The 72,089-nt window shown below is 39.4% G+C and overlaps 1 pseudogene; it reads right to left on the bottom strand.

Annotated features, from left to right (window-relative positions):
* Nucleotides 1–18,566: 18,566 nt before the first annotated feature.
* LOC149231068 (uncharacterized) lies at nt 18,567–61,953 on the bottom strand (annotated as a pseudogene).
* Nucleotides 61,954–72,089: the final 10,136 nt, after the last annotated feature.

Below are 72,089 nucleotides of genomic sequence, written 5' to 3'. Positions count from 1 at the left end.
CCAGATTGTGGTGGAGGGTAAGTTGCTTATCATTGTACTGTATGTTGATGATTTGATTCTAACGGGTGATGAGCTGTTGATATTGTCATGCAAGAAGGATCTTGCTACAGAGTTTGAGATGAAGGATTTGGGCCTCCTTCACTATTTCCTGGGATTGGAAATATGGCAGCGCAGTGGTGGACTGTTTGTTTCTTAGGGCAAGTATGCTCGGGAGATACTGGAGAAGTTCAACATGCATGGCTGCAAGCCTGTTGATACTCCTCTTCCTGGAGGTTGGAGGAAGGAGGATGCCACTTCGGGAGAAGAAGTGGATGCCACTGTTTATCGACAGTTGGTGGGGTCGCTGATGTATTTGGTCAATACACGACCTGATATATGCTATGCAGTTAACCAGCTTTCACAAGCTATGGTTAAGCCTACCAAGCTCTTCTGGAAGGCGGGAAAGCATGTATTGCGCTACTTGAGAGGCACATCGGGATATGGTTTGTGGTACAGACAGGAGGATGAGGTGAAGCTATGTGGCTTCACGGATGCAGATTGGGCAGGTAGCCCAACAGACAGAAAGAGCACATCAGGAGGGGTCTTCAGTATTGCATCGACAACAGTTTCTTGGTACAGCAGGAAACAGAGATCCGTGGCACTCAGTTCAGTGGAGGCCGAGTATATGGCAGCAAGTTTGGCTGCATGCGAGGCTATATGGATGAGGAAGATACTAGTTGGTTTGTTCGGTTCTCATTTGGATCCTACTGTGATTTACTGTGTTAACCAGAGTTGCATTAAACTCTCGGCTAATCCTGTATTTCATGATAGATCTAAACATATTGACATCAGGTACCATCATATCAGAGATTGTGTGCAGCGGAGGATCATGTTACTTTCGTACATTCCAACGGAGGATCAGGATGCTGATATTCTAACGAAGGCTCTCACCAAGAGCAAATTCGAGTACCACCGAGGCAGGATAGGGGTTGCTGATAATCCATATCTTGTCGAGAGGGAGTGTTGAGATTGCAACAAGATGATGGAGCTTAGTGAAAAGAGTCGCCTTCACTAAGTGGGCCCGCAGGTTATTTTTGGCGCAAGTCTATTTTTAGACATATGGATCATGTCTATGGATTGCAGGTTGCTGTTTATGGATGATTGATCAAGTTGGGAAAAAATAGATGGACTTCTATTTTTGATGAAAGTGATCACAGTGTGAGTGATCAAAGTCTATTTTTAGACTGGTTGTCAAAAATAGAAAAGTCAAATATTATTATCTCACAATAATATTTGGACTATAAACTTAATCTTATTCTCTTGGAGCACTTCAGTTTGAGCTACAGAGGTGGCACATGCAGCTGTCAGAAGGAAATACGCTTTTCTTATGAGTCAGTTGAGTTGTTGCATGCATGACTTCAGTTAGAACTAAATCAGTTGAGTTTGGTGGAGTTGATTGTGGAGTTGATGGAGTTGTGTTCAGTTTAGCTTTGTTAAACTGGTTGTATTTAGTCTAACTGGCAAATAGACTAGAGATGAGTTGGGTGAATTAGTTATTAATTAATTCACAAGTTATTAACTCATAATACAACTAATGAATACATCAGTTAACTCAGTTGCATGTCAGTGCATGTTCAGTTCAACAGGGACAGGTGGTAGAGAATCAGATTGCTATCAGTTGTGACTATAGTTGTGCACCGGATCTTGCACAATCAAGGGATTGAGTATGCCAATGAGTTTGCTCAAGTATTTGCCCACATTATAGCTTGTGCTCACGTCCAACAAAGAGTGAGTGACTATTTTGCAGGTGAAAAACGAGTTTGGTGAACCATTCTCATCAGTTCTTGAGCAGGTATTGAGCAGTGGAGGCAGGCAAGCAGTGGAAGAGATTTGGATATCAGATCTGAGCTGTATTGTGTGTAACAGAGGTGGAGATACTTGTGAGAAGTATTATGCTGTGTAATGTTACATGAATCAATCATTAATATACAGATAGTTGGGGTTTTTAGCGAGATGCTTTCCCTGGGATACATACTGTGTTAATGTGTGAATGCTCTTGATGTTTTATTGTTATTGATGCTGCTATATTGATGATCAACGTAGAGGAGCTTATGTATTGTGTATGTTTTCCGCAATAGTACATGATCAGGATAATCTCCATTGAATATGTGTTAAATTATTCAAAATTTCTACATGGTATCGGAGCTGCTTGATTTGTAGAAGAGATTTTTACAGGATATCAAGCGAGGATTGATCATCGGATCTATTATTCAGAAAGTGTTTACATTTTATTTCTTCAGGCAGAGTCTGTAATCGGGCCAGGTAGCCTCTGGATTCATCCTTCCTTTTGAAGGTGAGATATCTGGTGAATTCCCATACAGTCAATCTCTGTACGAGAAATATTGTGTTCTCACGAATTCTAGATCGGAAGCAGTTGGGTTTTTGCTGGTGGAAATCGAATTTGCAGCAGTGTTGTTGAAATGTCTTTCAACGGATTGAAAATGTTATTCCAAAGGAAGAGCGACCTGGCGCTCAAGGATAAACTCAGAAACAATAAAAGTGAGAATGGATCTTCATCAAAGGTATCTGATGAAGAGAATTGCGCTTTGGCTGCCAAAGCAAAGAAGGGGAAGAACAAGAAAGCTTCTCATTCCGGTGCGAAAGGCAAGAAGCAGGATATGTCCAAGGTGAAGTGTTTTCACTATCACCAGCACGGACACTATGCCACAAATTGTCTGCAGAAGAAGAAGAACAAGCAAGCTGCTGGATCTGCAGTGGGAGAGGCCTTAGCTTCTTAGTTTGAGCTTGATTTTTCATTGATCGCATGCTTGGTTTCAAGTGTGATGGGATCAGTGTGGTTCTTGGACAATGGTGCGTCTTTTCACATGACGGGAGATAGAGATTTGTTCTCTGATCTGGAGGACAAAGATCTTGGAGTGCACATCGAGATGGGTGATGATGGTAGATAGAGTGCGACTGGTATCGGTACCATTTCCTTTGAGAGGGAGTCTGGTAAACCCTTTGTATTAAAGGAAGTCATGCATGTTCCAGGATTGAAGAAGAATCTCATCTCAGTGGCGATGTTAGAAGACAAGGGGTATGATGTTGTTTTCAGCGAGGGAAAGGCCTTCCTACACAGCAAGACAACTGGTGAGACCCGGAAGATAGGGGTTCGAGTGAGGAACCTTTATCGGTTGCATGTAGATGGATGCGCAACAATGGCAGGTAAGGCAGAAGGATTGGTGAGCCGGGATGATGGCGAGTTGTGGCACAGGAGATTGGGTCACCTTCACCATGGAGCCTTGAAGATACTGCAGCAGATCACTACAGGGCTTCCTAAAGGCACACTTGCGCAGTTAGATCAGTGCAAGGGGTGTACTTTGGGGAAGTTTGTGAAAGCCACCTTTCACGAGAAGGATAGTCGCACCACGACAATCCCTGAGAGAATTCACACAGACGTGTGTGGACCTTTCTCAGTTGCTTCGACAGTAAAACACAGGTATTATGTGATTTTTGTTGATGATTTCTCTCATAAGTGCTGGATCTTCTTCATGCAGAAGAAGAGCGAGACATATTCAAAGTTCTGTGAATTCAAAGCACTGGTCGAGAAGGAGTCGGGGAAGAAGGTGAAGGCTCTTAGGAGCGATAATGGTGGTGAATACATCTCGGACGAGTTCAAGGATTTCTGTAAGACAGAAGGGATTTGTAGAGATCTCATAGCTCCCCATAACCCACAACAGAACGGGGTAGCTGAGCGGAAGAATAGAACGATTGTGGGTGCTGCACGGGCAATGTTGCATGATCAGGGCCTACCCCTTCACTTGTGGGCGGAAGCATGCAATACAACAGTTTATGTGCAGAACCGTTGTCCTCATAGGATACTTGGCATGAGTACACCCGAGGAGGCTTATTCTGGTAAGAAGCCTGATCTTTCTCATTTGAGGATTTTTGGTGCTAACGTTTACATGCATGTGACGAAGGATGCTAGGAAGAAGTTGGAGCCGACCGCAGAGGTTGGGATATTTGTGGGGTACACTGATACGCCCCACAACTATCGTGTGTATTTGCCAGATAGTGGTAAAACTGTTGTGCGACGGGATATAAAATTTCAGGAGGAGAAAGCCATGAAGTGTTCGCTTGAGAGGGAGCTACACTTGCATGCAGATGAGGAGCTATTAGTTCCTAAGGATGAGCTTCAGGACATGGATCAGCCACAGGACAAGGTTCATGGAGTGGAAGAGACCACTCATGCAATGCCAACCATCAGAGGGCGAAAGCGCTTGACAGAAGCTAAGCGACTGGCTCAAGATGCAGAGAAAGTTGTAGGACCACCTACAGCCCAACGCAGGTAGAGACAGTCACCTGATCGGTACACTGGATACATGGCTCTCATGAGCAAGTGTGTTGTGACTGAGCCATCCTCTTTCGAGGAAGCTGTGGAGGATCCCGCATGGGTAGACGCCATGGTGGAAGAGTATGATTCTATTGTCAGAAACAGTGCATGGGAGATTGTTCCTCGACCGGAAGGGAAATCAGTGGTGGGTTCGAGATGGATCTACAAAGTTAAGCAGGCAGCTGACGGGAGTGTGGAGAAGTACAAGGCAAGATTTGTTGCCCGAGGCTTTTCACAGATTGAGGGGATCGATTATGAGGAGACCTTTGCACCTGTCGCAAGGTATTCTTCCATACGGACGATTCTTACTCTCTCAGCGCAGATGGGATGGCACATTCATCAAATGGATGTGAAGACTGCGTTCCTCAACGGAGTCATTGAGGAGGAGGTGTACATTGAGCAACACGAAGGCTTTGAAGTCTTTAGCAGCGAGTCGCATGTGTGCAGGCTCAAGAGAGCGTTGTATGGGTTGAAGCAAGCACCACGTGCTTGGTACACATGGATAGACAGCTATTTCAGAGGACTTGGATTCTCCAAGAGCGAGGCAGATCCGAACCTATACCAGATTGTGGTGGAGGGTAAGTTGCTTATCATTGTACTGTATGTTGATGATTTGATTCTAACGGGTGATGAGCTGTTGATACTGTCATGCAAGAAGGATCTTGCTACAGAGTTTGAGATGAAGGATTTGGGTCTCCTTCACTATTTCCTGGGATTGGAAATATGGCAGCGCAGTGGTGGACTGTTTGTTTCTCAGGGCAAGTATGCTCGGGAGATACTAGAGAAGTTCAACATGCATGGCTGCAAGCCTGTTGATACTCCTCTTCCTGGAGGTTGGAGGAAGGAGGATGCCACTTCGGGAGAAGAAGTGGATGCCACTGTTTATCGACAGTTGGTGGGGTCGCTGATGTATTTGGTCAATACACGACTTGATATATGCTATGTAGTTAACCAACTTTCACAAGCTATGGTTAAGCCTACCAAGCTCTTCTGGAAGGCGGGCAAGCATGTATTACGCTACTTGAGAGGCACATCGGGATATGGTTTGTGGTACAGACAGGAGGATGAGGTGAAGCTATGTGGCTTCACGGATGCAGATTGGGCAGGGAGCCCAACAGACAGAAAGAGAACATCAGGAGGGGTCTTCAGTATTGGATCGACAACAGTTTCTTGGTACAGCAGGAAACAGAGATCCATGGCACTCAGTTCAGTGGAGGCCGAGTATACGGCAGCAAGTTTGGCTGCATGCGAGGCTATATGGATGAGGAAGATCCTAGTTGGTTTGTTCGGTTCTCATTTGGATCCTACTATGATTTACTGTGATAACCGGAGTTGCATTAAACTCTCGGTTAATCCTGTATTTCATGATATATCTAAACATATTGACATCAGGTACCATCATATCAGAGATTGTGTGCAGCGGAGGATCATGTTACTTTCGTACATTCCAACGGAGGATCAGGATGCTGATATTCTGACGAAGGCTCTCACCAGGAGCAAATTCGAGTACCACCGAGGCAGGATAGGGGTTGCTGATAATCCATATCTTGTCGAGAGGGAGTGTTGAGATTGCAACAAGATGATGGAGCTTAGTGAAAAGAGTCGCCTTCACTAAGTGGGCCCGCAGGCTATTTTTGGCGCAAGTCTATTTTTAGACATATGGATCATGTCTATGGATTGCAGGTTGCTATTTATGGATGACTGATCAAGTTGGGAAAAAATAGATGGACTTCTATTTTTGATGAAAGTGTGAGTGATCAAAGTCTATTTTTAGACTGGTTGTCAAAAATAGAAAAGTCAAATATTATTATCTCACAATAGTATTTGGACTATAAACTTAATCTTATTCTCTTGGAGCACTTCAGTTTGAGCTACAGAGGTGGCACATGCAGCTGTCAGAAGGAAATACACTTTTCTTATGAGTCAGTTGAGTTGTTGCATACATGACTTCAGTTAGAACTCAATCAGTTGAGTTTGGTGGAGTTGATTGTGGAGTTGATGGAGTTGTGTTCAGTTTAGCTTTGTTAAACTAGTTGTATTTAGTCTAATTGGCAAATAGACTAGAGATGAGTTGGGTGAATTAGTTATTAATTAATTCACAAGTTATTAACTCATAATACAACTAATGAATACATCAGTTAACTCAGTTGCATGTCAGTGCATGTTCAGTTCAACAGGGACAGGTGGTAGAGAATCAGATTGCTATCAGTTGTGACTATAGTTGTGCACCAGATCTTGCACAATCAAGGGATTGCGTATGCCAATGAGTTTGCTCACGTATTTGCCCACATTATAGCTTGTGCTCACGTCCAACAAAGAGTGAGTGACTATTTTGCAGGTGAAAAACGAGTTTGGTGAGCCATTCTCATCAGTTCTTGAGCAGGTATTGAGCAGTGGAGGTAGGCAAGAAGTGGAAGAGATTTGGAGATCAGATCTGAGCTGTATTGTGTGTAACAGAGGTGGAGATACTTGTGAGAAGTATTATGCTGTGTAATGTTACATGACTCAATCATTAATATACAGATAGTTGGGGTTTTTAGCGAGATGCTTTCCCTGGGATACATACTGTGTTAATGTGTGAATGCTCTTGATGTTTTATTGTTATTGATGCTGCTATATTGATGATCAACGTAGAGGAGCTTATGTATTGTTTATGTTTTCCGCAATAGTACATGATCAGGATAATCTCCATTGAATATGTGTTAAATTATTCAAAATTTCTACAAAACCAACATAGGCCGTTACATGACCTGAAGAGATCTCATCAAATGACTACAATAGATAGAGACACACTATTACATCATGAGTCTTGATATGACCTTTACATCGAATGATATACATGACATTTATAACAGAGACCAAACACCTAAATAAGATCATGATAAACATAAGCAATGACACTGTATGATCTGCTCCATAGCATCTGTCAACAACAACTAGACCAGCAACTTGTATTAGTGCATGAATCATCAAGGTATGTCCGTATCAACTCATCCTTTGAATAGAATTCTATATATACAGAATCATTTTATCATATGTGAGAAACACCATAGCCATCCAGATCTGCATGGACCAGGTATCATCAATTGGGAATATCTACATCAATCAACATATGTACGAAACAACCTATCATCATATAGGTAAGAACTCATCATCATCATGTCTCCAACAATGCAACTTTGAATAATCATCCATGTATCCAGCCAACAATCCTCATCCATATATGTGCCAAGAACAATAGGAATCTGGCATTATAACTGTAAAATATGATCTTTATGCATATGACGACAACAACATATGAGTGACTCATCATCAAGTAAAGAAGATGTGAATTCAAGCTATGTACTTCTCCTTATCCTTATGAAGATCACCATGTAAGCACCATTAGAGAATCAACCACAAATCTGATCTAAATATCAACTATGTAACCCCAAGAATCATCTGAACAACTCATAACCATATCATAGCAAGATGAATCATTTATCCATATAAGCATCATCACCAAGGACTATTAACCATAATGCCAACAATGCATTAAAAGCATATGCTCCCCCTAAACCTGTGCCATCTTGTTTACTGTCAGATCTGATCATGCATATCAGCAAGAAGTATCAAGACATCATCATTATCAAGTTAGAAACAAAACACTTCTAACCATCAAGTCATTTCCACACATCATCAGCAAATTGTAACCATTATCAAACAGCGCAAATAATAAACCGAATCATAACTGATCCTTTTCCTGAACCTGTCCCTACTGCCTTTCCTCAAACAATCATATACGCGACTATGCCATAACCAACTCGCGTATATACATGACTTCTCTTTAAGAAACTTGCGTATGAGATTTAGGACACTGAAGTTTTACACTTCCAGCTCCCTTTGATTCTGTTATGTCTGTATGTTGTGCTGTGCTGCCTCTTTCTGACTGTACTTCTTTCTTCTTCCACATCTTCAAGTGTGATGATGATGTTTTCTCCTTTTGGTATGGTGCTCATACTTTGTTCTTACATTCCTTAGCTATATGTCCAAGCTTGTTACATGTGTAACATCTTACATGTCTCATATTTCTTCTATAGCAATCAACAGCTCTGTGACCAAACATATTGCAAGCAAAGAAATATCCATTAAAGTACCTTGAATGTGATGATCTTTCTGCATGATGGTCTTGAACCCTTCTTCTTCTACATTTGGCTGCAACATGTCTAAGATTATGACATACATAACATTCAACATTATTCATAGGAGGAGTAAAATATTTTCTTTGAAGAATTTCTTTCCTTGGTTGATGATGAGATTGACCTTTCATCTCCTTATTGAGCATTTCAGATTTTGCAGTAGAGTCCCTTGTCTTACTTTGTGAACTAGATTCACCTTCAATAGATTCATGAAAACCAAGACCAGTTTTGATAGCAGGAGACCTTTGACTATTAAGAATATTATCCAAAATCTTAGTACTATCTTGAAATCATAAGATCTTATCCTTTTCTTCTAATTTATCCTTTAGAATAGTTACCTCAACCTGAAGATGCTCTTCCTTTTCACGATGCTGCTTCTTCATGTTTTCTTCAACTTTTCTTTCTTCTTCCAACTGATGTCTTAGATTGAGGACTTAATTTTCTTGTTTTTTATGAGCTTGGAGAAGTTCGTTATTTTGATTCTTTGATTCTTCAAGATCTTCCTTCAGCAAGAGGATCGTAGCTTCAAGACTTTCATAGTAACTGGATCTATCTCAGAGTTTCTTGATTGTTGTGCTCTTCTCACTGACTTCATCTCTTAGAGATGTTACTTCATCTTGCAAATTTTGATATTTGTCCTTGAATAACTTTCTTACCTTGTTTCCTTCCTCTAGTTGAGCTTTTAGTTTGGCAACTTCTTCATTGAAGACACATTCCCTTTTGTTCAATAGATCTTGTTGATCTCTAATTTTGTCTGTAAGCCTTTTAAATTCTGCCTCTATTTGATATCTTTGTTTCTCACCCATAAAAGAAAATTCAGTTGTTTCGCTATCACTTTCATCTTTTCCAAATGGATAGATAGCTGGAACATCAGAGGATAACAAATTCATACCTGATAGTTCATCTTCATTCTGAAATGATTCTGAATCTGAAGTGCTTCTTCCACATAATCCCCAATCGATTCTCCCACTGTCTTAGTTCTTCTGAGATGTCTTCTTCTGCTTAGGCGCTTTCTTCTTAAGCTTCTTTCCCATTGTTCCACGGATCTCCTTCAAGCGATCAAGCTTCTATCAAAGGACCTGCTCTGATACCAATTATTGGAAATAATACTGGGGGGGGGGGTGAATCAGTATTATTAAGTCAATAAATTTTTTTCATTTCCATACTCTGATTCATATATGCTGCTTCAGTTAAGAATACCCGCGTATATTCAATAAACTTATGATTCAGTTAATTGATCTTCAATGAGTGCATTAGAACATTATTAACCATATTAATAGTAAACAGGTGCAGTAAAATAGAACAGATCATCACACATAAGCCACACACATGAACACCATGATATAAGGTGGAAACCCAATGTGGGAGAAAACCACCTGCTGCAAGTCATCTCAATCTTCTTCTTAATAAGAAAATCCTTTTACAAAAGTTCTGTACTAGTGCAGTCCTTTACCAGTACGTAGGCTACTACCTGCAGAGAGCTACAACCCTCTCTTGTTCTCCAGTCTCTCCTGGAAGGGAGCTACAACCCCCATAGTTCTTGTACTAGCCGATCCATTTACTAGTACGCAGGCTGCTACCTGCTACAATGCTCCAAAGTTTTCAACTGCTACTGGAAGGGAGCTACCACCCCCTTAGCTCTTGTACTAGCTAAGATACTAGTACGTAGGTGCCAGCCTACAATCTTCTCTCCTTCGGGTACCACGTTTCATACATTTTCAGATTGGATACTCCTGAAGCACAACACATAATCTGAAAGGCCACGTTTCATCCAATTTTCATATTGGACCCATTAATATCATTGAAGCATATAATCAATCAATCTTCTGAATCACCCAAACACCAGATCAATACATATACAAGGATAATATGTGAGTTAGAAACTAGATCTAGTCCTTCAGATCACATAAAGATAAGTCATTAAGAACCTGATCCATTCAACCATCAATACTGAAGCTAAACATAATCATGCTATTATCAGAACTCAATACCAGTAACCAGACATCAATTATGCACCTAGAACCCTGCAGAATAGTCAAAGGTAGTTAGAACAAATTTCAAGCAGGGTCCGCAACTTCACCAATAGACATCTGTGAACATCTGCGCCTGTGCTGCTTTCTGATATTCGGGTATCCGCACCTGCACAGTCTTCTTATCTGCGGGTATCCGCACCAACGCGCTCTTCTATTCTGTGGGTATCCGCACCTGCACCGTGTCGCACCTGCGGTCCTGCGGCTACATCCGCACCTACGCACTCTTCTGCTTTGCGAGTATCGGCACCTGCACCATGTCGCTCTTGTGGTCCTGCGACTAGATCCGCACCTACACACTCTTCTGCTCTGCGGGTATCCGCACCTGCACTGCGTCGCACCTGCGGTCCTGTGGGTATAGATAGTTTTTCAGTATTCAAGCATACCCCAAACTATCATATCTACAGATCTAATCATGCGCCATGGAGATCTCGACCCATTCAGATCTAGCTATCACTCAGATCTAGCTATCAGTCACAAACCGATCACAAGTATCTCAGATCTAGCTCACCTTAAGATATTCAACCCATAAGTGTACAGCCAAATGATCTCCTTTCCTTTTTATAGCCTTAGGCCTTTCACAATACCACGGACCAAAAACCATAACAATTCAATACCATGGACCCAATACTTGGGATCAACGCTTTTGGATGCAATACCACAGACCAAAACCATAGGATCAAAAACTGTCGGACTAATACCAAGAACCAATCATGAAAGTGCGTGATCTTTTCTCTACATGAAAGAAACTTTTCTTTGCATGAAAGTGCATGAACTTTTCTCTACATGAAAGAAACTTTTCTCTGCATGAAAGTGCGTGAACTTTTCTCTACATGAAAGAAACTTTTCTCTGCATGAAAGTGCGTGAACTTTTCACCATATGAAAGAAACATTTCTCTGCATGAAAGTGTGTGAACTTGAAAATAATTTTGCTGCACTATAATTTATCATCTGTGTGATTTGCCATCAAGGACAACACTTGTCTCATAATGCCAACAATCTCCCCCTTTGGACTTGATGGCAAAGCTAACCTGAGAACTGTCATCTGATTCCTTTGAGTTGTCCGGCATCCCATGCACTCTGTCACATCTGATATCTCTTCTGTAGATTCATCTAGATATATATAAGTGAGTTGATCTTCTACGAGTTGGTTGCCATCAAGTACAACACATGCATCATAATGTCAACACGCTTCTCTTATTTCCCCCAAGTAGACGTGTGCAGATACTACATTCTGTGATGCTGCATGGAGATTTACGATCTCTTGCTGGCCAGCTTGTAGATTTTACACCAATTGCTTACTCTTTTCCATCAAATATTTAGTGCTTGATCTCATCGCACATACGAAGTCCAAGTTGTCTTCAGCAATGGAATTTGGATTCCTGTTGGTGTCTTCCACTATCACCCTTTCGCTAATGAATGCAAGTGATGCATGATCATCCATAAATTGTTTCTACACACTTGTATAATCCTCTTCTGAAGTTCATTATATGAAATATTGTACACATTAATGACCAAACCATCATCATGAAGAACTGTGTCCCCTTCCTCACTCAGGGCTAACTCTGCACCTGGAGTTGGTGGATACTAAATGGTGACCTATGGTGCACTGGGCATAAGGTCAACATCTTCATCCCAGGGTTTCAGTTTCAACTCCATGTCCGAAACTTCAATCAAGTCTTCAATCCGCTGGTCAAGATCTCGATCCTGCATCTGTTTTCTCTCTCCTTCTCCTGCTGGTTGTTTCTGTTCTTGCTCTTCAACTTGAATCAGTGCTACTTCTTCTGCCATTACATCTTGCCTTTCTTCTTCTTCCTTCTTCTGTTTCTCATCCTGTCCTCTCCTTCTCTATTCCTATTATTTCCCGAGTTCTTGTTCTATTTTTTGTGCCCTTAGTTCTGTTTCATGCAAGCTCTATTTTCTGTCTTCCTCCACTCTACTCTCTGTATCCTCTGCTTCCTCTTTTCTTTCGCTGCCAAAGTTGCTTGCATAAGGATTGAATCCGCTTTCACTCTGGAGCTTTGTTCTCCCTCTAGACTATCAACAACCTTTCTCTTTCCCTTATCCTTAATGGGATTCCTGCTTTCTGTTGGTGTTTCTTCTGAAGTTGTCCTCTAGATTTTCCCCAAGGCTCTTTGTTGAAAGAGCTTCATTAACTTGTTGCCATGTTAGTGTTGGTTCCTTTTATATAAAAAATTGAGTGTCCGCATATACTGATGAGTCTATTGGTGTTTCCTCAACTGCTTCCCCAATACTTCTTTTAGTGGCCCCTATTGAAGAAACTCTCTTTGGTGTCATGGTAACAATGAATGCTGGGAGAAAGTGCTTCACAAGTGTGGTACCTGTGGGACAAAAAGGACACTCATGGAAAGAAAACATTAGCTTCAACAAATCTACCTTCAAAGCATGATCAAGCACCAAACTAGGCATATGATGGGAAGGATCGAATAATTTTCATTGGCAAGAGGGACTAGATACCTATGGGAACTACAGATTGTGCAGTCCCAGAAACCAAGGATGAAGCTTAAGGCTTGGGACTGTGAAATGCGCAGTCCCAGGCTGAGCAGAGACTAGGAGAGACTATGCATTACGTAGTCTTAGTGGCTAAGGTGATAGGATGACCTCTGGAAATGTGCAATGCGTAGTTGAGACAACATGTATTGTGTAATGTGTAGTTCTAGAGGCGAAGCTTGTGGCTTGAACCTTAGGATTACGTAGTGCTCAGCTGGGCAAGGAAAAATTGACCAAGGAATGTGTAGATCTTCCCAAGGGAAGTGTGAAAAATGAGAAGATCTAAGTGATGGTGTGAGCTTGAGTGCATATTTGACTAAGTGTGAATAAATCACGATAGATCAAGTGCAAAAACTGAATGAACGTGAAGAGAATCAAATTAGTGAGGAGAGTCGTCGCAAAAATGACCATCGGTGCAAAAACAAAGAAACTGACGCAACACTTGTGAAAGGAAAATGATAACTTGAAACAAAACTTCTACAAGCTAAAATTTTTGAAACGCAAAAAACCATGAAGAGAAACAAGTAAAACAACACTCAACAAGCGAAATGACAAAAAGTGGGAGAAAAAGTAGCAAAAGATGATAAAAGTAAAATTCACATGGATAAGAAACGATAACTCCACTGAAGGTTGCTTGATCTCCTCGAGAAGTCTAGAGCTCCAATATTGAATGCACAAATGAGATCTAGAGGCATCAATTAACTAGATTTGTGCAAATGAGGGTTTATGATGCACATGCTTGAAATCAAGGGAAAGCGAAACTTGGCGAAAACTTCTAAAAATAACAATGTGCCACCTTCAGGAAAGTAATAATGGATCCCTACTTCTTAGGGATGATTTTTTCACTTTAGTTTTCTTTCCTTTCCAGGGAAACTTTCCATGCATGATGTCGGGAAAGATTACACAATTTTGGGAAACTGGGCAACTTTTCGGCTCAATGCATTGTGCAATTTCTGAGCTCAAGGGATGCATTGTGAAATTTCTAGGCTTAGTGTTGGGCTACCTTCCATGACTACATAATTTTTGAGTTCAAGGTATACTGCTAGTCAGAACTTCACAATTCCAATCATCAAGGCTGCTTACACTCAAGGATTACGTAGTTTATGGAGACAAGCCTTGTTAGGCCCTAGAAATGTTGTACTTAATGCACTTTTTTATTCATATGGTGCCCTACTTATTCCCTTGTTTTACCAGTTTATAAAATGTTTCTACATTGTTTTAATGCAATAGTGAAGATTTGTGTATGGTTTTTATTTTATATAAGAATAACTTTGTTATATGCATTTCTAGGATTAATGCTCATTAAAATGTTGTTAATGTACATTGTCTTGTTCTTGCATCGCACAAGGATCCTGCACCAAGTATATGTGGAATACTTCATCATTCAAGCTTGCCACGAAGGAAAATGCTAGTTTGTAGTACAAACATGCATTTGGAATTAATTTGGATCCTTTTCGACAGTGAGAGGTGGAATTATCATTCATTGACATGTTCCTTCACTAGAGAGCAACCAATTTGGGGCTTTCGTACATCGGCACATTTTTGGGAAAATACGAGAAAGGTTTTTGTTTAAAATTTTGTTTAGACACCTCCACATCAGTCAAAATGTACCCAGATCATACAGATGGATTTTTAGGGAATAATTAATGCTTTAGCCCCAAATTCGCAGCAGTTTTCAAATGGGCAACTTCCTCCTAGATTTGTGTGCATATGAAGTCGAATATGAAAATTTTGGAACATGGGTTGTTATCCACATATAAGAAATTGAGTAATCTGTGAGCGGTTTTCCAAAATTCATCATGGTTTTGGATATTCGAAGGAGTCTTTGAGGCGGATTTGTAGAGAAATCAGGTAAAACCCAGAATTGCAAAAGTACGAAACACTCAACTTTGTGCACGATTTCCAAAGAAATGGAGATGAATAAGAAAATTACAAGAATTTTTTTTGTTGAAAACATGAAAAATTAGGTTTTCTGAGAACAAATTTCTTATATTTGCATTGGTCTAAGAGTTACATGAGGTTATTTGAGACAATTTTATAAAAACGACTGTTTTTTCCCAGAATTCCAAAATATGCCCAGATTTACAAAATTCGTATCAGATTTGTGTTTCTTCAATTGGATCATGGCTAAACTAGATCTCCCATCCATGGAATTATTTTTGGATTCATTCTCCATATTGTTTGCAAAGGATTGGTTTGTCTAAAGCTAAAATTGTAATGTAAAAATATTATAAAAACAAAGTTATGGCTCCAAGTCTAGCTAGAAAAAAATTCTTGGTATTCTCATGCTAACGAGCTAAGTGTTGGGGGTTCTAACCCCTTCCTTAGATTAGTTGGAACTTGATTATTGAGCTCAAGATGTACTGAAGGACTGAACTTTATTAATATAATCTGAATTCCAGGTTCATGCATCTCATTCTTATTTCCTATAATATTAATCTTGCTCTCATAGGTTAAGTGTTTTCCTTAAGAGGGAAACAAGTTGGTTGGCTAGGGCCCAGCCAACCCAACTCATTCTCCCCATCTTATCATTGTGTGCTTAGATACATGAATGTTTGTTTAGCAGAGTGATTTCTTTACGCTTGAGCTTGCAGGTTTGGTGAAACTCTTGTGGGTGCATTTTTTTACGCGTGATCTCATATCTGAGGAGTCTTTGTGTGCGTTGAGTGGATTTTATTTCAGTTCAAGTATTTTCATTCTTTTCCCAAAGCATCACAATATGTCTTTTATTTTATGAGAGCATTTTCTTGAATTATTTCTAGAGGTTAGTCAAGGTTGCAGGTTCCAATGATTTAAGTTTTGTCTGAAATTTTATTTCCTTTTATGGTGAAGCGTGCCCTGGTTGAAACATGAAGTTGTAACTATGTGATGGTTTCTCTGCGTATAAACTTAAGCTATAATGATATCCTTTGAATGATTGTGAATCAATCACTATTAAGTACATGAATCATTAATGCTTATTTTTCTGAATTTAAAGGCTTAATATGATTAGACTAAATTCATCCTTATGTAGAGTAGATGTCGCACTATGAAAGAGATTCAGAAAGGGTTTGAGTTTGATCTTTTAAAATAACGATTTTCTATTACAGCATGAGAGTTTTTCATTTATATTGGCTTGATGGGCCCTGACCCAAGTTCAGTGTTAGTCAGCTAAGCAAATCCCTACACTACTGGCCCTTTTGGCATCAACCCACAAAGTGTGGACTAAAGTCTCACCCGAAGCAGTATGGGGGGATGCAAGAACCAAGTTTCCACACCCTGAGATGGTCGTGATGTCGATCTATACTTTCTGATCCTGCCTTCGTGCAGATCGATAAGCTTTTATGGATTATCGATGTTCCTTCTCTTTTGTCCTTTAGTACCTCCACGAAGGCATCCGACTAATCTTCGCGCAACACTAACACGAGGTCTAGGCACTTACGCGCCTCTTGTGACTACATTACTGTATAAGTTCCCAAGTTATCTTAAGTGTTAACTAATCTACCATGCATTTACAGTTACCTTCATGTAATCCTTTATTCTTGCTTGTGTTCAATTAACAGATACAATCAAATACATTCATGCATTAAATAAGCATTATAATGTAAACCTAGATTGTATCATAATATAGTCAAATGCATTAAACAGAGACAAAATACACAATGATTTCTAGACTACTTCTCTTTATTGATATCTCAAGTTCAGTACAGACTCTATCCACCCTGTGCACACAGTTGAAGCGGTCTGCGCACTCAGCTGCAGACTTCCACCCTAGGCCTCTACGCACTCAGCTGTAGAGCCTCTACCTACAATAAGACTCGAGAACACTTAGAACTTATTACCCAAAAACTCTTCTCCTACTACCCTTAGACTCTTCTAAGAGTCCCTTTTTATACAATCCCATGGTTTGTGGACCATGGGTAGATCTTTACAGCCGACGTGAGACTTTACAAAACAAGGGTAGACAATCCTTTGACATCTTCATGCTCCTCGACCACAAAATGCGGAGACTTTACATCTTTATTAAAAAATTTGTGCCTTGTCCCCAAAACATGGGCTTTTAGCCCCAAAACTGGATCTTGGGGGAACCCATTCCCAACAAGCCCACAACACAAACATGGTGACTCGTCCTCGAGTCACTCTGCGGGTGCAGAGATCTTGGTGTGAAGACCCCCCAGCTCGACTTGTATGACTGCTACCTTGGCGGTGCACTGCGCGGCCGCCTGCTTTATTTCCTCGACCAACTGCTCTGTTGCTGGCCCTGCACTATTAGCCTGAAGCTTCTGCTGAGTCTCCTACAGACTAGCCAGCTTGCCTTCAATGGAGGTCATGATCAAGTAGGCCTCATCCAACCAAGGCTTCAAGCACACCTTCAACATTGCCTCCTTGTGCTGAGCTGCATCTACTTGCTCCTTCAATGCCTTGGCCTCCTGTAGCTTCACGAGTCTCTGTGTGAGGGAAACAGTACGCACTGTCCCTTTTACCTCATCGTAGCACTACTGCAGCTCTCGTGCCTCTGTTTCAACCTCTGCACAGTAGGGTCTTCTTAGAGGCAGGTTAGTACCTTGAACGACTATTCAAAAAGCGTTGTGTAGTCCACCACTACACTTTCTACTGCTGCTATTGCCTCTGTTATAGTAGTCGTGTGCTACTCCTTGATTTCCGGTAGAGTTGAAGGCTAGGCCCTCAACTATAATTCTACAATTTGGAGGTTCAACTCCAACTGAACCTTTTCCAATTCTATGCGGATGTCGCACAACCTCGTAGCGAGTTTGCGAACACACACATCTACCAGATCATTTGCAGGAATGGCCAACTCCAGGACCATTCGATATGCTTCCTCCATAGCCTTAATCATGCACTGATTCGTGTCAATGAGTGTCATCATGGTGGCGAGGGTGGAGTCTCGTTGTACACCCATATGAGTATTGTGGATCTTCTGTTTGCTGATCACCTGCAAAGTGTGCTGTTTGCAGGCCCTCAGTTTTAGGATCACCCCGTCATGCAGCAAGTGGAGTGCCTCTCTAGGAAGCACTGCCAAGTTCAGCCCTACTCCCTTGAGTGCGCTAACAATGGGCGTGTTAGCTTTGGTCTCTGTCATCAGTGCTCCATCTGGCAGCACTATGGCTTGAGAGTCCTTTGCACACAACATCTCGGTGGCTTCTGAAGTACTAATGGCCAAACTAGTGGATGCTACACCAGTCTATGATGCCTATATCTGCAGCTCTCGCAGCTTCGCTTGAATGGCCCCTAATGCGTGTTGCTGCTTTTGCTCAAACTGTTGTAGCAGTTCCACGGTGGCATCCCGCACTGTATCTCCAATGTTGTTTAGATCCCCCTCTATTAGGGTGATTGGGTCCATGGACATCTTGCTGGCCTTGGACTTCTTCCACGGCCCTACTTTTTCTTGTCCCCTTGGACACTTGAGACGGAACGGAGGCATATGTAGGTCCACTCCTCCCTGCTTTGTCTGATCGTCCTCTTCTTCCTCTTCTTCTAAGGAGGGCGACGTTTCTTTGTCAGAGCCGTACTCCTCTCCTGCTGTCTGCCTGCCTGTCTCCTATGTGGTAGCCGGTTTGCCTTAGCCTTATCCTTAGCCTCCTTTCTCTTTTTCTTAGCTAGCTGCTCCATCTTGAGCTTGTCTTCATCCTTCTTTTGCTGCTCGACTGTCTTGCTGGACCCCGCCCTTAAGTTTGAGGCAATGTGCCATTCTGCCGGCCAGCTGTCAATAACCACTTGAATCGCATCATTTGTTGCCAAGTAGGGAAAGTCATGCCACTTCTTCTCGGGGTCCTTCCATGCCCTTATGGATACATGGTGGAAATCATCCTTAAATTCTGCATACGGTTGAAATTTATCAAAGACAGTAAGCGACAACCGCACTTGCAGTTGATGGCCATGTGCACATTCATCTCCATCAAGATCCAAAAGATCTTATTGTCCTTGATCCATCGCGGCCTTAGGTAGGTCCGCGTGACCGAGGGAAATTTGTTGTCTTCGGGTAGCTCCCAGGCTACCATCATGATGGACAATAAGAGCCACGCATAGTGGAAGGTCTTGCTGAGATCCTATGCCTTGTGGTAGTTCACGAGGAACTCACCGCAAAGGTAGTGCGCCCGATTAAACTAAACCCCCTCTGCGCATTAGGCCACTAGAGCTATGATAGGAATTGGTACTTCATCAGAGTGACACTTCCACAAGAACTTCCCTGCCAATATTTGTGTGGCCACTTTGACCACAGGGTTGAAAATACTTGTAATTGCATAGCCACGTTACTTCTTTACTGACCAAAATTTCTTCTTCATGGCCTCCGTGAGGGCTAGTTCGCCCGCCTTTCCACCAAACATCATAGCCAGATTCTCCCCTGAATATGGCACCCTCATGATTTAGTGGATCAGTCTATCAGTGATGCATATTGGCTCCTCCAGCCACATACACTCATCATGTTCCAAGCACAACAACTACTTGATTACCAGCAAAGTAATAGGTGTGCGGTTGTAGTGTGGCACCCATAGCAGGTTGAGCAGGCCTACCTTATCCACGTCTTTGAGCCACTTCCATGGTTCCAACGTGGTCATCCTAGTGGTATTATGGAGGATGCGGTGCATCAGCTGGTTTGTCGCCAAGTGAGGGAATCGCTCGGTGTCAGCTAAGTCCCAGTCCTCCAATTTCAACATTGGAATCTGCCCCAAGCGCGGTCCTTCAAAAATAATCTTGTCTGATAGTAGAGGCATGTACAAGGTGACCTTGCTCTCGTCAATGTCCTTAGGCACCTTGGCCTTGCCCTTGTGCGGAGGGACGTACTCAGGCAATTTAGTAATGGGGTCAGACCCCTCAACTTCAACGTCCTTCGTTTCTATCCCAAGATCCTCATCGTCCATTAGGATATCCTCAATTTCTTCCTCCTTCGGTTCTAGGTTAATGATTTGTCCCTTTTCTTGAGCAGTGGGCTTGTCCTTTGGTGGGTTTCTCCTAGGTGATGTGCACAATGGTGGTGTTGCGGCCTGCTTTCCTTTCTTGCCTTTCGTGCCTTCCTAGGTCTAGGTAGGCCTTGGTCTAGGCGATTGTGGCGACTTGGGTATCTCTAAAACCTCTAGAGAAGTTCCCTCTACTTCCATAGCAACCTCTGGCACAACCCCTTCAGCTGTCATTGCTTCCCCAATATCTACGGTTTCTGCCAGTGTTGACATGATGTTATTCAACAGTTCTTGTGTCTCCTTTGGTAATTGCTCAAACACTGAACTTGCTATTAGAGCTTCAAAGAATTCACGGTTCATATGCATCTGAGAGCTCAACAACTCAATGCTCAAAATGCCAAGTGTTATTTGTTGGGCAGCCACATGTAATTTATAGGCCATTTTGAATTCAAATCGGACAGTTCCCCCCAAAATCGGTTCATTAATGCTATATTAGCAGCAAATTTTCAAGGATCTCGCCCATAAATTTCATATTAAATGTTGCCCCCTCGATCCATTTGGCCTTTTTTTCATCATCAAATCATGAAGAGTGACTTTAACAGTCACTTTCCAACTGACCTGTGCAATTTTATCCCAGGTAGTGCAGCCGTCTACGCACTTGTGTGGTCTCTGTGACATTTCCTCATTCCACACAGTTTCTTCATCGCGTAGTCCCCCAACCCGGGCAGTGTAGTTTATAGTCCCACACCTCCTTTCAGCCACCTAAAGAGTTAAGGCTGTGCTTCCTTCATATAGTCACCTATGCGAATCACTAGTGTATGGCTTCAATCGGCTACCATTCACCTTTCCTGGGAAGGGCTCCCCATTTAACTTAACCAACTGAACTGCTCCACTGTCAGTAATCTCTTTGATGACATAGGGCCCCAGCCAGTGCATCCTAAATTTCCCTAGAAATTTATCAAACTTGTTGTCATATAGCAAAACCAGATCATTTACCTTGAAGGTGCATAGTTTAATGTGCCGATCATGCCATGCCTTTTCACGCTCCTTTTGAACTTGTTGATGAAATCCAGCTAGAAATCGGTCCTCCTCAAGCTTTGATAGCTACGTGAGCCTCTCTTCCAAGGCTCCACGGCCTGCCATTCCTATGAGTTCCACTATGCGTAGACTAATTACAATGTATTCATTGGCATCACAGCCTCTATGCCATACACAAGTTTGAAAGGCGTCTGCCCAGTCAACTTCTTGCAACTCATTTTGTAGGCCCATAGAACCGCTGGTACGCACATATCCTAGTCACTTCTCTAAGCATTGCAAACCTTTGTCAGTGCATTCTCTAGTATTTTATTAAATGCTTCCACCATCCCATTGGCCTGTGGGTGATAAGGCTTTCTCTTCTGATGATACACTTGAAATTCTTCTGTCAACACGCTGATTGTTTCATTAAGGAAGTGCATACCGTGATTGCTCATCAAGATCTTTGGATAGCCAAATCTTTTCAATATGTATTCAAAAGGAAACTTCGCTGCTGTCACGCTGGTACAGTCCTTCAAAGGCTGCGCCTTTGCCCACCTGGTCAAGTACTCTGTCGCGGTGATGATGTACCACGCACTTGTTTTCTTTCCCGGAGGTTGAATTGGTCCCACAAAGTCAATCGCCCATTTCTCAAATGGTTGTAATGTCACCTACAGTATCAACGATATTTAATCCCTTTGACATGCATCACAGGCCCTACAATATGCTTTCGTGTCCTTATGCAGAGTTGGCCACCACAATCCAACACGTAGAACCTTCTGTGCTGTCACTTTTCCTATATAATGTCCTCTTGCAACTCCTCCATGTGCCTCCGTGAGGATGCTTCTTCGCTCAAAGTCAGGTACATAGCGTTGAAATATTTCGTCCCACCCCATTTTGTACAAATGTCCTACAATGACGATGAAGCCTATTGCGCACACCACTAATTCCTTCTTTTGCTAGCTTGTATACCCTTCTGGAGTAGTCCCCGTTGTCAGGAATTGTATGAAATATTCAAAGTGGTTATCCGCGACATGCACTGCAAAGAGTTGTGCATCAGGTAGTCCTTCCTCCAAATTAGTGGGCTCCTCTCCCATTTCGATGCGCGATAGATGATCTGGTCCCGCGTTCAATCGTCTAGGCTTCACAATAAATTCAAAATCATACTCTTGGAATAATAAAAACCACATGCAGATCTCCCCCCCAACACAGGCTTATTAACTAGGTATTTTAACACATAATGATCCGTATACATCTTAAAATGTCCACCCAGCAAATAGTTCCTGAACTTTTGGAGCACGTATACCATGGCTAGTTCTTCGTGCTCTATAGTGGAATAGTTCTTCTTAGCCTTTGAAAACTTTTTGCTCGTGAATGCTATAGAATGGTCCAATTCCCCCTCACCCGCCTATGTCAGTATGGCCCCTAGCATGATACATGAGGCATCCACATGCACATGAAATTCCTTCTTCCAGTCCAGAAAGACTAGGATTGGCGCGATGACCATTTTCTCTTTCAACACGTCCAAGCTCTTATGGCATTCATCACTCCAACAGAATGTAGCATCCTTTTTCAACAACTTCTCCATGGGCGCGGTGACATTGGCATAGCTCTTGGTGAACTTCCTATAGTATCCAGTATGCCCTAGGGTTGCGCGCAACTATTTCACATTCCTTGGCGCCTCCAAGTTGATTATCACCGCGATCTTCGCAGGGTCTACCATCAATCCCTATCTGCACACCACATGCCCTAGCAGGATCCCAAAAGGGACACAAAACAGACACTTCTTCAGATTGAGCATGATTTAGTATCTTCGACATGTATCTAACATTAAGCACAGACTTGCCACATGACGCTTGACCAATCCAAACACTGTCCAATCATCAAAGTATACCTCTAGAAACTTATGAATGAAGTCTTTGAATGCCGCAATGACTACGCGTGAAAATATTGCTGGTGCATTCTTTAGCCCAAAAGGCATTACATTATACTGAAAACATCCCCATTCCGTCACAAAGGTCATCTTGCTTCTATCTTCAGGCACAATTTTGATCTGATGATACCTAGAGAACCCATCAGTGAAAGAGTATGCTTCTTGGTCGCCTACATTATCCAGGACTTCATCAGTGAATGGGGTTGGGAAGGGGTCATGCATGCAAGCATCATTCAGCTTCTGAAGATCCATGCATATCCTTATTTCTTCTTTCTATTTCTTTTCCTGAACCACTATTGGGCTTACCCAATCAGATTCTTCTATTGGTTCAATAATTCCTGCCGCGAGCATCTTATCCAACTCAGTGCGAACCCTTTCCTTATACTTAGGATTAAGGCGGTAAGGTCTTTGTTTTATAGGCTTCGCATCCGGTTTCAGGGTGATCTTCATGACACCCAGGTCTCCTATTATCCCTTTTAGATCAGAAAAATTTGTGGGGAACAAATCCTGATATTCACGGAGGAGCTCAGTGACCTTGTCTATTGTTGCATCATCCCAATAGTCCCCAATCTTTGTGAATTTTGGTTCTACCTCTGTGCCAATGTTGACCTGCCTGGTTTACAGTGGTGCTATTATGTTAGGATCCTCTATCTGCAAACCTTCAAGCTCGCAGTGACCTTCAGTTTCTGGAATATTAACTTTTCAGGGATCCTCGTCTTCTTCTTCAACAGTCACGTTATAGAATTCCAGTGCATGGCTCAGCTGGGTAGTCCAATCAAGTTGGATTAGGTCCAAAGGATCATGTGGTATCCTAAAGATCACTGCTTTAACCTCCTGTAGCACCGCGTCAATACAATCAAACACATTCTCAAAGCTAAACATCATTAAAAATCCCTGACATAGGATGTCCCAGTCCTTAGTGCCATGGCATAGCTTGGTTTCCAAATACCAATTCTTTGGTATGATGCCCAAGGTATGACAAAACAGATGCACCCATTCAGGCTGGGGCTCCGTGCCATAAGCCTTATTCCATTTAGCTAGGTGATTGCGCGGGTCATATCTTCCATCATACTTATCTGTCATCCGCACTTTTGGTTGCCCAAAATGTATTCTCATCATCCTCCTATAGTCGCACCAATCACTAAAACTATCCTTGTGTGTACCCCACCATCTTGCAGGCGTAGCGCGCAGTACCCAGTCCAAGGCCTGGAAGCAATGTTTCTCTAGTACTTCTCTTTCAAATGCATCCAAAAAGCAATCAACATCAATTAGCCCATCATAATGAGGTAGATCCTTGACTTCAGATGACACACAGCGCAATGACTTGGTCATCATATTACAACGTAGCGTCGAAACTTCATGTAGCCAGTTCTGCCAATGCTCCAATTCTTCATCTGAATCTGACGTGCAGGAGCTTTCACAATCCCATGCAATACGTCTGTCCACTGTCGGATTCACCCAATCCTGGTCTCGTGCCATTATCTTGTAAATTTGGTCTAGATCGTCATCACTTTCATAATCTTGGACTGGTTCTGTATAGTGCAGTCCCTCCGTGGGATCCAGTGGCACCACTATGTGGAGCGACTTGTTTTCAAATATCATCTTCCACTTCTTCAGGTTGATTACCCCATTCATGTCAGTGGCCCAATCGATTCCAAGGAGCACAGGGTAGGGATTTCTATCATCCACAATCTTTATTACCTCAAAATCCACCAGTGCACTTGCGCCCTAAATTTCAATTGTGACCTCTTGCAGCCTCCCCATTGGGATAATTTTCTGTTGATTCACCATTCTTAACTGTATCGGAGACCACTGGAGCACAGGTCTCCCCATTCTTTCCCAGGTTTGTTTTGGCAGAACATTCGCGTTGGACCCCAAATCCAGGATAACTTGGTCCATCTTGCATTCCCCTATCCGCGCAGTGAGTCTCACCTCCTGCTCGGTCCTTGCCTTGTGCTTTCCAAGCTTCCTGACCATGCGCAGTTCACCAGTAGCACCATCCTTACCGGCACATTGATTGATTAGTTCCTACAGGCCCTTCACAGCCTTACTATCATGAAGCAGCTTCATGCAGGTCTCCAAGAACGTGGTAATCATGGATGGGTCCATTTCTTCAACTGGTTTCTCCTGACTTCCAGAGGTAGAGGCCTCAACAAAGCTTTTCTTTGCTTCCATAAATGTTTCTTTTGCATGCTCCAAATCAAACCCAGTCTCCTTTTCTGGTGCTTTGTGGACCCATTCACCTTCTGCAGGCTGCTTCCCTTTATCCTCCCCAGTCATGGTTCCACTCCGTAGCATAATGTTTACCTTAGGGTCTTCCTCGCGAGGCTCAACCCTCATCATCTGGAGGTTCCGCATCGGCTGTGGAGGTTGCACCCCCTTTTCACAAATCTTAGCTAATAATATTGGGCAATCCTTAGGTGCATGGTCAAACTAAGTACAGTAGCAGCATGACAATTGTAACGGATTTGGTCAGTCCCTTGTGTAGTGTCCTGGGCCTCCGCATTTGTAAAAAATCATCTTTCCTCGGTCTCTTCCAGGACCTCCTCCACCTCTGCCTCAACCGCGCCCTTGATACTCACCTCGCGTTCCCCCAACCCCTTGGTCTGGAGGCCACGTTTCTGTCTGCACTCTGTATGCGGGTGTCCTATCCATCATCAATTCATAACTTTAGCAATTGCGCTCGTCATGGCCTACTGATTGATAGAAATTATAGAACAGTTGTTGCGGTGTTTGTACAAATTTCTGTAGCAAATGGAAATTATCAGTCGTATGTTTCCCTGCTACCTGACATATAGCACATAGTTCGTGAACACTGGGCAGTGATCCTTGTCATGCCCCTGACCCTTGCATTTTATGCACCAAACCTCTTCGCGCACCTCTAGTCGAGTAGTTCTATCCTGCTTCAGACTTTGCATTTCGAGACAAAGGTTTTGCAACTGTGCATGAATCTGCTGAACCCCCAGATTCGGATCTTGCATCGGCATTTCATGCAGTCTCATTGCAATCTCCAAGGCTTCTGCCTAAGTCGTAATCTTCTGTTGTGACAGCGCAACCCTTAGGTGAGGCAGGAGTGAAGCCACGAACCATTCGCGGTGCTGCCCATCCATCAAATTCATATTAGCTTCGTGGATTTTACACTTCAATCTTTGATCTAACTCCCAAGGGGTCTCACCTAGTTTCATCGTGATTTCCTTGAATCCCACAATCGACTGTGCTTCAGACTTATGCCTACTGAATTCTTTATTCAGCATGATTTGGATCTCTGCCAGCATAGCTGCCTGGTTGTCATTAGAGTACTTGATGTACCAGGTTAGTGCACGATCCTGCAAAGCACTAACCAATGTCGCCTTCTTCATGTGATCATCCATGATGCCCTGAGCTTCCCATACAGCCTTTATGACGAACCAAAATTGGTCTAGGTCCTCATTCCCTATGCCCTTGAATATAGGTAGTTTTATGGAGTTCACCATATTGAATAGTGGAGGTGGCAGTGGTGTGGGTGATGGGGTGAGTGGTGGAGGTGAGGATGGAGGTGGTGTGGATGGATGTGATGAGGGTGGAGGTAGTGTAGGTATTCACGGGAACCCTTGTCTTATCAACTGACTAGCGCTCAGGGGAGAAATATGTGATGTTCCTTTGTCATCACTTAAAGGAGGTCTGATTAGTGGGCTATACTCAGGACCTTTTCTTCCTCCATCCCTGAAAGGTTTTCCGCTTTGTGTAGCTCCAAACATCAAGGTAACCGCATAACCCGTTGTTCACACAAGAGCATCTTAATCCAAGTATTTAGTGATTTTAAATACTTACCTCGTGGTCCTTTGAAGAAGTGACGCTCTGCCTCGCTGTAACTGACAGAGGTATCAACCTCAAACTCAGTCACAAATCCCCCTATGATGTGGTCAAGCCAATGGTCAACAACACGCGCGATCTTATCTTCAGAAGCTTCCAACCTCCTTACTAGCTCCAGTGTCCAAACAATTGGCTTGTCAAGCCTCCACCTTCCTTGATCATCTGCCAACTTCACGATCCACTTGTATAACTCAACTGGGAAGGAACAGAAGAAGATTTCGTGTATTTCTGTGTACAAGTATCTGTCCAACCATTGTTCTTTCGTCAATCGTGGATTCTTGTTTTCTTGCGCTGTGAATTCGTGGATCTTTCTATCCAACTAGGTTTCAATTTCTTTCTTAGTTGGATTCCAATGATACGACATCACACATCTCTCATGCAAATCCTGATCCTAGCAATAAAACCATTTGTTGGCTTGATGGGCCCTGACCCAGGTTCATCGTTAGTCAGCCAAGCAAATCCCTACACTACTAGCCCTTTTGGCATCAACCAGAGGAGCGCGGACCAAAGTCTCACCCAAGCAGTATGGGGGGATGTAGGGACCAAGTTTCCACACCCTGAGATGGTCGTGACGATGATCTATACTTTCTAATCATGCCTTCGTGTAGATCGATAAACTTTTAGGGCTTATTGATGTTCCTTCTCTTCCGTCCTTTAGTACCTCCATGAAGGTACCCAACTGATCTTCACGTAGCCCTAACCCAAGGTCTAGGCACTTACACGCCTCTTGTGACTACGTTACTGTATAAGTTCCCAAGTTATCTTAAGTGTTACCTAATCTACCATGCATTTATAGTTACCTTCACGTAATCCTTTATTCTTTCTTGTGTTCAATTAACAGATATAATCGAATACATTCGCGCATTAAATAAGCATTATAATGTAAACCCAGATCATATCATAATATAATTAGATGCATTAAACAGAGACAAAATACACAGTGATTTGCATAATACTTCTCTTTATTGATATCTCAAGTTCAATACAAACTCTATCCACCCTGCGCACACAGCTGCAGGGGTCCACGCACTTAGCTGCAGACTTCCACCCTAGGCCTCTGCGCACTTAGCTGTAGATCCTCTACCTACACTAAGACCTGAGAACACTTAGAACTTCTTACCCCAAAACTCTTCTCCTACTAACCTTAGACTCTTCTAAGACTCCCTTTTTATACAATCCCATGGTCCGCAGACCATGGGTAGATCTTTATAGCTGACATGAGACTTTACAAAACAAGGGCAGACAACTCTTTGACATCTTCACGCTCCGCGACCACAAAATGCAGAGACTTTACATATTTATTACAAAATTTTGGCCTTCTTCCCCAAAACATGGGCTTTTAACCCCAAAACTAGCTCTTGGGGGAACCTGTTCCCAACAATTTATGTAATTATGAGAATTTCCTTAAATGTTTGCAGTTTGCCTTTTTACTGCAAGTTTGCATTCGATTTGGGATTTTTTGCATTAATGTTCAAGTTAAGGTTTTCTCTCTCCATTTGTTAATTTCTTGTTTACTGGTTATAGCACATCGATTTATGAATGAAGGATTTTCGAATATGAATATGTTCTGGTACAGGAACAAAGCATTCTGGTACATGAACATAGTGTTCTAGTACAAGAACAGAGTGTTCTGGGCAGGAATGGATTTGTTCTGGTACAGGAACAAAATTTTCATAACAAAAAAAACGAACTCACTTTGTTTTCCTATTACAGGAATCATCGTACATGAGTAGATCTTCTTTTTGAATATTTTGAGTTTTTCAATTGATTTATTAAGTGGAATGAATTCTAAGTTTATTTATTTATTTTAAAAATTATTTTTCTAGTAAAGTCTTTGACTGTTATTTCCTGAGTGAGTGTCCAGTTTCCAAAGTAGTGTGTGGTGTCATTGTATGGAAAAACATGTATGGAAAAACATGTCAGGGTTATGATTTGGGGAGAAGTCATTAAATGAGTGCATAAATTTAAAAGAGATTTCAAGGGCTCAACTTGTCATCTGGTCCTCCTACCAGTCCCAGAAATGTTGAAGGTGTTGGACCCACCAACATTCAGGGGCTCTCCATGATATGACGTCCCAACTAGACCTCACATAGTTTGGATTAGGATTCCCAATAGTGGTTGTAATGTTGTGCCTTGACTGCAGAAACGTGCAGAGGGAAGTATGATAACTTTGGGTGAGAGCATGTGTGTGACCCTTCGGGGAGTTAAGTGCGATGCATGAAGGTTCCAACACACAAAGGGAAAGGAAGTGCTCTCCTTGGAAGCCTATAATAGTACATAGATTGAAAGGAATACATGAGTAGAATGACATCACAAGCTAAGATGAAAAATAGTCCACAAGTTAAAGTGATGAGTTAATACAACAACACACATCCAACAATATTCATACAAATGCAAACGAAATATTTCACAAGCATAAGCATAAGTTAAATAACATACATTGCAAATACAAAAAGAATAGTCCTACTATATTCACAACATATGCATGAAAGCGTGTTGGCCCCAATAGTGTAACATTACAGTTAAGAACACCTTCTCTTCCAAAGAAGTATACTCGCTCTATGCTATGGAGAAGCCAAGGTTCTTCACAATAATCCCAAGGTCTTTCTAAGCCTATGCCTAGAAAAGATATTGGCCCCCAAAATCCCTTTATATGAGTTATAAGGTTATATTTATAACAAGAGGGGATGACTCTTCAACTTATTTATAAAATGACTCATTACATTACATAACAACTATTCATATACCATACTGACACTTGGAATTTCACTTACAACATTATTACAAATAATATTACAATTTACACTCATACTCATATAGGACAAAATAGGGTAGAGACAACTTGACATCCTAACAAGAAAAAACACTATGATGCTTGATTTTGGGAACACTCTAGCTCGAAAACTTCCTATTGATGCTATGCAATGACATCCTCAAACTACATGATGGTGTCAGGCTAGAAGCGAAATCTATCCTCCATAGCATCCAGGTACAATGATTTGGAACCAGTCTTAACTTCTTTCTCAAACAGGAGCAATATGGTTTTCATCTGGATGGGACCACCGATGTAGTTATGCATGTTTTTTCTATTCAACTCTAAATCCTCCTTGGTGGAAACCCGTCTCAGCTGCTCCAAGTACTCTTCAATCTCCTTCCTAACTTGGTGTTTTCATTTAGCTTCAGTGAGTGAGATGGCTTATGGGATCTTGTGGTTTCTCACCATGAAATCCAAACTCATGTACAATCGTACATATGAGGCCTGAATGTTTACAATGAACGAGGCGAGTTGCTTGATGTTCTGAATCAATGTTAAAACTCTTGCTTTATCCATATCTTCCTGCAAATTCATATTATTTACCAAAATAAACGGTGCCCCTTTGTATCTCATTGTCCATTCTTGCACAACGATGATGGTAGTTTGCACATTCGTAAGAGTCTTGACAAGTTCCTCACTCTATTGTTGTGAGCTATGCAAGCAGAAAAATACCTTATGTATGGTCATGAGCTCCTCATAGAGATCCCACATGGTCTCTTCAAGTGTTGATACTTCACCAAGTATCACTGCTCTAATTTCCCCCAAGTAGACTTGTGCAGAGACTACGTTCTGTGCTACTACGAGGAGCTATTCTATCTCTTGCCAAGAAGCATGTAGATTTTGTACGAGTTTCTTACTCTTAGCCATCAAATACTGAGTGTTTGATCTCCTTGCACTTGCGAAGAACAAGTTGGCTTCGGCAATGGAATTTGGATTCCTGCTAGTGTCTGCCACTATCACCCTTTCTCTATGCAAGTGATCCACGATCATCGAGAAAATTCTCTCTTCGTGCTTGTAAAATCCTCTTCTAAAGTTCATTATATGATAGATTGTAGACATCCATTACCAAGCCATCATTAAGAGGAACTATGTCCCCTTTCTCACTTGGGGCTAACTCTAGGGCTAGAGGTGGTGGAGATTGAATGGTGACCTATGGTGCACTAGGTATCAAGTCGACATCTTCATTCATGATTCTAGTTCCAACTCCATGTCCGCAACTTCAATCAAGTCTTCAATCTGCTGAGCAAGCTCTTGATCTTGCATCTGTTCACTCTCTCCTTCTGCTACTAGTTGGTTCTATTATTGCTCTTGAACTTGAATCAAAATTTCTTCTTCTGCCATTGCACCTTGCCTTTCTTATTCTTCTGGCTTCTATTTATCCTCCTATTCTATCCTTGTTTGTTCTTGTTCTTTCTCCAGTTCTTGTTTTGTTTTCTACGCCCTTAGTTCTATTTCCTAAAAGCTCTATTTTCTCTCTTCCTCCACTCTGCTCTCTGTATCCTCTGCTTCCTATTTGCTTCCGCTGACACAACTTCTTGAATAAGGATTGAATCCACTTTCACTTTGTAGCTTTGTTCTCCCTCTAGACTATCAACAACTCTGTTGCTTCCAGAATTGTCCTCTAGATCTACCCCAAGGCTCTTTGCTGAAATAACTTCATTAAATTTTTTCCATGTTAGTGTTGACTCCTTTTCTATAAATAGTTGAGTGTCCACATATACTGACCAGTCTACTATTTTTTCTCAAATTCTTCCCTAGTAATGCTTTCAGTGGTCCCTATTGAAGCGTCTCTCTTTGGTGTCGTGGTAACAATGATTGTTGAGATAAATTGCTTCACAAGTGTGGTACCTGTGGGACAAAAAGGAGACTCATGGCAAGCAAACATTGGCTTCAACAAATCTACCTTCAAAGAATGATCAAGAAGCAAACCAGGCATATGATGGAAAGGATTACACAATTTTCATTTGCAAGAGAGACTGAATTCCTGTGGGAATTGCACACTGTGTAGTCCCAGCAGCCAAGGACGAAGCTTGAGGCTTGGGACTGTGTAATGCATAGTCCTATCTTGGGCAGAGACTGCAATGCGCAGTCTCAGTGGCCAAGGTGACATGCTGACCCCTAGAATTGCACAGTGCATAGTTGGACCCAGCCTGTACTAGACACTACACAATTCCATAGGCCAAGCTTTTGGCTTGAACCTTAGGGTTGCGCAGTGCCTAGCTGGGCAAGGAAATAACAACTAAGGCAAGTGCAAATATTCCCAAGGGAAGTGTGAAAAATGAGTAGATCTAAGTGATCATGTGAACTTGAGTGTATATCTAACTAACTATGAATGAATCATGATAGATCAAGAGAAAAAATGAATGAATGGGAAGATAATCAAATCGGTGAGGAGAGTTGCCGCAACGATGACCATCGGTCCAAAAACAAAGAAACCGACGTGACACTTGTGAAAGGCAAATGATAAATTGAAACAACACTTCTACAAGATAAAATATTTTGAAACACCATCAACCATGAAGAGAAACAAGTAAAACAAAACTCACACAAGCGAAATGACAAAAAGCGATAGAAAAAGCGACAAAAGATGCTAAAACAAAAAACTCACCTAGATAAGCGTTGAAAACTCCAACAAAGGTTCCTTTACCTCCTTAGGAATGCTAGAGCTCCAGATTGAATGTGAAAATGAGCTCTAGAGGTGTTAATTAACTAGATTTGTGATCCATAAATACAAAGATGCAGTAGAAATAACACTTCATTTCATTAATATCAAATACTGAAATATGCTTACAAATAGAATGGAAATAAGACTAGCTCGGGCGATGGTAGCTTATCTCTGAGAAGAGATGTGGTGGCTACATGCCTGTGAATTGTGTTACAATGAGGCTCAAAGGCCTATTTATTATTGAGAAACAATGGAAAACCCTAAACACCCAAAAAACTAACCCTAGGAGATGAAGCGCCGAAATTGTGGGCCTCATTTGGGTAAATTGGTACATCAACTTCCTGGGGTCGTAACTTTGGCATATGATCTCCATTTGGCTATCATAATACCTCGTTTCGAAGATCTCAAAGTGAAGGGTACAAGCAAATTGGAAGGCTAATTCAGGGCATTTTCAATCTCTCCGTTTTCCATAAAAATGTTGTTTAGGGCCCCAAAATGGCTCTGGAAGTTTAGGACCCGAATTACTACCAAAAATAGTAAACTGTGCTACAATTAAGGAAACTGAAAAATTGAAAGTGACAGTGTTGTGGGTCTAAGTGGAATAGGCAGGTGGCCACCAATATCCACCTAGATCAATTTGAGCAAATGAGGGCTTATGACGCGCATGCCTGAAATTAAGGAAAAGTGACACTTAGTGGAAACTTCTAAAAATAATAATGTACCACCTTCGAGAAACTAATAATGGATCCCTACTTCCTAGGGATGATTTTTTCACTTTAGTTTTCTTGCCTGTCCGGGGAAACTTTCCATGTACACTGCGAGGAAACATTGCGCATGATCCCAGTGGCTCCATACACATGTAGTAGTCCAAGAGGGCTCAGGAAGGGTAAAAAATAAAAGTGCTTGGATTATGCTTGAACTAGGTTCATGTTGAAGATCTCATTGTTGTGATCGCAGTGGTGCGAACGGTTCGTTAAACTGAGTCCGTATACGAAAGTTAGGAGTAGTGAAAGTTTAGGGTTGACTTGGGTGACTGGGCAGGCTTAAGAAGGTAGCGATTTGGATAAAATCTAGCCAACCTGGGCCAGATTCTGGTCGAATTTGTGCCCTATTTAATTTGTCTCCTTTGACCTATTTTTCGATTTTTCAAAACTAACCATGTCCTTATTAAAAACAAAAAAATATAATTTTTGGGGTGGCGGGCCACCAACCCTGCCACCCCCCCCAAAAAAAAATCCAACGTATAAATTAATTATGTGGCGACGGGCCATGAGTGCCACCAACCCTCCCTCAACTACCAAATTATTAATTAGGGGTGGGCGGCCATGACCCCGCCACCCCCGGAGCCCTCACACTAAACAACAACATTCAAAAATGGTGGGGGGCGCGGGCTCTCAACCCCGTTGCCCCTCCACCTCACCATATGAAATGAAACCAAGTGGGAAATGGGGGGAGCGGGCCACCAAAATAGGCAGACCTACCCCCAAATAAACTGTGCATTAATATTACATGTTAAAATGGGGAGGGGCGGGATTTGATCCCCCAACCCCTCCTCAACAACTTTCCAACATTGCCACTATGCCAAAACTAACTTGTTGTTTAATCCGCCAATGAAACTTATAATTAAACCCTTTTGCACAGTATGCCATAGAGGAGGAGCGTGCACCTAGTTCAAGGCAGGAGTAGGCATGGATTTCTATGCAGGTGGAACCCTGAGCAGTGTAAAGAGGGGGCCAGAACCATGATCTGAGCAATTTCTCCAGGGGGCAGATTTTCATTTTGTCAGTTTTCAAGAAATTTTATATGGTTTTAGCATTTGTCGACACCATGAACTCAACAGTGCTATCCGTTTCTCCATCAGAGTTCTGCAATTTTCGGGCCTCTTCAATTTTGGAGGTATAAGGGTGTCATTTTGATTTTGATGTATTTTCATTATTCTGCCATCTAATGAAAACAGGGCCTCCCCACTAATTCAAGCAGGGCTTGGAGATGTAGTCCCTCCTGGACGAACTTCGATATCAATCTGGTGTCTTCTATGCATGACTTGCTATTCTTCTCTTCCTCTTCTTTTATGCATTTGTAATTTCATGGTTAAATGCAAGCTTAATATGTAATTTTTTAATGCATCACAAGGAAAATATTTTTGGGATCAAGTGGTATCAGAGCTGGTCCTTGTAGATGTGAATTGCATGTTTGTATGCTAACAAGAAATAGGCTTCGAAGAGGCGAAGGGAAACTAAAGTATTTCGATCCCGAAGCGGGGCGTGCACATTGAAGGAGGAGCATGGCAGATGAAGAGGCTCGTTATGAAGAGGAGCTCAATTTCCACAAAACCTTCTATACAATGGCAGAAAATGTCGGTCAATTGCTTTCAAGGCTGGAGAAAGCAGAAGGGAAAAAGGCAGAAGAACAAGGTTTAGTGCATGGAAATGGTGGAGAAGAACCCCCTCCTTCTCCTTCCACGAGTGAAAGCTCCTCTTCCTCTCATCACCATCATCATAGAAATTCAAGGGGTGCATCTAAGAAACCTTTCTTTAAATTAGATGTCAAATTTGATCTGCCCATGTATAACGGTGAAAGTAATGCAGAAAAGCTTAATAACTGGATTAGACAGATTGAGATCTACTGCAGGATTCAGCAAATCGAAGAGGACGAGGCAAAGATTCAGTTAGCCTCTCTTCGACTGAATGGCACCACTCTCGTCTGGTGGGAGAGAAAATTGCAAAGCAGTAAGAGTGTCGGTAATCTTCTTTCCTCATGGCCCAGTTTCATTTTTGCATTAAAAGAACAATTTTATCCCTTGGTTTATAAGCAACAACCCTTGATGGATTGGAAATACTTAAGGCAAGGCAGAGGTTAGGATGTTCAGAGCTTTACCAAGGAGTTTAGAAAACAAGCACTTAATTTGGGCATTGCACTTGACTCACCTGAAGTAGTAACTAAGTATATTGGATCATTACATAGTTACATTAGACACTCATTATTATTGTTTGAACCATAGAAAATTTTAGGGGCGAATGTTTGCCCTTTGGGGGAATTAAGGGGTTTTAAATTTTTAGTGGCAAATATTTTGTATCATAGCACATTTTTACAAATCACCTCAAATAGCCCACCTTATTTTAAGGGGGAGGGTTAAAAAGGTAAATTTAGCCCTTCAAACTAGGAGTTACAACCTTCCATTCGCTCATTTTCAAGAATAGGTTTTATTTAAGTGAATCCTATGGGCCAAATACCATACTTATAAAAGAGGTATGGTAAATTAATAAAAATATAAATAAATGAGAGGTATGGTAAATAAATAAAACATTTTTTATATTTACTCCATAAGTCACCTTATAAACATGCAAGGGTGTAAACAAATAAAAATATAAGTAAAGTGGAGGTATGGTAAATAAATAAAATGTCATTTTATACTTACTCAAAAGGTATGGTAAATAAATAAAAGTATAAATAAATTAGACGTATGGTAAATAAATAAAACCTCTTTTTATATTTAGTCCATAACCCTCATTCTATTTATGAAGGCTCAAGAAAGAGGTTTTATTTAAGTGAATCATATGGGCCAAATACCATATTTGTAAAAGAGGTATGGTAAATTAATAAAAATATAAATAAACTAGAAGTATGGTAAACAAATAAAACATTTTTTTATATTTACTCCATAAGTCACCTTATATTTACGAACACTCAAAAAATGCGTTATATTTAGGTGAAACCTATGGGAAAAATACTATGGGACAAATACCATGGACTAGATTGTTATTAATACCATGCAAAAAAACATTATTAACCCTAATATTAATATTAATAAAAATAAAAATGGCACATGGTATTGACCCATGGTATTCACCTAGAATGTAGCCTATTTAAATGGGGGAATTAAACCAGCATAGATCCATCTTTACTCTGGATCTACTAACCCCCGAGAGGTATCAAATATCGTGATATGCAAACTAGCATAGAGTGAAAAAATATTTGATCCCTCTTGGGGCTTGGTGGATCAAGAGTAAAAATGGATGTTGTAATTTAATGTATGTTAAACATTTTAGCTTGGTTAAAATAAAAAATAAAATAAACTTCAACTATTAATTTTATTAATTTTTATAAATTACTAATAGTAATTTTTAAGCTCCAGGTTTATGATAACCCATGGTATTGACCCATGGTAATACCATGGTATTCATGTGAGAATAGACTATTTAAAGGGGAAATTCTATCATCTTAGATCCATCTTAATTCTGGGTCTACCAAGTGCTCAAAGGGATAAATAGGTTTCATCCCCCTAAGAGTGGTAGATGTGGAGTTAAGATGGATATAGGTTGGTTTTTATGATAATGAAGATATTAAATAGACTTAGGAAATTATATTGTAAAAACATCTTAAGGTGAATGGTTAAAGCATAGACATTGGACAAGTATATTGTATACTTCTGTTTTAAACTGAAACAAATCCAGGACTAAAAGGAATGGATTGATTGCACTAGTCATCCTTCTATAACTTTCCAACATATGCTGGAGTAAACAGATTGTAATTTGGGTAATTTTTCTAACTACAAATAGGAACATACTTGTGTATTGGCAGGGTGGTTACGAGGTCCCTAGAAGTGATGAATTTGAATTTTTCTTGGTTTTATATATAGTATTAGGTTTTTTCTCATGCTTTCTGTGAATGACACGGGTGAATTTTATCCTACACCCACTAGGTTATCGATATGTAATTTCAGTAATTTTGATTTCAAAAGATATTTTAAAGAAATGCAATGATTTCATTTGTGTATTCAATAAACACAATATTCTAATGGAATTCTGCATTTGTGGTTTACCTATATAGATTCCATAGAGAAGTGTTAGTGGTGTGACATCAATTGTCCTCAAGTAGAGGCTTTAGTTTTACTCTTTTTGGAAGCAAATACTTTCTTCCAACATTTTTGAGTTCCATGAAAAATTTGAAAGTCCTAATAGTATTCAATTATGGGTTCAAGAGAGACATAGTATTCAATTATGGGTTAAAGAGATCCACACTGAATGATCTATCGGCCTTATCTTCACTTAGTTTAAGACTATTCACTTGGAGAGCCTGCATGTGCCCCCACTTCAAGAGCATAGTAAAGTCATGTAGAACTTAGAGAAGTTATCTTTAAGCTTTTAGTGAAGAATGGAAAAATGTATGGGTTCAATAACAACTAGTCGAGCATTAAGCTTCCAATAATGCTAGATTTTAACCTGGAGCACTTTTGTGATTTGGAGGAAATGCCCCCTCGTATTTGTGACACATCTTCAGTTGTGAATTGGACTATTACTAACTGTCATTTCCTTCGAAAGTTACCTAATGACTTGGGGAACCTCAACTCTTTAAGAATGTTAAGGAAAGAAAGAAAGTACATTATGCTAAGTTCTCTTATGCTTTTCAAGTTTTTCTTGGATATCTACAACGTTTCAGGTAGGAAAGTACATTCTGTTAATGAAAATTTGTCTTGATAGAAAGGCCCAATTTCAAATTCTAGTGCTTTCAAAAAACATTGTATAACTATAATGTTTCTAAAAGGAAAGCATATTTTTTCAATTTAAGTATCATGATCCCATATTCCAACTTAGTTTTCAGTAACCCATTAGGCTTTGTAGCTTTGAATAAATCCATGTCTTTTGATAAGATCCTCTTCCAAATTAGAACGCAGTTTCCTTTTGGCAATAACCACATACAATGTCTTGATTTTGTTATTGAGAAAATAGAGGTTGTGAAACAAGCTTGTGCCATACAAAGACTTGATTCATTGATTATGTATCAATTATGGCTCTTGATGTAACAATGTCTTGATTTTGTTGCTTGAAAATAGAGGTTACACTTTACTATTTCACATAATTTCTTACAATATTTTTATAACTATTGATTTTTTAGTCTCAGTCACTGAGGGATGACAGGAATGACAAAGGTAATATTCCATGGTTTTAAGTTACCCTCTTACTAAATATTTAAATATATCACCACAATTTAACTGTTAGTTAAAGGAATTGTATTTGATTTGTAAACAATTCATTGCTTGATTTATAGATTTTGATTTTTTCCCTTTTTTTATTTTTTTCTCAGATTTGGTATGATATATCTTCCAATATTTGGGTTCCCTAGTTTCCCCACCATAGCTATGAGGTTCAGATGCTATCACTAAATATTCTCAGAATGTTACAACTTTTCTAGTAGGTGTGCTTTGAAACATTGTTGTTGCTTTTCCATGGTGTTAATGCAAATAAGCACTACAACTAGTGCCATTATTTAGATTAAGTGCCAAAATCTAGGTGGTCTTGTAATGATGGAGTGATTGTTTTCTAGCTACTAAGGCCATATGAATTTTTATCTCTTATGTTGTCCTGAGATATTCAAATTCAGAATAAGAATTGAGGTCTCGTTTCCACTGTAGATTGCAGTTAGTTTCTTGAACATAATATATACTAGAATATATTTTACTAATCAACTGTGGATGTGATCCCTCACAGGAAAGGAAATTCAAAGTGACTTTGATTTCAAATTGATTTGTCAAAACATCCACACAGGAAAGGAGATTCAAAGTGACACTGATTTCACACTGATTTGTCAAAATGGAGGCAAGAGAAAAGGAAACTGTGGATTCAACAATGCTCTTAATTTCACATGTACATGCACAGACATATTAGTAGAAAATATTGAAGGGTTGCCTAAGTAATATTTTCCATTCCACTACATTCTTTACAGCTTGTAAATAAATAACTCGGAACAATTCATTACACTACTTGTTATTCTTTATTAATCAGTGCTTAAGATTTTGATATTGAATTGGCTAAGATTTTTCTTCCTTCTGTGAAATTGTGTGTTCTATAATGCTTCTTTTCCATTCACTATGTATAGCATATAAAGTGTGTCTAATGGAGTAGGAATATTGGAAAGTCTTGTGATCCTTGAACTATGTTACAAGGCAGAAACCCAACGGGGCAGGGTAGGTGCATCCCCACAAAGGGGTCACAAATACCAAAGTTGGTATTGGCTAGTGCCTTGAGCTAGAAAATTTCCTTTACCCTTGTATTAATAGTGAATCCGAAGAGGATTCTAATATTATCTTTATAAGATTTATATTAGTTAAGATTGATGAATAAAATTCATGAGACATGAGCTAGGATGTCCTTACAAGGTGGTTGTTGATTATTGGAAGCTATGATGGCCATTATGTCAGGCTAGGTGGTCGCACTCCCTTGATCGTGAGCACAATTGTGATCAAGATGGAAGACTTCATAGTCTGGATTGATTGTTTAGCAGTGATAATTAGTGGGCTCATTCACAAAAGCTTCTATTTCACTAATCCTTTTTATAGAGTTGTCAGATTCAATTTCCAAAGGTTTTAATTACACTATAGAATTGAGTTCTGAGAGAGTTGTGATTCACAGTGTTAAGTATAGCAGTTATGACACTTGAATGAAGACAAGCATAGTAGATGTATCAGACTCTGTTATAAGCTTACCTACATATTATAAGGGACTTGGTTGGCTTTTTTATAATTTTAGAAACAAGTTCCATTTCGTGGAAATGTGAAAAAAACAGTGATATTACCACCATGTGGCTCTTGTCATATATGGTTTTATACTTTTTCAAAAAATTCTCTAAGAGTTCACAATGCTAAGATTCACTAGGACCTTACAAAGTTTTATTATTTAGTGAAAGACTCACCAAGATCTTACAAGATTTTATAATTGAGTAAAATATTTGCCATTCCTGGTGAGAGATTCGCCACAAAATTATATATACATATTATATTATTGATAAAATTTCCTTCCATTTTTCCTATATACCATGGAGATTCGCCCATTTATTATACATATAAATTTAGGGGGGGTTCTTAAAATTTTCCCTGGTTTGAACCTACTACCATTAACTCGGCCAGTGTAAAGGCCATCCATCTGGAAAACAAGGGAACACATGGACGAGATGACCACCCAAAGAGAACCGCAACAGCCAAGAGAAGGGAGCAAAGCCCTCTTGTACCCATTGTGAGAAAGAGGGGCATGACAAAGAAAATTGTTGGAAGTTGCACCCTGAGCTGAGACCTGAAAGGAATGATAGAAAGGGGAAGCAGAAGGCCGCCACCACCATGCAACAAAACCAAGATTCCGAGTCAGAGGAAGATGAGAAGGTCACAGCTGCATGGTTTGCACGAGGTAGGCCCATTGACTTGGGGTTGATCTCAGAAATCAAATGATGTTTGGAGCGCTTGGGATCACGACAGAAGAACCCATAGATTTGGGGTCTAATTCCAGTAGTGAGTCAAGGGTTTCAACAGACATAACGAAAAGGGCACTTCCCGCAGCAGGACTCCAAGAACTTGAGGAGATCAACCACCGCATCCAAGTAGAGAATGCTGAGCTAAGGGGATTCTACAGGAGGCAAGGAAAGAAAAACAAATATTACTATGCCAGTTGCAAGCCAAGGATGAGGCCTTGGAAAAGCTGCAACATCGCTACCCGGAGGTAAAAAATGATTCTCCAATTTCATATGATTTTCATGATGATGAATTCACTGCTTTTGAAAAACATACTACAGGGATTGGATCCAAACTATTGAAGAAAATGGGGTATCAGGGAAAGGGCCTCGACATCAAAGGCCAAGGCATCATAAACCCCATCGAAGTCAAGGAAATGCTGCATCGTGCAGGACTCGGATATGCCAGAAAGGAAATGGGAGAAAGCTCCAATACAGCTAGTAACCAGCCAACGATAGACAATGAAACTCCTTCCTCACATTCCAGTGATAGTGAGGGATCCATGAACACTTATCGGAGGAACACTCGGGGAAAGTGCCCCAAGGCAGCCCCAAAAGTTTGGAGGAAAAAGAATCATTGTAATCCGTGCAACAAAGAGGGACACCAACAAACCACGAGTCTGATGCTCCATGCTCTGGAAACATTGTCAGAGGAGCCGAAAGGTGAACATGTTCAACAAATGAATCCACCCCATTCACGATGGTTTGCTTTATTGAGTTGGTTTTTTTAGAGGTAGTAGCTTGTTAAGGCCACCATTGTAAATCATATGCTGCAAGTAAATATAAAAGTGATGGTGTGTTAACTATCACTTCAAAACGCAACGATGATGTTTTGGCCTCTTTATTAGTAGTTGAGGTATTGATTTTTTTTTTATGTAATCCTTGGCCAAGGAGTGTGTGCTATAAACTCTTGGCAAGGAAGGATTGTTAAGTCATGTGTGGGGTGCATGATTGCAAAGAATGTACTAGTTTTGCATGCAGGCGATTGAAAGTGTGGATTGAAAAGGACACAAATAGTGTGCTGTGTAAATACTTTTGGGGTCCAAAAGCTCCTTGGTGGGGAGGATTGATTTAGGTGGCTCCAGACACATGCAGTAGTCCAAGAGGGCTCAAGAAGGGTAAAAAATAAAAGTTCTTGGATTATGCTCGAACTAGGTTCATGTTGAATATCTCATTGTTGTGATCATGGTGGTGCAAACAGTTAGTCAAACCGAGTCTGAATGTGAATTTTAGGAGCAGTCAAAGTTTAGGGTTGACTTGGGTGACTGGGCAGGCTTAAGGAGGCAATAATTTGGACAAAATCCAGCCACCAGATTCCGGCCAACTTGGGCCATATTCTGAGCAAATTTGTGGCCTATTTAATTTGTCTGCTTCGGCCTATTTTTCGATTTTTCAAAATTAACCATGTCATTATTAAAGGCAAAAAAAATATAATTTTTGGGGTGGAGGGCCACCAACCCCGCCACCCCCCAAAAAAATCCAATGTATAAATTAATTATGGGCCGATGGGCCATGACCCCTACCGGACCTCCCTCAACTACCAAAGTATTAATTAGGGTGGGCGGCCATGACCCCGCCACCCCCAGAGCCCTCACACTAAACAACGACATTAAAAAATGGTGGGGGGCGTGGGCTGTCAACTTCATCGCCCCTCCACCTCACCATATGAAATGGAACTAAGTGGGAAATGGGAGGAGTGGGCCACCGAAATTGACAGACCCACCCCCAAATAAATTGTGCATTAATATTACTTGTTAAAACGGGGAGGGGCGGGATTTGATCCCCCGACCCCTCCTCAAAAACTTTCCAACATTGCCACTATGCCAAAACTAACTTGTTGTTTAATCCACCAATGAAACTTATAATTAAACCTTTTTGCACAGTGCGCCATAGAGGAGGAGCATGCACGCAGTTTGAGGCAGAAGTAGGCGCGTATTTCTATGCAGGTGGAACCCTGAGCAGTGCAGAGAGGGGGTCAAAACCATGATCTGAGCAATTTTTCCAGGGCGCCAGATTTTCATTTTGTCAGTTTTCAACAAATTTTATATTGTTTCAGCATTTCTCGATGCCACGAACTCAACGGTGTTGTCCGTTTCTCCATCAGAGGTCTGCAATTTTTGGGCCTCTTCAATTTTGGAGGTATAAGGGCGTCATTCTGATTTTGATGTATTTTCATTATTCTGCCATCTAATGAAAATAGGGCCTTCCCACTAATTCAAGCAGGGCCCGGAGACTTAGTCCCTCCTGGACAAACTCTGATATCATCTTGTGTCTGCTATGCGTGACTTGCTATTCTTCTCTTCCTCTTCTTTTATGCATTTGTAATTTCATGGTTAAATGCAAGCTTAATATGTAATTTTTTAAAGCATCACAAGGAAAATATTTTTGGGATCAACGCAATTCTGTGGAACTAGGCAACTTTCCATCTCAGTGCATTATGTAATATCCGATCTCAAGGGATGCATTGTGAAATTCTTGGGCTTGGTTTTGGGAGTCCTTCATGAATGTGTAGTTTCTGAGCTCAAGGAAGACTGCCAGTCATGACTGCGCAATTCCAATCATCAAGGCTGCTTTCCCTCAAGGATTGCACAGTTTCTGGAGGCAAGCCCAAAACTGCTGAAATACCAAGTTAGGAGGTTAACTTGTGACTTAGAAAGATTAGTTAGGTGTGGAAACAAGCCAACACAAGCACAAATGAAAAAGAAGTCAAAGCAAGAATACCTGGATCAGTACAAGATGAGCTCTTGTAGATAAGAAGGAAGGATCCCAAATCAAGCCATACACAAAATTTTGGAGGGTGGTTGTAGCCGCTACAATAGATACCAAAGACGATAATCCATTATAGCTATCAAATATTTGAAAAAATACTGCAATTAAGAGATGAATTTGTTCGGGGAATATTGATACCTTGCAACTACACCAACTACTTGCATAATGTCTAGCCAACAACTTGTTAGATACAAAAGACTGCCAATTATCGTCCTATACATCGCTTGATTTACCTCTAGTGACCCACCATCCTTACTGAGCTTTCATCTAGTGACCATAGGAGTATTGACAAGAGAACATTCTTCCATTTTGAATTTCAACATTTCCTTGAGGTAATTTCTTTGGGAGATAAATATTCCTTTTTCTGATTGACTAATCTGCAGTCCAATAAAAAATGAGTGTTCTCCAAGCATGGACATCTTCAATTCATTTTTCATGTTTTTTGTGAATTTTTGACTAAGTAAATATGCATCACTTCCAAAAAAGATATCATTAACACAAAAAAACAATAATGAACTTGTTATCATTCTCATATTTAATATACACATTATTGTTTTCCGCTTTGCTTTTAAAACCTTGTTGTTGTAGGTACTTTTATAATCTCGAATATCATGCCTTAGGTTCATGTTTGGGTCCATATAAATTCTTTTTCAATGTACACACTTCCTCAATATTTTCTGATAGTTGGAAACCTTCAGGTTGTTCTATGTAAAATTCTTCAAGCTCGCCATTCAAGAAGGTTGACTTTACATCCATCTAATATACTTTGAATTCTTTGTGACATGTAAATGTAAGAAACATCCTTATTGCTTCCATTCGTGCTACAGGTGAAAGTGTATCTTTAAAATCTATTTCTTCTACTTGAGCATAGCCTTTGCATACTAGTCTAGCTTTATTTTCTAACAACTCTTCCATGTTCATCCAATTTGGTTAGAAAGACCCATTTAGTGTTAATGACATTCTTATCTGTTGGTCTTGGAACCAATTCCCATGTTTTATTTTCTCAATTTGATCCATCTCCTCATTCATAGATTTCACCTAGTGCTTATCTTGACTTTCTTGAGGAAAATATTTTGGTTCAATCATAGACAACATGGACATATGTGTTTGACTAGAAGTGCTCATTATTCTTATTCATGTTTGAACTCTAACTTCCTTATAAAAATGATCTGGTTTATTGGTTGTTTTTTTTGTACATATATCGAGGGAGTTTTTGAGTGAGAACATTATGTTTGTTCATCTTCTTCTTCTCCTCCTACTCCTTTTGTTTGATCTTCTTCAACCTCACTATTTGTGTGATTGGGTGGACTACTAAGTCTTGGCTTCTGAATTTTGAGTAGTAGCTCCTCATCAACCTTGACATCAATACAATCAATTTTTTTCAATGTCTCTTATTATAGAATTTTTATCCCTTGCTTTTGTTGGAATATCCTAAAAATATTCCTTATCAACTTTCGCATCAAACTTGCCTAACTTATTGTTGTTATTTTTGATGTAGCATTTGCTGCCAAAGACTTTAAAGTACTTTATTGTAGTTTTTTTCCATTCCATAGTTTGTATGGAGTATTATCACTCTTTGTTCTAAGATGAGATTTATTTAATATATGTAATGTTGTATGAAGCTTAAACCCAAAAGGTTTTTTGGTATATTTATTTCATCCATCATTTCCCTTCCCAACTGTTTCATTGATCTATTCTATTTTTCAGCTACACCATTTTTCAGTGAAGTGTCAACGATGGTGAATTGTCCCCTTATGACATGTTCTTCAAAGAATATATTAAACTAATTTGAGGTGAAATATCCACCTATGTCTGATCTTATTCACTTTAGATGTAACTAGTTTGATTTTTAGCTAAGGCTTTGAAAATATTAAATTTTTTGAATGCTTTCGACTTCTCTTTTAAGAAGTATACCCATGTAGTAATATATTATTAGAATAAAATATATCTCACCACTTGGGATCTTAGTCCTAGCGGGTCCACATAGATCCATGTGAACAAGTTGAAGTGGTTTAGTAGATGAATTTTCTTTTGTCTTGAAGGGAACTTGTACTTGTTTTCCAATTTGAAATGACTTGCAGATGACATTGTCTAGATTTGTAATCCTTTGTAAATCCCCCGCAAATCCATTTTTGTTGGGTTTTACAATGTGATTAAAATTCAAGTGACCAAGTCTCATGAGCCATAACAAACTCTCATCAATCTTTCAAATATAACAATTTTCATTTTCTTCCTCAATTATATATACATAGTTTGAGGTTCTCACACCTTTTGCTATTTCTTCCCCTATGCTTTTTGATTTTATGTCACAACCTTTTCATCGAAAAGTGATGTAGGAACATCCAACCTCCAAGTCAAATACATTTGACCAAGACCTAGAGGTATTTCATTTAATAAGGAAGTTGGGTCCCTAATTGTCAATTATTTGTAATTTTCTATGTTTTTAGGAAGCTTGTAATATTGATTGTATGTAATTATTGTATAGTCAGAGATTAATGAAAGGAAATATTTTTTTCTCCACACAAGTTGAGCCTCTATTCATACTCAATTGTCGTATTATCTTTATGATAATAGTAGTTGTGTTTGTAATAGGTGAAGTTAAGCTCAGAAGGGAGAGTGTGTTTTAGAAGGCAACACAATAGAGGTAGAGGAATTCAAGGATCACGAAGAATCAGACTGTGTGGAAGAGGCGAAGATCAATTGTTGATCATTAATCAATGAGCCAAATCAACGATGCAATTTAATCATAGTTTTTTATGTGAAAGCCACAATGGAAGCATGGAGGCATGAGACCAATTTTGTGATAAAGGAGCAGTGTAGTGGAAGCTTGATGTTCCAACAGGTTTCGTAAATGATTATAAAAGAGTGTTATTGTGATAGAGGCCTAAAATTGAAGTCAAGAACATAACAAAGGAGAAGCATAAGACAAGTTTTTTTAAAGGTCAATAGGAGTCCATAAATTGATAGCATTGGGGAAATAGAACTCAAGGCTCTGTCAGACAAATCTTTTCAAGAGACGACACCGCAGTGACATGTCCAAGGATGTCTTCCCTAGGCGATTGAAGGAGGAGCATATAAAGTAGCATTGGGATGATTAGACACCAATGGATGTGGAAGTGAGCTAACTTGTAAAGTGTTGATTTAACCTGGAACCAATATATTGGACATGTGACTAACAAAAGACCCACAAATAAGTGTTGACTCCTCCTAGAAGGTCAATTTAGTAAGAGCGAATAAAGGTCAGGGACATTATTTAATGAAGGCCATGATTTTTCGGTGACAAAAAATATTCTCTTTCCTTGGGTTTTGTTTCTTGGGGAGGTTTAAAAGAGTGCAATAAAGGGAAGCATCAGGATGACTCAATGTCGGGCTAATGTGTAGCACTAATGATGTGGAGGAAGCCAGGATGAAGTGGAGCCAACATATTGGATGTGAGATGGAAAAATGATTACTATGTAATAGAGGTTATGCATGCATTGGAAGGATCAAGGTCGGGTCCATATTTGATAGAACTTGAGTACTACAAATGTTAGGAAGTTTCACATCTCAAAGTATATCTCCCACGAGGTAAGTTATTGCGTGCTTTTGGATTAGGGTGAGATGACGTGTGAGGGTAGCAACGTGGAGTTGTTTCATTGATTAACGAGACCAACGGGGGAAGATTGCATGTCCCAAAATATTTTTCCCAAGCAGATAAAGGAGTGGCACATAATAGAAAAAGTCAAAGACCAGGGTCATAACCTTTAGTCACTTGTTGATTGACAAGACCTTTGTGAATAAAGGAAAGACTACAAGTCAATTGATCAATCCTATATTATAGAAAGATAAGGGACTCTGCACTATAGGACCAACACTCCACAATCATGATTGCAAGACTATATTTATATTTGAGACCATGGTGGTTCTTCCCTATGTTTGGGCTTACGTATATTAAAGGAAATAGTCTCATGCCCAGTGGTTTTTGTATTACCCTTGTAGCTCCTCCCACTTAAATTTAAACAAGGATTAAAAATGGATTTATCTCCCTAAGTTGGGGTTGTAGGAAGTGCCTTTGGGCCTTATGGGGGTTTAACGCTGACATATTGGCACAACCAATATAAGATCGACATGAAAAAGTAACATCATATCCTTGATCACACATTTGACTTACACTCAAAATATTAAGCTTGAGTCCTTCTACAAAATGAACATTCTGATATTTACCTCTTCTATTGTCCAAACTTATTATTCCTTTGCCCTTAATATTATGTAGTGCATCATTTCTAAAGCTAACACTTCCTATCTTATTCTCATTTAATGATAGGAATTTGGTCCTATATCCAGTCATGTGCTTGGAGCATCCACTATCCACATATCAATGGATCCCTTGATTTTGCGCATATAGCACAATGTCACATTGTTCCTTCTTCTTATCCATTTTGTTTCTCCATATTTTTTTATCTTCTTGAGTTTGCTTGACTTGAGGAGTTGTTGTCAAATTGGTAGTTCTGCATTTAGCAACTATATGACCATAATTATGATATTTGTAACATTCTACTTCATCAATCAGGGGTGAAAATGAATTTCTATACTTAACATTATTTCTCTATGAATTTGCAAATATGCCACTTATGTATGACTAATAGTACCTGATTTTTTTTGTTTTTCTTAACCAATTTCTTTCAAGATAAGCTCTACAGTCTATAACTTTGAGACCAAATTAGTACAATAAAAACAATAACCATTGAAAATGCTTTGGTACCTGTTATAGACATTTTTGTGCCTTACAGCTCTAAGCATGAAATGTCCATAAACCAAGGGCTCCTAAGTCCCTAAAAGTGTTGTTCCAACCACTAAAGGAACAAGGTCAACAAATTACAGCTTCTCCCAGAAGTTCTCCACCAGAAACTGCTCAGAATAAGTCAAATCAGGATCATTTCAGCTGCTCCACTAGCCAAGTGCGTTGCATAGCACCTAAGTCCACTAGCTAGGTGCGTTGCAACGCACCTAAATGCACTACCAGGGTGCGTTGAGCGGGAAATGACAAATGGAAGTGTCATTCCGCGAGGTGGAGAGACAATGGAAGCTTCCAGAATCTTCTCTAATGACACTTGCCTCACTGAATTCGACCAAGGATGAGTAAGAGGCTCTCAGTCTCCAAGTGGAAGCAAGAACTGACAGAGAGAAGCCACTAATCAATTCATGAGTTGACTCATCATCCTTGCATACATCTATATATGGATCCCTCATCCCAGAGATCCAGAGGCTGGAATTTTGCACATTGTAAGGAATTGCTGTTGGTTTTGAGATACATATCAGAGAATTGGGTGATCTATGCTTTGTTGGGGTTGAAGAAGGGACTTCTTTGCTGGGAGGTTGATGCTGGGTCAGGAATCATCGGTTGTAACTCCTCCTGGATCTTCTTGTATATCAATAAAACTATTTGAGTTTCTTCTCCATGCTTGTGTTTCATTGATGCTTGTTACATTTGTATGGTTAACTTAAATCTGATCCTAAGTTATTTATGAATATAAACCCATGTCTTTGTATAGTTTCCTTCTTCTGTGATCTTACAGGTACTTGGTGAAGCTGGGCAAGTGAGGAAGCAGGTAGCTGGGAGCTATCAAAGAGAAGAGAGATTGGATCAAAGGACTAGCGCAAGACACAGGTTGGTTCATCCTATTCCTCTTTGTTTATAGTTCATAAAGAAGAATACAAAAGTAGTTTTCTCTGTTTGTTTCTAAGGTAGCTGTCACACCTTAGTGGGATAGAGTAGATCTAAATGGACACTTTTCCCGATAACAAAATGGCGACTCCGCTGGGGAACGTGTCTAGTTAGTTTGTTTGTGTTTCTCCTGTTGTTTGTTTCATAAACTTAGAAGCAGCAATCGAACTGCATTTGCCATTAACAAATGCAAAGTAGACATCTGCTGCTTCAATCCATTCACTGGATCTGTTTATGATTTGAACAGCTGATTCATAGACCAACTGATTGCCCTTGTGATAGCTCTTAGAACCCCCCTTAGATCTACCTCTAATTGTGCATTACTGATTGCTTTTACTCGGCCAAAAACCATAGATTAGACTGCAAACCGTGACCCAGAACGTGGATAGAATTCTCGTTTCTGCCACAGTGCAGGCTTTGTGAAGAGGTTTTGCATTTCAACGCACTTCCCGAGAGGGATACCTGTGCTGCAATGCAGTTTCTTTGTGTAACAGGTGCGCTGATCAGCCTAGCCTTGTGCAGCTGAGGTTCTTTGCTTCATTTCTTCAGTTTTGTCTCTGATTTTTGCAGCCTGTGATTAGTATTTCACTGTTTCAAACCCCTTTTCCTTACTGATATTCCGCCTCAGTTGTACAAAAGAAACTGTAGATGTTTTTATGTGTTTGTTGCGACGTTTACAGTTTTCCATTGCAAGAGTAGAATAGTCGTGCTGTCGTCCTTTGATTTAGATCTGTCGCAAGTGTCGATTTTGATCATAGGAGAAAGTTTATTTGCTGTTGATAGTCGATTATGCTTTTACTTTTGCCTTTGGTTTGAATTTGTCACTTTCTAGTGTCGAAACGAGTATTTATTTCAAAATCATAAAGTGTCGTAATCATCTCTACCTTTTGATTTCGAAAAGAAGCTTGTTTGTGTGTGTCGCTTGAAAGCAAATTCAGATTTGTACATCAACTTTCTTTTTAGGCATCAATATTAAGAAAGTGAAAAACAAAACACATGCATGTGCATTTGCATATTGACAGTCTGTTTGGCTTGATTTAGGAAAGTGCATTTACAGTGTGCTCTTTGCTCTTTGCAAAAAGATTGTGTCTTTCTTTTCCCCTAGTAGCTAGGATTTTCATTGCTGAAAAGAGATAAAAGTTCATTTATCATCTTTAGATTGCATTTTAGGAATTACATCTACATCTCATGGTGATCCCAAAAGGCAAACTTCATAAGAAAGATCAACTTAAAATAAATCCAATGAACTTAACAACGCTTTGGAACTTAACGCACAACATTTAGAGGTCTAGGCTAGAGACGTATTCCGGCGTCGTAAAGCCTGGTAACTGTTGTCCTCACTGATGGTTGGGTGATTCCTCTACTTTGAGACGATAAGTGCCAGTACGGACTTGTGCTCCCACGTACCGTCGAGTATATATTGGGAGACCCCTATAGGCTTAAAACCTTTATCCATAGGAAGCCGTGTCGGCCGCCCTACTGATCGCAATGCACCGAACACAGCATACGGGAAGATTGACTGCCGTACCGTAAAAAGTATTCTGCAGTTTTGCGATTGGTTTGGTACTCCCTCTACCTAGACCTTCAGAGCAATCCCTTTCATTCCTTTTCAGACTCCTTAACGGAAAAGGTCCATCTGAGCACTTGTCACTTCAGGCTCATTAAAAATCGAAGGAGACTAGCGTCATCTTTTGTTTTTTCTCGACTCTTAAAAACTGAAAAAACAAGTTGTGTCAAAGCGTGTTAAAATTTATTTTAAACGGAATATTCATACCCTTTTCCTACGTTGATCTTGGGTTGAGAAAATGGAGCCTACCAACCAAGGAATTCCCCTTGGTGGAAATCCTAGTCCCTTCTCCTCTTGGGGAGATGTTGGTGCGCCCCATATGGCCACATTGTCGCTTCCAGGATTGACAATTGGTCTCCCAGTATGGCTCTTCTCAACCAATGTCGTTCAGAACACCACTATTCCTGAACAATCGAATCAGCAATTAGACGAGTCCAGAGTTGCCCACCAGCCTTCTACTTCCTCTAATTCTTCCTCTCCTCCTTCCTCTTCGCTTGATGGAACTGGTAAAGCTAAAAGCCATGTTCCTAAGGAGAAGAAGGAAAAGAAGAAGAAAGAAAAGAAGAAGAAGGAGCCAAAGGTGGGTGGGAGAAAACGAGTGTCGTCTAACGAAAATCCACACACTGCACCGACCAGGCCTAAATCGCCATGTGTCATTTGCAAAGGAGACCACTTTCACAGAGATTGTCCTTGCATCCCCCGGATACTAAGGGACTGGTCTCCTCATTTGCACAATCCGGTGTCATCAACCTCTGGTGATCATGTTGAAAGCACATCGTCAACTAGTGAAAGTGAAGCCCCAGGACAAAAAGGGAAAGCTAGATTTCCTTGTAAACTGTGCGAAGGCAATCATGCCCTCCACTGTTGTCCCTTCTTAGACGAAGCTAAAAGAGTTTTGGCTGATCGTTCGGTTTCACCGTTACGACTTCCTCCTGGATATAAAAAACTCTTGCCGAGTCCGTCACTAGTTGAGAATCCAGCTGGCCCGCTCAGGTGGTCGGCTGAAGCGCCTATCATTGAAGATAAACCAACTGAATCCATACCAGACGAAAGTCAAAAGGTCGAGGCGACAGTTGACCTGGTCTTGCCTTCAGAGGTTTTATCTTCGGATGATACAGTCACTGAAGAGAACAAGGATGACACCGTCCAAATTCTCTTCATCAACACAGACTTCGACAAACATGGGGGAAATCTACCCATTCCTTTACCGCAGGAAGGAAGTTCGTCAGAGCCATACCCGACCGTCTACTCGGTCCCACCTCCAAGCAACCTAGTTGTCTCCTTCGACTGGAATCAACTAGGCAGACCCCGTTTACCAGCAAGCATACCATTCCGAATTATCGTTCAAATATATAGAATGGTCATGGCTGGTACCATCATAGATGAGGGGTCTTCTGTGAGTATCCTTTACTCTACTGCTTGGAAAGCGCTTGGTTCGCCATCGCTTTTGCCTGAGATGAGAAATCTGACAGGCTTTGATAAAGGAACCAGTCGACCTTTAGGGATCCTTCCCGATGTGCCCATAACATTGAGAGGGAAGACAGTTCGCATGAACGTAATGGTAGTTCAAGGACCTTTGGATTATAACCTACTCCTTGGACGAGACTATATTTATTGCATGGGAGCCATCGTCTCCTCACTCTTTAGAGTAATCTGTTTTCCGCATGAAGGAAGAGTGGTCAAGCTCGTGGACCAGCTTTCATTTCCCGGATCACGCATAGCAAATAGTCATTTAACATCCCTAAATGGTCTCTTCACACAAGAAATGTCTCAATCCCCAGTCCGTCCTCTCGATGAGCGCGAGTAATTTGGAGGGATATGACTGAAACCCAGGGGGCATGCGTCCTGGTCTGCTTCGGCAGGAAAACTTCGGGTATAGGGTAGGTTTCCACGGGAGAATATGACTAGTCTGTACCCCGTCCGTCAGTGGAAGAGGGGTTATTCTAGAATAGGATACTCTTGTCAAAGTTAGGTGAGTGCCGGCGCCGCTCCCCATTGTTTATTTCGGTAGAATAAGACAATCTTTGGTAACTTGTAAGAGGTAGGCCTCTCCCGATAGAACAAATGTTTTGTCTGCAAATTGAGGGGTAACCTTGAAACCATATTTTATACCTGGGGGCATGCAAACCTTTTGGCATGCAAGCGAGGGGCGACTATTTATTTTTTTAAATTTTTAGGACCTCTAACCCTTTAAACTCGTAGGATTAGTCGTCACCTAACTTGCATAAAGAAAGGATGTGGGGCAAAAATCTAAAAGTTGCCGTTTTTATATGAGACATTCTTATCATATGACTGGATTAATCGAGCAGTTTTAGCGCATAGTTCAAGCTCGTTAAAAAATAAACATAAGATATGAGAAAATGTTTCCACCCGCGTTTAAGCTCGTTAAAAAATGAACTATTCCCCAGTAAATAACCACCGTGAATGTAGCATTTCAGCCATTAAAGCCTTGGTCGTGTTTGCACCATCATCTCCACTTTTCCATTGGCCGATCATTCACCTCCATTTGATTGTTTACCCATTTTGAGGAACAGCTGCGAAGAGTGATTTCACTAGCCATCCTTGTGACACTGCCGTGATTGGAAAATTCCAACCGTACCTGGAATCAGCTGCTACCCATTTTATCACTGGTTCCTCAAAAGACGAGTCTTCTTTAAGCTCTTTTCAACTGACTCGTAAAATATGAAAAGATTGCCGAGTTTTGGCCTTCCAGCTCGTTAAAGCGACAGGAAGTGATATCCCTCCTCTAGATTTTAATCTTTTTGGACCTGAGGGATTATTGCACAAAAAGATCGAGCGCTTGTTTTGTTCGGCTCGTTAAAGCTAATCGAAAATTCATCCCTTCTGTATTGTTTTATACTTTTTCGGACTTAAGGGATTAGATGACGAAAAAGGAATTTTGGAGTTATCTTTACGTACCTTTTCAGACTCTCTAAAAATGAAAAGGACCGAGTTATCTTTGTCGTTAGACTCGTTAAAAAGATTAATAGCGACAAACTTGTCTTTAGATGAGAACGAGTTTCACTATCGCTAGGCTCGTTAAAACATAGTGATGGGTTTGCCCGAAGGGCAAATTATAGAACAAGCATATGTTATCCTCCTCAAGCTTGACAAAAATATAGAGGTACTGGTCAGCAATGACTGGGGAAAAATTGGGAAGAAAACTCAAAGAATCTTTATTGGTAGCAAGTCGCTCTTGAACATGACACTTCCACTCCGTGCCCAAGTCGGGTTGGGTTGTTTCATTCACCGGTCACATCGCCATGGTCTCGCCATACCATCCACATTTGGGGTTAATGCTACCAATCCATCACATAAGTGTCGCCGACATGTTCAAGAGAATTCATCTAGAAAGGCCACCTGTGTCCCGCCCACTACCATACATTATACTCCATTCTTTCATGACCGCCACCCTGAACCATATATCATCAGATCGTTTTCACCTCCATCAAAATCATTTGCTCCGTTCCGTGTCATTGATGTGGGATTCATTAAGGCCCTCCTGTGACGGATCACTTCTTGTCGACATCAGCTCATTATCCAAGAAGTTGATCTAGGAACACCCCATTCAGTACTTTGAAGCTTGCATGCCTCAATGGCAAGTTTCTCACTTTCGGCGACAGGTATACATCAATGACCTTCGACCGAAAGATTTTGCGTGGTGTTCGACACCAAGTCCTTTATTCACACCACGTGAACTGTACTGCAGTACCTTGAGGGTCATTATCATTATCGGTGATTCCTCTCGCGCTTGTTAACAGTTTACATCATTGACTGGTAATCAAGCGATGTCTTTCCATGTTCGACTTCAAAACATTTCTCACATGGATCGACTTGTACTTCGAGTGAAGATCGGACGAGATTGAAGACCTCGGATCTAGTTTCATCGATCCGGGCTGCGATATATATTCAGGAAAATAAAGGCATTGAAGTGTACAGCATTGCAGCACAGATAATCATCCTACCAAAAGGATGATGGCTCTATCAGAATCATCAGTCTACCATCAGATGATTGTCTGTCCTATGTACATGAAAATGAATTTATAAAGCTGAGCATGGGAATGCCCGCCTCAGCTAGATCATGAAAATAGTATGAAGATAATGTATGGTATTGTATCTTATTACAGGTCTCCTCCCAGCATTGAAAGAACTTCGGATCCTCCTAATAAAGCATTTCACCCGATAAACGGCCTCATACTTTAGGGGGCAACTGTTATAGACATTTTTGTGCCTTACAGCTCTAAGCATGAAATGTCCATAAACCAAGGGCTCCTAAGTCCCTAAAAGTGTTGTTCCAACCCCTAAAGGAACATGGTCAACAAATTACAGCTTCTCCCATAAGTTCTCCACCAGAAACTGTTCAGAATAAGTCAAATCAGGATCATTTCAGCTGCTCCACTAGCCAAGTGCGTTGCATAGCACCTAAGTCCACTAGCTAGGTGTGTTGCAACGCACCTAAATGCACTACCAGGGTGCGTTGAGTGGGAAATGACAAATGGCAGTGTCATTCCGCGAGGTGGAGAGACAATGGAAGCTTCCAGAATCTTCTCCAATGACACTTGCCTCACTGAATTCGACCAAGGATGAGTAAGAGGCTCTCAGTCTCCAAGTGGAAGTAAGAACTGACAGAGAGAAGCCACTAATCAATTCATGAGCTGACTCATCCTCCTTGCATACATCTATATATGGATCCCTCATCCCAGAGATCCAGAGGCTGGAATTTTGCACATTGTAAGGAATTGTTGTTGGTTTTGAGATACATATCAGAGAATTGGGTGATCTATGCTTTGTTGGGGTTGAAGAAGGGACTTCTTTGCTGGGAGGTTGATGCTGGGTCAGGAATCATCGGTTGTAACTCCTCCTGGATCTTCTTGTATATCAATAAAACTATTTGAGTTTCTTCTCCATGCTTGTGTTTCATTGATGCTTGTTACATTTGTATGGTTAACTTAAATCTGATCCTAAGTTATTTATGAATATAAACCCATGTCTTTGTATAGTTTCCTTCTTCTGTGATCTTACAGGTACTTGGTGAAGCTGTGCAAGTGAGGAAGCAGGTAGCTGGGAGCTGTCAAAGAGAAGAGAGATTGGATCAAAGGACTAAGCGCAAGACACAGGTTGGTTCATCCTATTCCTCTTTGTTTATAGTTCATAAAGAAGAATACAAAAGTAGTTTTCTCTGTTTGTTTCTAAGGTAGCTGTCACACCTTAGTGGGATAGAGTAGATCTAAATGGACACTTTAACAGTACCTAGGATTACATTTCCTTTGTAGGTTTCATTTGTAAGTCTAGAATAACTTTGTTTGTGATAAAGCTAATGATTTTGATGGTTCCTTGATCGTTCTTTGTGGTTCCTTGACTTGCTATTATGAGATTTTAATTATTACTACTAGGGTGATTTTCTATCCTTCACTTCTCTTGGATGTTGATTTCTTTAGGCTGCATTGTTAATTAACTTTTGACCATTTCAACATAGCTAAATATGCCTTTTTCTTCAGCTTCCTTGTTTCTTGAGTCTCCTTTATAGCCCATACTAGTTTTGATGAGAGGAGATATTTGGATGCTTAGGATATCATATAGCTTATTTGATCCTTTAATAGACTTTTTGTTTTGGTTCAGCTAACTTTTTGTCTTTTCCAATTTTTTTTATGAGAGTGACAATTTCTTTTTCTCTCTTTGCACACTATTTAGTTTTATCTTTTAGTTGTTGTAATAGTGTATCTTCATATTTCTTTTCTTCTTCCAATTTTACTTTTAGAAAGAGAAGTGATGAATCCTTTGATTCATCTTTTTGAACAGTAACTATGTCAAGCATATCCTTTTGTTTCTTAATTTTCTTTACAAGTATTTGGATCTTTGTTAGAGCATTTATTATCTCTCCCTTCAAATCAAAATTTTCCAATTCATCATTAAACTCATTTTGTTCATTATCGAAATTATTAAGGCATAAGCATAAAATCATTTACTTCTTTCATTGCTTATTTTTTTCTTTGTTGCTAGAGGATTTCTCACCTCCTTCTTCTAAGGAAGGGCTATCTTCCTAAGTATAGAAACTCTTATTCTTATGTTTATTGTCCCTTTTTTTCTTGTGCTTATTCTTCTATTTAATATTTATTTCATGCTCTTCCTTTACGTAAGGACATTTTAATGTGAAATGGCTTATTTCTCCACAGTTAAAACACTTAAAGGGTAACTTACCATTGTATTTTCTTAATCCTATATTTAGACTTATGATGAACTTAACTTCCTCCTCATTGACTCCACAACCAAAGTATTTTGATTCTTCCTTGTTCTTCCTATCCACTTTGAATGTAACTTCCCTTGAAGTATATTTTCCTTTAGAAGTCTACATTTCATACACTATTAGTGTTTCGAGAAATTGGTCCAATCTTAAAGATTTGAGATTTTTCATCTCTTCTATAGTTGACACCTTGGAGTCAAATCCAGTTGGCAGATATCTTAGCACTATTTTGGACTATAAAAAAAAATCCTCCACATTTTATTCAAGTCCTCTAATTATATTTATTATCTGATCCACTCTAAGGAAAAACTTGGATACATTTGAAGTTTTGCGTGCTTCACCTTATTGTCACCTTCATAACTACTCATAACATTATTCCATATTTATTTATTTGTATTGCAATGCATAACTTTTTCGATCATGGCTTTAACATTGTTGGTGAATGCTTACTTATCATCTTTACTCAATATTTCAAGTCGCTTTTTATACCCATTTAGCATTGTGTCCCAAACATCTACACCAAGGGACATTAGGTAAGTTTGCATTTGAACCTTCAAAAAGAAATAATTTGTTCCAGTAAATAGTGGCTCTTTGTTTGTGGAACTTCCTTCCTAGTGAGCTATTTCCTTGGATCTACATTTGAGTTGTTAGTCTGTTGGTGAAAGAACTCACTTTCATACTAATGGTTAGTAACCAGGAAAATACTAAGGGGGAGTTGAATCACTATTTTGTATTTTTTTAACAATATTTACAATTATTTAAATCGTAATCAAGAATAACATCACAATACCATAAGATATCAAGAAGTAGATACACATAAGACACATATTTTTATGTGGAAAGTAGAAAATGTAGAAAACCAAAAACATTAATATTTTAATGAAAAATTCAATCTACTATTAGATAAATTTAGTGTTCCCCAACTAGAAGGAAGCACCAACTCCATGATTTTAAGCACCCACTTGCAAGAGGCACCAACGCCCTTGAACCTCACAAGAACCCACTTGTTGAAAGCTTTGATTTCAATTGTTTGCAAACATCAATTCTATAGGAAGTACCAACCTCCTCGATTTTTACAAGAACCAACCTAAAAGAGGCTTCAACCCCTTGATCTGCAAGCACCTACTTGCATAAACCTTTAGATCCATCTTTCATCATTTTTCAAACTCATATAGGGATTTATATGGTTGAAATATTTTTGATACATTTTGTCAAATCCCTAGTATGTCTTTTCATGCTCTTTCTTACATGTTTCCTCTGATTCTATAATTTAGTTGAAATAGATGGGTATCAAATCTATTCTTCTATAAGTTTCTTTTCTGCAACTTGAATCTTAAGTTTTCAGATCCATGATCCGTTCCTTTGCAAATGAATATACATTCTTCAATTCATTGATTCAATTAAATCTCCTAGAGGGAATTCTTCACTGGTCAACCATTCCTTAATCTTCTTTTTTGCAACCTTAGTTTTTAACTTTAGATATACATTTTTTTATTTCATCACTACACCATAACTTCAATCATTCCTTAATTTAATTTAATTTAATTTTCTATGAATTCTAACTTCTACACTTTTTTCAGTTGTTTCAGATTTGTCTTTGAACCACTTCTATGATCTAATTATTTCCTCTTCTTAGCGAATTGCAGAGGGCCATTTATTCACTACAATACCTCCTTCATTATGTACACCAATCACATCAGTTTCTCATACATATATAGCCTGCACAAACACTTATCAGTTTTCTGAACTGAATTTCTCTTATTTCTGATGATATACTTTACTTTTTCTACATCAATTGAAACCTAGATTCTCAAAACTCCTCTTCAACCAATATTTAGAATTAAGCGCTTAGTTGATCACATTCCATAGTATCAGACTTAGATCAAGGATCTAAATACTTATTAATCTTGCTAAGGAAACATAGTTGTAGTATTTGATACATTTTGTTGAACAACTAACCTTGTTGTGTTTTTCTCCTAGTTCTTTTATAGATCTAGACCATTGAATACCATGGGTTTAAGTCCATAGTTTTACCCATATAAATTTTCCTTTTTGAATGAATCAACAACCATGGATTTTTGAATCAACCAATATTTTAAATCAGCTCATTGATTGCATAAACCAAACCACTCTTAATGCCCACCTTTCACACTTCTCATCAAAAATCAAGAATGTGGGTTCGTTCTTTGAAAATACAATGCAAGACAATTAACATTGCACAAAAATACAACACCTCAACACACCACCTTCAACTCTTCTATTGAATTTTGGTTCCTGTGCACCAAATTTTACGAGCCATTGCAGATCCTAAAGCAAATTAATGGTTGAGATTCATTTTGGGGCTCCTCAAGATTACATCATCGTAGCCTCTAGTCCTCAGGTTACTCCATACTGTTATCTTTCAAAATTGGTTGGGGTTGCACAATCAGGATTCGCGTCATTTTCTATAGAAATTATTGTTTGCTACTGAAAAACTTTGAATTTATGTTCTTCGTGTCCCTAGATCATGCTTACTTCATGTCTTTAAAAGGTGGTCAGGGCTACACTATCAAGTTTCTTGTCAAATGCTAATTATTTTCCCATCTCTTGTCGACAACATTGTCGTCATGCCTTCACTATCTTGGAGGACTCTTCCTATGTCCTATCATGTTTTTATAATGGTGACATTATCCTGCCATGTGGAATCCTTTGGGTCGTGCCATGTGTCATTTGAAAATAGACCACTTGGATGCCCAAAAGGCCAAAACCACTTGCTAGATGTCATAATTATGAACTTCCATGCCATTACCTTGCCCACATCATTGTCACCTATCTCCACTATGACCATATCACCAAAGCACCACATCATCCTGATCTTGGGTCTCTGACCAAGATCATTTCAAAATCCTTCACAAACTATCTAAGGTCGTGATGTTGATAGGCAATGCAGTTGTTGTCGTGTGTTAGTAAACATTTTGTGAAGTTCCCAAGTCCCTAGGATAACCAATTCACCAAGATTTGTGTACTTCTGCAAAGCTAAAACCATGGATTAACACTAATCCAGAGGTTAATGTAATCACCAAGCATATTAAATGGTCATTGGAACCAAGAGAGGGTGGAATCATTCCCAAATTTGTTGCGCCTTTTCTCCTCAATCCCTAGGAGTTTGATTGAGTTTCATATACCATTGGAAAGGTGATCCACATCCTGGAGGGCAAATATCATAGATATTTTACAGGCGAGAGGGAGAAGAGAAAACAAACAATATTCAATGGAAAGAAATATATATTGTGTGGATGAAATTGTCCTTTTCCAAAGTGAGGCCTATATGTATATCCTTCTTGAGTTACAATACCATGGGTAAATACCATGGGTGGATGCCACTTTCCATTTGGATCAATCCTCCCCCCTTAGGAAGCAATGGTCCCATTTGCATGAATTTTCATCATAAGAAGAATTTTTTGAATATGAAGAGAATGGTTTTGTGTGGTTGAGCCATAACTATGGGGTTGTGGATGACCCAAACCCATGATGAATAAATATCTGAGGATAGAGATACGCTATAATTCTTGTAGGATAACTGCGATATAGATAGTGTGCTACCTAGCAAATGGAATTTGATGGTAAGGGTTTTTTTATGGTTGACCCATAACCGTGGGTTTGTGGATGATCGAAAAACCATGATGAACAAATATACGAGGATAAAGATACCCTGGAATGCTTGTGGGCCAACTGTGATACTGACAGTGTGTGACCTAAAAAATGGACTTCAATGGCAAGGTTTTTGTGTGGTTCACCCATATCCATGGGTTTATGGGTGACCCATAATAATGATGAATGAAGGTTTGAGGATAGAGATACCATGTAATGCTTGTGGGCCAATTGTGGGACTAACAATGCATGGCCTAACAAATGGACCTCGAGATAGTTTGCATGCCAATTTGATTGGTAGAAATCTGGCTTCTTATCTAGTGGTTTATCTTTGTAAATTCTCATGGGACCCATTGCAATAAATCTATCAAGAAATCCATGTGCTTCTTCCATACTTAAATGAAACACCTTTTCTAGGTAAGCCATCTCAACCATATAAGTTGAAACTGGGTCCACTCCTATTTTTGATGCTCTTAAGGCTAGCATGAGATCACCATATGAATGTTCTATTTGTACAACATTCAAGGCCCTTAACATAACATATATGACCTTCTTGGAAAGATGAATTGAAATTTCCTTCTTGTCTTTTAATGGAAATGTAACAGGAAGATATTCAACCTCCATAAAATTGTGGAATTGAGTAAACATGTGAAACATGAGCTTCAACAACTTCCAATACATAACACCTTGCACTATGTTACATTGATGTTTGAAAATAAAAATTATCACTAAAATTCTAGCATAATCTTAGAGTTTGATCTAAAAAATTTCAACGTTGCAGTGTTCGTATATATCCATAGATAGGGATTCTTAAGTATTTTCTATAAATATTGGCACAAACGAAGTTGTGTCTTAAATAATTCACAACTAACCAAAAATATCGACATAATATTGGTACCAAAGAAAACTTAATGGCCTTCAATGAAGAAACAATGACAAAAAAACATAAAAGATAAATCAAATCCTTAGTAGCAATTAGTGACTGAAGCCACAATTGAATAACTTTAAGATTCCATGCCCTTGGCCTCCCATATTTTGAATATATGGAATAAGAATAGGATAATCTAATACTCACTAATGTAAAGTGGTAAGCTGGATATGATAAACCCCAAAGAGAAAATGGAAGCATCACCATATAACTATGATCACAACCTAGATATTTATAAAAAACGGGACAAAGTTTGATCTAGCCTTAAAGAACCGGTAGGTGAATTTGGTCATCAATATGATGATGGAGTCCTCTTTGGAGCTTGAGTATACCCACCTAAATTTTCTAGTTTATTTTTTTCCAGTGGGGATGAAGGTGACAACCTTAGATATCTTACAAAGGTAGTTGGCGAGAATGGATCCACCTCTTGCTCAGGATCAATGTAGCATTGATAGAACTTTTTCTTGTAATGTTTGACGATGTTGTGGTGAGAGGCCATGTGAGCGAGAATGAGGATGTCAGACCAGTAGTCATCCCATTTATGATCATTCTTGTTGTCCACTAGAACCATGATATCTTCCCTGAAGTTGTTGCAGTTATATATGGAGCTCAGATAGTCAGTAAAACTAGTGCCTATGGTTGGGTTGAGCTTTTCGGTGCAAAGGAAATTATTGAACCATGATTTAAATTGGCAGTGTGACCTCTTGATGGTGTGTGCATTGAGAAAAATATTGATTTCTCTATAGAAAAATCCCAACCCTTTGAACTTCATTGTAAATTCCTCCGCGTCCTCGTGGGGAGACAAAAAGTTGGCCTATATGACAATGGAAATTGATCTTGTTCCATCTTATCTTTTGGTGTCCAGACGAAATAACATTCCACCCATCATGGCAACAACATCTATAGCACCGAAGGTGATAATATCAACGCATAAGATAGTTAGAGGGCATTCCTCTTTTAGTCTAGTATTGGTAGAATCAATGAATTTATACCCTAGGAAACCTTCTTTCTCTGGAAAAAATCTATCCACTAAATCCAAAAGTATATATGCATCACCATAGCTCACTTGTTACATGAAACTCCCATTGCAACTTGTTGATGGTGCTAGATATAACCAACATACAAGGGATCTCCCCAATATGAGGTCCCAATTAGACCTCACATTGTTTGGTGTAAGAGATCCATCCGTAAATATGACCCGACTATTGTTTACTTTAAAAATTTCCTTTTCTTAAGAAATTATCATGAGAGGCTAGTGCACATGCACTTTTGAATGACAAAGAGAGTGTCACTTGTGAAATGTTTGATTATTGATGTATCAAGGTTTTTTCATTACAAGGGAGAGAAAGTGAGACTCTAAAAGATAAGAAATAGTATTAATCTAATGGAGACATGTGCACATAAACGAGAAATAATCATTATACATCAAGTGGAATAGATCATATAGGTGATACGATCGTTAAATCATCACAATACATTTCCAACAAGTCAAGCACCAAAGTCATCGAAATAGTTCAATTACTTTAGCATGTATGAAAGCCAGCATAAAAAAAAAAAAAAAAACATTAGAAGAGTAGTCTCAAAAAATCCATGATCTATTAAGCAAACGTTCCAAGGTACATAAATAAATGAAAATCACTAGCTCCAATAATGGGGCGTTAGAGCCACTACTTTCTCCCCAAAAGTACTATCTCTATCTCTCTACTGCCTCTTGGGAGAATCCAAGGTTACAATTACTTTGCTTGAGTAATGAGGATCTTTTTATAAATTGAGGCTTGACCTCTCATATCCTCGTGACTCTTGACTTTCCAACTTCTAATGACCTTTTGACTTCTATAACTCATGAACTTCCAAATAAATTTCATATTTACATATGAATCTTGGAATTACATGTCTTTTAGACTTCTTCACATGGATGTTTTGTCCAAACATGACTCTTGGACTTCTACTTCTTTGTATTTCAATAATTACATAATTGCATCATGATTTACACATCATCAAGTGGTGAGAACATGACAATTCACTATCATTTATGACTAGGACTCATAGTGATTGATGACATGGATTTTCTTTGATTGGTGACAAGGTTTCTGCTTGTGTCTTTGATTTTACATGCAACTTCTATGTCTCATTGATGTCTTCACCCTCCAAAGGGTCTTTGATCACATGGATTCTTTAGGCTACTTCTCATCAAGATTTCAATGTGTTCTTTGTTCTTGAATGCTTCCTTTGGCTTCCTTCTTTTCCTATTTTCGTCGTGCATCCTAGCCACATTGTTCTTGAAATACTTGCAACTATAATCACTCATGGAAAGTAACCATCAACTTGAAAAATATCCTATCATAACACGTTTCATGCAAATTTCCTTTTCATGACTTAATAATGTGCTACGAGAGGACAATGAAAATTATGGGCGCAAGGGCGCATTGTGAAAGGATGTAGGGATGAAGCTTCAAGGCTTCAAAATGTGCTCATGCACTCAAGAGAAGATAGCGAGGTCAAGGGAGGGTGCAGGGTGTAGGTCTGAAGGATGAGGGAAGAGAATTTAGGCTTCTCAAGTGCATTGTGCGCTCAATGGAGACATGGAGGGCACATAACACATTGTCAAAGGATGAAGGGATGAAGCTTCAAGGCTTTAGGGTGCACTCATATGCTCAAGAGGTCCAAAGAGGGCACAAGGCACCCTGTTGAAGGTAAAATGGGTGATTCTTCAGGGCTTGAGGGTGCGCTCATGTGCTCAAGGAGGGCGCAGTTATTCGAGTCTAATGAGTGCACTCAAACGATGAATTGATTTTCTAGGCACAGTCCATAACATGGAAGGGGAATGATGCTTGGGAATGTGTTGTGCACTCTTGAAGGGTGCATGACACACTTTAGAATAATAAAGGATTCCAAATCAAGGCTTAAGAGTGCGGTTTTACAGTAACACTTGAAATATATAGAATGAATTGGAATGAAACTTAACAACCAAGGCAAAACTTGATGTGACAGTTAGGTAGGCTCTGAAATTTGAATGTAGTGAAATTTTGGAGGGTGTTGTAGCAACGACAACAATTGGCGACACACTAGACAAACTTTAGCTTCTCTTCCTAGGAATATATTTTCAATTGACCTGTCAACCCTTCAGGTAGTATTGATTCACTAATTTTATTTCCTTGACTTCCCCTTTCGACCAAATTATATACATAACACCTCTCTTCACTTCACTTGGTTCAAACACACAAAAGATATGTCATATCGCAATTGTTTTGATATTGGAAAGGGTAATATGCATGGCGAGTTTACTATATTTAGAGTATGAGTTTCATCTTTGGTTTTTCTCCACTACCAACAAGCCTGGATAGTACCCTGGTGGAATCACTACAAGAGCACAAGAATTGCTTCACTACCAATGAGCTTGAACAATACTCTGGCGAAGTCACTTGCTTCACTTCCCTGCATAGGAAGCCTTTCTCTTCCTTCACCATTTATTTATTTATTTAATAGGATTCTGCTTCAACACTTATTACTTTCAAAGGGAGGAAGAAGGATCCTGACGTACTGAGAGAAGAGGAGGTTTCCCCTTCAGAGAAGTATTTATATAACCTTTAATATTGGTTTTCTCGCTTTATATTTTCCCCTTTTCCTTTCTCTACTAGATTGGATAAGCATGTAACACACCAAGTAGGTTTAACACTAAATTGGGGAGTTTGGATACTAGAATAGATGCAAATATAATAGCCTCCCTCAAGTTTTTTATTTTCGATGTATCGTATTTTCCGTCCAGACTTAGCTAAACCTATGGAATCTTCCCAAAACAAAGAAGGAGAACTAATAAATAGGCAAGCATTGTGGTTGTCACACTTTATTTTTTATTTCACCAAAATGCCTTTGTAAGCCAAGCACTTTTTATGCAAGGTCGTATTTATATACAATGATCAAGACACAGAATTTGATAGGACATGACTTGAAAAACACACACAAGATTGACACACATGATAAAGAAGAAAAAAAAAGAGAAAATTGTATAGGAAAAACAAATTAGAGTTTCTAATGAAAATAATTTTTATAATCTCAGCCATTAACAGAAAGGGGGTCATTCCTCCCATCTAAATATTTCAGTTTGAAAGTATTATGACTAAGTTTCTGTTCAATGGTGTAGGGGCCAATCCACAGAGGTTGGAACTTTGTGTGTTTTTATTTCACTTTCGTGGGCTTTGTCCCACTTCAATACTAAGTCACCCTCATAGAAACTCTTAGTCCCTGTAGATGTTTTGTCGAACCAACAATTAATATAGTTTTGGTGGACGAAAAAATATTTATTTGACTTTGAGCCCTTTTCCCTCAAGTTTAAGTAAAATATCTATCCTACTTTGAACTAGAAGGAAAGGTATACCTTGGGACTCTTGGGAGAGTTGCAAGGATAGGAGATACAGGTTTTGAGGCAAGATAAATTCTTTACTGTACACTAGGAAGTAAGGTGAGGTTTTGAGGGAAGATTTAGGAGTTACATGGCAAATTCATAATGAATTTATCAAAGCATTATGTCAGTTCCTTTGCTTGAAATAATTGGTTTTCTTGATTACGCAGATGAAATTTTTGTTTTTTGATTTAGCTAAACCATTTCCCTATGGGTAATAGTTAGATTCATTCTTTAACACAATATCATTTTCTAATGTAAAACCATAAATTTTCAGTGAAGAAAAATAAGTCGCATTATCAAATAAGAGATATGTTGGAATGCCAAACCTGGTTATAATGTTCTGCTTCAAGAAGTGGATGACTTCCTGGTCATTAACTTTTCTTAAAGGAGCTGCTTCTGTCCATTGAGTAAAATAATTTGTTGATGTTACAATGTATCAATGTTTCTTTCACGAATATGGGAATATTTCTCCAATAACGTCTAGTCCCCATTGTTGGAAAGGTTCCTAAACTGCTACTAGTAGCAATGGGGCAATTGATTTCTGATATTGTCAGACACATCTCTGAAAAGTTGGGCACTTTCTAGCATAAGCATGGGCATCTTTGTGTAAGGTGGGCCAATAATAACTAACCCTCATTAATTTATGTGCCATTGTATCCCTCCATAGTGACAATTAATGGTATGAAATGGCTTAAATGCCATATCATATTCTTATAAATAGGTCATCCAATTTTCCTTGTTCTCACCCAATTATTGTTGCACAAAGAGTGTTTTGACTACTGGATGAGGCACATATATGATTGTGTGAGCTTTAAGGAGAAATGGCCTGAAATATTTTACTGCCTTATATACAACATAGGTTTTTTTATTGATGTCAGGGTTATTCAACTCTAATCCCTGTAAACCAACACTCATTAAGGAAATAGGCCATTTAGTTCCTTCAACATCCTTTTGGTTTGAAATGATTGCAATAGATGAATCCGATGCAAAAGTGTAAAGTAGGAATTCTTTACCATAATTAGGACTAACAATGCAGACACATCAACGATAGTTTGTTTGATTTGAGAAAAAAAAATTGTCCCATTTATAAATTGCATCTTTCTTAATGATCCACTATAGAGGTTTAACTATCCAAGCATAGTCAAGGATGAATTTGTGCAAGAAATTAATCTTCCCTAATAATGATTGCATAACTTTCTTATTTATTGGAAACAAAATATGAGTTATAGCTTTGACCCTTTCAGGATCAACCTTAATTCCTCTCTTCACAATGATGTGTCCTAAGAGAGTTCCTTTTGATACACCAATTATGCTTTTCTTAGGATGAGAGAGATCCCATATTTTTGACATTGCTCAAATATTTGCTTCATATGATGCACATGATATGATCTTCTTTTGGAGAATATAGTTAATTCATCCAAATAAACAACTACACTTTGGTCAATCAGGCCATGGAGAGCGATGTCCATTGCTATTTGAATTGTGGAACCAACATTTATAATCCCGAATGGCATGTGCTTAAAGGAGAATTTTCCCCACTTGGTCATGAAGGTGGTTTTGACACGGTCTGGTTCTACCATTAACACCTTATTATAGCCAGAAAAACCATCTAGTAGCAAGAACATCTAAGACCAAAATAGTTTTTGGAGGATCTGTTCCATGAATGGCATTGGGTAATTGTGTTTATCTAAGGCACGATTGAAATTTTGAAAGTAGACACATAACCTTATCTCACTGGGTGTCTTTCTAACAGGGACCAAATTCAAAACCCAAGTAGAATGTTTGACCTTCAAAATGATCCAAGCATCAAGTAGCTTCCTCAACTCCTTTTGAATTATGGGTTCAAGCGTTGGATGAACTTTCCGTAGCTTCTACTGAAAAGGTTTTACCCCTTCTTTAATGGGAATGACATGCTGGAAAATACGAGTATCATATGTCTACAACATGTACTGAGATTTACATATTTTTGATCCTCTTAAGTTCCCAAATTGACTTGTTCAAATGAAAACTTCGAGCTTTGAGTCTTGGTGTTAATTAGTCCCTTGAACTGGTTTTGCAGGTCATATAATTTTTCCATGGACACTACACCTCTAGGCATAGTGTTTCCTTTCATTGCATCATATGCTTCTTGCAAAGCCGTATCATTCTCATCCTCTTCAATGGTAGTATCTTTAAACACGTTTGCATTAGTCATAAAATGCATCATATGTTGTTCATCATTTAAAACATGAAAATTAGTAACGTTATTAGGCACTGATGGTTTATATATATTTTCTATAGAAAAACCATTTTTAAAGGCAACATTCTAGCAGCTACATTAGATAATGTGTCTTTTGCAAAATTTCTAAGTCTAGGGATATAAATAATATTAAAGGATTTAAAATAAGTAATCAATCACCATAACTCATGTTGGTAGTTTTTAATATTTGGTGAAACATAGTGGATAATGTCCCATACTTGACGAGTGACCGCTTCTGAGTCACCAATTACCTTTAGCAACTCTACCTTTAGGTCAATGGCTTTCTTTAACCCAAACATGAGTGCTTCATATTTGGAAGTATTATTTGTACACTCTAACTCCAAATGACATGATAAGATGTACTTCTTATTTTGTGGGTCTATGAGTATGCAACTAGCTCTAGAGCCATCCTATGTTTTAGAACCATCGAAGTACAAAGTCCATATATTATTATCTACAAACCTGGTTCCTTTACTATTATTACTATTATGTACACATATATTACAAGATTAATTAGCATTGGTCGAAGTACAAGGAATGAGCTCCAACTTTGTATCTGGTGGGATGACTAATGGCTATGCTTGATAACAGGCATGATCAATTTCCAAGAAACAGTTTCCAAATATTAGGTCTGCAAAGGAAACACGCTCATTATGACCTTTAGGTGGTGTCACAATACATTTCATGTACGAATCACTCTCCACTCGAATTTGGTTGTTTATGTCCTTATATGGAAGCCATAACTGTGTCCAATTTGTAGCAAAATACCCTTGTAATTTACTAGGCTAGTCTCGACTTAGGAGTATGCCATAGGATTCAAGGATGTCCATAATTACAATGTTTATACATTGGTGGACTAGGTGATTAGATGATAATAGGATGATAACACTCTTCAGTTCACAAATAGTTTAGACAAGGGATTGGTCTAACTGAATAATTTGTGCATCAATTTTATCCAATTTAGCATTAATTTTATGAGCAACAGATAATGTAATTACATTCATAGATGCACCTGAATCGTCCAAAAAACTATGGACATTATAATTAAATATTTCGAAAGTTAGCAGAAATGGGGGGCATATATTGTTGGCATCTAAATTTACCACATTAACTACAAATTCAGGAGTTCCAGAAGACCTATCGATCACCTTTTGAGAAGTAGAACCTTTATCACCTTATGAAGGTTGTGAGAAGGCTTGGACAAGTAGTTCACACTGGCCTGCTATCTTTGTGACCTCAACAATAGAAATGTTAGGAAAAACTCTCTTCAAATCTTATTTTTACTACTGGTGGAAGTACTCTTAGAGGAAGCAACATTTCCAGACTTATTTCGTGTATTCTGAGTAGGATTAGTTGGTGGTGCAAGTCTTCTTAAAAATTTATTCTTTAACTCTTGTTTCGTCACTTCCTGTTTAGAAATGGGCCCTTTTCTCCTCAAATTATAACGACCAATTTGTTTCTGAGGAGGGGCTTCACTTTGAGGTGGTGCTTCAATACTCTTCCTGTAGGTATTAATAATAAAATCAAAATCATTAACTGCATGTCCAATACCTGTGCTCTTATCAACCACTGCAGGTTCATTTATTTCTTTTGTCTGCTTGGATTGCTCATCTGCTAATGAAGTATCAATAATATGTGTGGCTAGAGCATTCATGTTGTGGTTCCAATGCGGGAAATTTTTCTCTGAATGCCATTCCTAATGAAAGGAACAATATTTATCCATGCCTATACTTTTAATATTCAACACAACATTTGAACTCTGGGTAGATTTAGCTAGCTAGTTGTTGTTGTTATTCCTTTTGAATGGGAAATACTTGGGGGTTTGCTACTGGTAAAGCTATTGTTGACTTTCTCTTTAATTATGATACTTCATTAGTGAGTGCAAATAGATATTCTTTTCAAGCTTTCAATGCCAATGAAATCCTTTTGTTTAGACTTATTGAAGAAGGGTGAGACTTGTTACCAGTCTACTTGGAGTCATTAGATTCATCATCATCTATAATAGCTCCATTGGAATGAAAATATTTCTCCGTTGTGATTGCTTTTGCAAAGTTTAAAGCCAGTGTTTCTTTGCAACTCTTTTGACAAAAGAAGAAATGTTCGTCAGCAAGGCAATCACATAGTAATCTATAGTGATAGAATCGTGAGGTTGTGTTAGGGGGAAACTTGTTCAATATAAGGTTGAACCTTTAATTGGAATATTTAACTTTTTCTTTTTCCCCCATCTTGACATTTATGAGTTCTTTTAACAACATGGCGAGAGTCTTGTCTTCAGAAAATTTCTCCAAAAACAATTTCTTAAACTCCCTCCAACCATGGATTGAATTAACAAGCAGACTATGGTACCATGCTGCTACTCTACCTTCTAATGTAAAGGGAAAAACCATATAAGGAACATCATCGTACCATACCTCTAACATTCGTAGATGCATGTAGAAATCATCGATATGATCTTCTGCCTTTGTCTTCTTGTTAGGATCAAACTTAGATAGAAACTTCTCCAAATGTCTAAGCATTATGTGAAGGTTATCTAGAAAAGTGAGTGGCCCTTGGGCCATCCAATCCAAGTCCTGATATGCAATGCCTTCATCTCCTTGTGCCTCCTCCTTTTTCGAATCTGATGATCTTTCTCCTTCACTGTTTAAATCATTGTTAAACTCTAAATTGTTTACGAACTGTTCTCCTTTAGAAAGAACAATATCTTCCTCATACACTTCGTGAATGGGTAGAAGCAACTCTTGCTAAACTATGTCTTCTAAATATTCTGATAACTTGTTGAGAGTGGCGAAGACCAAATATTCCACCTATGCAACAAATACACTAGTACTAATTGTTTCTTTCTTCTTAGGATGGTAACAAATATTAGGAGCAATAGGAGTAACCAATAGCTTTTGTTAACCAACAGGTAATAGGATGAAGTTCTCAGAGTTGTTTGTAGGTAAATTTGTAGGCCAACTATGAACCAGGTTGAGAAGACCCTCCTACCTTAGGAGTAGGAGTAGTGATGTTACTCGGGATATCACTGCCTTGTTGTTGACAAGGTTAATCCTCTCTACAGACAAAGACGATCCCTCTAGCCCAATGAGTGGGTCTAGCAACTGAAGTGACAATCAACTAGACATCTTCCTAGATTATAATTGAAAAGTAGAACAAGAGAGATGGCCTACCTTGCTCTGATGTTATTCTGATTTCCTTTGTTGAGATCCTCGAACTACTTGTGTCACAAACTTGTTCCTGCTTCTTCCAATGCTTATGTACCTGCACAAGTGATCAAGAGACAACAAAGCATGCCAAAACCAATAGCAAACCCAATAATAACCTACTTAGCTGATCAAGAAATTCCAAGCCAATACATACATGAACATATATATTTTGGGAAGATGAACCAACAATTTTATTATTATTTAAAGAATAAAGGGAAGCTTACAACCATAGCTTTGATGTTGAAAGGCTCTCCTTGAGTGGTAATCCAATTCCAAGCCAAGAAACTCTCCAAACACTCCTTCTCCAAGTCTAATGAATAGCCTCTAAGCACAAGCTCAGCATAGGGGTGAAAATGGACATAAATCAACCATTTTGGAATGGGAGAGGAGGAATTTATAAGCTGGGAGAGGGATTTAGGACTCCTCCAAAGATAGGATTAAGCCCACATATCAAGGAGGTAGCTCATAGGGATGATACCAAGAGGTCAAATTAAGAGGATTCGACCTCATCTATGTGAAACCACCTCCATCTTGCCACTCTAGAAGCTTCTATATCATGAAGCTTCTCATCCTCTTTGGGAAAAATTCCTTTTTGAGACCATTGTGGGTATGAAAGGGAATAGAGTGATGTCATTGCTGGCTTAACATGACATAATAGGTTATCATCGTGGTTTTGAGCTTCATAAGGGTGATGACCTTCATTTTAGGGTTTTAAGAGCTATTTCTTCAGGGAAATCTCCAGAGATTTTCCAAGCAAAGTTAAAGGAGGGATCTGAGTTGTATACATGGATGAGTATACTGTATAATGATCATATTTCGGGCACTTCATGGCATGTCACAGGGAAGTGTAGGAGGCATGACAA

This window comes from Pinus tabuliformis, chromosome J, assembly GCF_031772625.1.
Source record: "Pinus tabuliformis cultivar Carrire ecotype Pingquan chromosome J, CPIR1, whole genome shotgun sequence".
Classification (NCBI taxonomy): domain Eukaryota; kingdom Viridiplantae; phylum Streptophyta; class Pinopsida; order Pinales; family Pinaceae; genus Pinus; species Pinus tabuliformis.
The sequence above is the reverse complement of the archived record's forward strand: the minus strand, read 5'-3'. Positions and strand labels throughout refer to the sequence as shown.